The sequence below is a fragment of the Dipodomys spectabilis genome, unplaced genomic scaffold (assembly GCF_019054845.1).
Source record: "Dipodomys spectabilis isolate Male_0828 unplaced genomic scaffold, ASM1905484v1 ptg000147l, whole genome shotgun sequence".
In the NCBI taxonomy this organism is placed as follows: Eukaryota; Metazoa; Chordata; class Mammalia; order Rodentia; family Heteromyidae; genus Dipodomys; species Dipodomys spectabilis.
In genome coordinates, this window is record NW_024870824.1 from 17,439,917 (window position 1) to 17,496,744 (window position 56,828).

The window sequence follows — 56,828 nt, forward strand, 5'->3', positions numbered from 1 at the left end:
AGCTCTCCAGCAGAGCTGCACACAGGGATTGCTGGGAAACATCAACAGCTGCTGAGGCCCAGGTCCTACTTGCAGAGGCTGTGATTGACTTCAGCTGGGGTGTGGCTGAGACATAGGAAGACTTGGGGGAAGTGTCTGATATGTGGACATGTTTGGGAATCATATGCAATCCCCCAGGGGCTCAGGCAGCCTTCGCAAGCATGGCTAAGATAACCTCTGTTAAAAAAGTGGAGGTTCATAAACTAAAGGACCCAACTCAGGGTCAGGACACAGTGTGGTAGGGATTCACTAGATCAGGGCTTTAACTAGTACTATGCTGATCAGTGCTTACCAACTGGCTCTCTCTGTCCTCTCTGTGTCTATGGCCTATTTCAAGTTGCCAGCTAAAGTCCCTAGGTAAAGAGGTGGGAAGAGATGTACAAATGGTTTGGCCAGCTCCTGCTCATGGCTGACCACTCCGCATGGTAGAGGGGTGGACTGGGCAGAAGGGAGAGATGATTAAGAATCTGCTGGGCGTAGAAGGCTGAGATTTCAGGATGGCAATTCAAAGCCAGCCCAGGCAGGAAAGTCCATGAGACCCTTATCTCCAATTAGCCACCAGAAAACCAGAAGTGGCACTGTGGCTTAAAGTGGTAGAACACTTACCCTTGAGCTGAAGGGTTCAGGGGCACCCAGGCCTAGAGTTCAAGCCCCAAGACTGATCAAAACACAAAACAACAACAACAACAAAAAAGAACAACTAAGTTTTTAGTTTCTTTTAGAAACAAATCATACTATAAAGTTCCAGCTTCAACTAGGATCCTCCTGTTTGTGTCCTAAGGGCTGGGCAAGGGCCTTGACCTCCACTGATGGAGTGGCCTTGTAAATCTCTCCCCATTTGGGCCTCTGGTTTTTGTTTTTGTTTTTGTGGCCAGGAGGAGACTACAGTATATGAAGAACCCCAGGCTGGTCTTGGATCTGCCATGGTTGGTTCCATGCCAACCAGCCTTGGCCTTGTATTTATAGCTATGACTTCAGTCTCTATCCAGTTCTGCAGGAGCTGCTGCCCTGGCCCATGTATGTGTAAACCCAGCAGGGCAAAAATAGATGTGACATCCAGGGGACTTAGCTGATTTTGTAGTAGGCTGGATTAGGTGAGTGTGTTTGGACTAGGCCTCAGCCCCCCAGAGTCCTGGGTACTAGGTTCCACAGGCAAGCCAGAGCTGGAAGGGGACCAAGACCTGACACCAGCCCTGTGATGGGGCGGGGGGAGGGGGAGAGTGAGCCTTGTCACTGAGGCTCAGGAGTGCAGGGATGTGATTAAGGTCACAGAAAGCCTGGCAGAGCCAGGACCAGAACGAAGGGCTCTTTGTACTATCTGAGATGGCCTTTCTAGAAGATTCTCAGAGGGCCCCCAGTGACCTGTTGGGTCACAGCTTGGTCATTTCCCTTCTCTGGGACTCACCCTCGTTGGGCCTCCATTTCTTTATTTGTTCTTTGGGAATAGCACAAGGTACTGGTCTCATAAAGTCATTTGAGGAATAAGTAGGATCACAGTGAACACAGTGGACCCATACATGCCAAGCACATTGTCAATGTTCAATAAGTGGTAGCTCTTACTCTTTTTTTCCCCTTTCTTTCTTCCTTTTGCATGCCAGTCCAGAGGCTTGAACTCGGGGCTTGGGCATTGTCCCTGAGCTTTTTTGCTCTAGAAATACCACTCTATCACTTGAGTCATAGTTCCACTTCTGGTTTTTTGGTGGTTAACTGGAGATAAGAGTCTCATAGACTTTCCTGCCCATGCTGGCTTTGAATCGTGATCCTTAGATCTCAGTGCCCTGAGAGCTAGGATTACAGGTATGAACCTCTAGCCCTGGACTCTTATTGTGTCTTCATTACAACCCTTACAAAAAATATCTGTAAATAAAATAACTGGCTTAATAAACATTGTACAAGTACCTTACTCAATCCTTCTGACTATATGATGTCATTACTATTATGGTCACCACATCACATAGCAAGTGTTTTACACAGAAGAGGTGCCTTATTTATTCAGTGAGCCTGGAACACAATGTTCACAAAGCTTGAACTACAGGACTCACACTCTTTGGCTTTCTTGCTTACAATTGGCCCTCTACCACTTGGCCCATGCCTCTAGCCCAGCCTTCTGCTGGTTAATTAGAAGTAGAATATAATGAACTTTTTTGCCTGCTAGTTTCAAATTTCAATCCTCCAGATCTCAGCCTTCTGAATAGGTAGGGTTAAAGGATCATTGGTGCATAGCTGACAGTAGGCATTTATTTACAGATTGCAAAAATATTCTGTCCTAAATGATAGGCATATTCATAATAGAATAAGAAAGTTCTAAAATGATATGCTACTGAATAATCAGGGTATTAGCATAAGAAATACATCTCCCAAGGATTTGTCAGGCCTGTGTTTCTGAGTCGGCTGACTAATGTTGATTTTATGTTTTTTATAATTGCATATGAGAATTTGATATAATTGTGAACTTGAAATACATATGCCCTATAAAACACTGAATAGAATCTGTCAAGGTTTCTCCTTGTGTTCTCTGTCTTAAAAACCCAGCCTCCATAGCTCTCTTTCCTACTTAATTATTTTTCCATTCCATTTAGCACCATCTGATATGGTTTTTTATTTATTTATTATCTGTCCACCCCAACTCACATGTGAGCTTCACATGGCAGGGTTTCTCTTTTGTTCTCTGTGTCCCAGCCAGTGCTTAAAATAGCCATGGCCCACAGACATTCAGTGAATGTGTGTTGAGTGAACCAATGAATAAATGAATGACTGAGTCTCCAGTCTGCCAAGAGGGCACCTGTAATTCAGTGAGCTGAAGTGACTCATCCAAAGCTACTCAGCTATCATGAGGTGGGCTGGGGACCTGGCTGGCATTCATTTCTTCATGACCACCCATCTCCCCATAGCTTTCTGCTGTTGCTAGGGTTCCCTCTAGATTCACACCATATCCATCCATGGGCTCATCAGCACTTGGCAGTGATGAGAAGGAGAGCAGTATGGAAGAAAGAGGAGAGGTCCCCAAACCTTTGTCTTCCCATCCAGCCTCTCAGTTGTCATCTCCTTCTTCCAGCCCACATTTACCCTGAGCCTAATACACCTGTCACACTGCGCAGTCCATGTCTGGTGGCAGTAATAAAATAATACTTTTTAAAAAGAGGAGAGGTCCCTGCAGGTTGAGCCGTTAAATATGGCTGAAGGCTGTTGGGGGAAGAAGGGGTTGAGGAATGATACCAGGATTGGTCAGTTGGCCCTGCAGGACCAGGGCTCAGTAACATGGGGTCATACTGCATCTGCCACTGGGATTGACTCCACCCACTGGACAGAAAGGGGCAGAGAGTCCAGGGAGGGGTCAGTGTAGTGATAATCTGTTGCCTGAAAAGTTTGTTTCTGCCGGCTGGCCATGTAGCCCCAGGCCTTTTCAGCTGGGGAAGCCAAGGCCTAGTGAGTGCAGAGAGAGACAAAGACACACACTGGGCTCCCTTTATGGCCAGCACTTCTAGAAGTGGCAAGATTAGGATCCCCTCTCTAGCGCCTCTCCCTTGGCTAGCATCCTCACCTAAGAAGAGCCCTGAGGAGCATTCTCTGCTCTGATGCCTGAGGGCAGCAGAAGCTCCCATCCCAGGGACTGGGAGAACTCCACTTGGAACAGGCCAGACACTGGCCCTCACCCACCAAGGCTGAGGATGCTGCCGCGGGGTGGATTGAGCAGATATACTTCAGCCATTTGAACCCGTTCTGGGTCATGGCTTTCCAAGGGTAAATCCCTAGGAAATGCTGCAGTTAATCCTTGGCCACTCTATTATTCACTTAATAAATATGTATGGATGCCTTCAGAGCCGGCAATATATCAGGCATTTGAAGGAATTCTTCATCTCTCTCTTTCATCTTCCCTCCCTTCTTCATTCATTTGTCTCTTCATTTGTTCAGTCTACTTGTACTATAGAGACAGCCTGACCTTGTGGATCAGTGGATGAGTGTGGTATTTGGTGCTAGACTATCAAGATATAAACCCTGCCTAGTTGCAGGTGGCTCACACCTGTAATCCTAGCTGCTCAGAAGGCCGAGATCTGAGGATTGTGGTTAAAACACAGCCTGGACAGCAAAATCTGAGAGACACTTACCTCCAATTAGCTACCAAAATGCCACAGTTAGGTCTGTGGTTCAAGTGGAAAAGCACCAGCTGAGTGAAAAAAATAAGAGACAGAACTCAGGCCCTGATTTCAAGCCCAGTGCTGTCTCACACACACACACACACTCACACATACACATACACACACACACACTCTCTCATACACACACACAGATATGAACTCTGACTCAGCCACTTGCTTATGGTGTGAGCTTGGAAGGCCACGCACACTCAACTTCCTTATCTGTAGAATAGAGATAATAATAGTGCCTTCCTTCCAGGCTGGTGATGAAGATACAATGAGTTGCTGCATACTAAGTGTCTGGAACAGCACCTGACATAATAAACACTTTGTGACCATCGGCTAGCATGATGGCACTGTGCCAGGAGCCGAGGAAATAGCTCCAAAATGTTCTTCTCTCAGGGATCTCTGTATCCCAGTCCTTTCAAGCTCCCATCTCCTGCCCTGGCCCCACTGCCCTCCACCCCATGGGGTAGTTTCCCTCTCCCTCTCCTACAGGGCTGCACTCACATTGTCTTGCAGCGATGAGAAGAGACAGGCCATTGTAGTTTGCTGCAGTGTGACTCCCTTTTCTCTCAACTTCAGCCCACGTGAGCGCTTCATGGGACACTCTACTTCCATCCCCAGTGACCATTCTTGTCTTCACTGGACCTTAATAGACTCGCCCAGGAAATCCTTCATTCTCTTCCATCAGAATCATCGCATGTGCTTTTGAATCCATATTTCCTTTTGTTTGCAATTAGGCTTTATTCTGTGAGCAGTGGGGAGGCATGGAATATTCTTATTTATTTTATATTTTTTTGTTGGTCATGGGGCTTGAACTCTGGGCCTGAGCGTTGTCCCTCAGCTCTTCAGCTCAAGGCGAACACTCTACTACTTGAGCCACAGTGCCACTCCTGATTTTCTGTGTGGTTTATTGGAAATAAGAGTCTCACAGACTTTCCTGCCCCAGCTGGCTTTGAACCGTGATCCTCAGATCTCAGCCTCCTGAATAGCTAGGATTACATGCATGAGCCACCAGCACCCGGCTTTATTTGGTCAGTTGTAAGCTTGAACTCAGGGTCTGGTGCTGTCTCTGGGCTCTTTTTGCTCAAGGCTAGCACTCCAACACTATGAGCCACAGCACCACTTCCAGTTTTCTGGTGGTAAATTGGCAATAAGAGTAAGAGTCTTATGGAGCCAGGCACTGGTGGCTCACTCCTGTAATCCTACCTACTCAAGATCTGAGGATTGCAGTTCAAAGCTAGCCCAAGCAGGAAAGTTTGTGAGACTCTTATCTTCAATTAACCACTAGAAAACCAGAAGTGGTGCTGTGGTTTAAGTGGTAGAGCACCCACCTTGAGCTGAAGAAATGAAAGACACCACCCAGGCCCAGCGTTCAAGCCCCAAGACTGACCAGAGAGAGAGAGAGAGAGAGAGAGAGAGAGAATGTCTTATGGACTTTCCTGCCCAGGCTGGCTTTGAGCCATGATCCTCAGATTTTGGCCTCCTGAGTAGCTAAGATTATAGGCATGAGCCATTGGCACCTGGCATGGAATACTCTTGAGCAGGAGATCAACACATTTTGAGCTGCACTTTGTGAAAATGGACTGGACGTCATATAGTCAAGGACTAGGAACTGACTGCAGGTAGGGGGAGATCATGTAGGAACACATCTAGCAGACAGCTTTGGAGGAATGAGTCTTCAGTGCTACTTCTCACCAGCCTACTTTTGTCTTCCACTCATAGAATCAAATTGTGTGAGCCAGATATGGTAATACATGTCTTTAATCCCAGAATTTGGGAGATACAAACAGGATGATCACAAGTTGGAGGCTAGTCTTGGCCACTTAGGGAGAACTTATTTCAGAAAACAAAACAAAACAAAACCCTCCACAGATTGTGTGATTTTCCTAGCATAACCCAGTGAGACTGAACTGTGCCTTCCACTGACTGTAGCCTGTGTGCACCAAGCACTGGGTCCCAATGCCAGGCCTGCCTAGTGCCAGCAGAGCCCAGCAGAAAAGCTTCACACAAGGTGCCTCTTGATCTGTGAAGCAGGCAGTCTCTGGGCTTTCTGTGCAATCTCCACAACAGCCCTGAGATGTGGGTTTTGTTTCAAGCCTTGTTTGGCATTGACATGGAAGTTCAGCAAAATAGAGACTTGCCCAGGCCAAGAGCCATCCTGAGGGAGTAGTAGGCTGGGAAGTAGAGTCAGAATTCAAATCTGGATCTGATTCCAAGACAGTGCCTTTCCTTGATTACATAAGAAGCTGCAGAAGGGATATGAAGGCCCGCATTCCTGGGGCATGCTCATTAGAAGCCAGCAACAGAAGGATCCTGGGGATGTCTGGATGGGCCTTCATACCACAGGGCATCTGACTTTTTTTCCCTGTGTTACTACTGGGGCTTGAACTCAGAGCCTGGGGACTGTCCCTTAGCTTTTTCACTCTATGCTGATGCTCTCCCACTTGAACCACACATTCATTCCCAGCTTTTTACTGGTTTATTGGAGATAAGATTCTCATGGACTTTCCTGCCCAGGCTGGCTTTGAACTAAGATCTTTAGATCTTAGCCTACTGAGTAGCTAGGATTACAGGCATGAGCCACCAGTACATGGCCCTTATATATATTGGAACTGGTTGTTTCTGGAAACCTGGACTCCAACTGATGCAATGTCACATAATGTAGGCCCCAAGTTGCCCTCTGGGATGAGAAGAGAGGGCTTAGGGAGCTCTAATAGACTCACCTGCCAAGGCTCAGTACCTTTGGCCAGATGGGGAAGTGGTGTGTGTGTGGGGGGGGGGGGGGTTGTGAATGTGGGCGGAAATGGAATTGGAGGTCCAGAGGACTCCTTCTACATAGATGTGTCTGCCATCTGAACTCAGCATCCCCAGAGGCCTTGGAGTCCCTGGAGTTAAGGCTGCAGCTGCCATGAGCACTGAGTAAGGGCACAGACCCTGCAGCCTTGGCTCTTCCCTGCTTCACCATAGAGACAATGGACAGGATGCTTCCCTCCCTGAGCCTCGGTGTTCCCTTCACCCACCTGACTGCAATGTTTTGTAGCTGAGGGCCCCACCCAGCATTTAACAGATGCTCACAACGTGGCAGCTACTGCCGTTACTGCATCCTCCCAGCCCTGTGTCTTTGCAGCGAGGTGGGTGTCCAGGACTCAGGCCTGCCCAGGGCCTGCCCAAGCCCCCTGGCTGGGTTGAGCCATCCTCCCTACTTGGGAGGGAGCCTTAACTTGGTGTGCTCCCGCCAGCCCCTCCTTCCTCACTTGGCAACCTAAAGACAAGCCGCCAGCCAAAAATATTTGTGTGGGTGGCGGAAAGTTAACTTTTCCACCTCTCTCTTCTTTCCTGGAAACCGTGGCCACTGTCAAATACAGAAAAACAGAAGCAGGGCTAGAGTGAGGCGAGGCCCCCACAGGAGTCAGAGCCCTGCCCCCTCCCCACGCCCACTCCTTCTGCCTCCTGCCATCTGGCTGTGTGGCGCGCTGGGGGCGGTGGCTCTAAGTTGCGAATCATGAGATCTCTGGATGCCAGAGTCCAATCGTCCCTTCCCTACCAACTGCCTCAACTTGACAACAGAGGGCAGGAGGTACCTACCCAGGGCCACATGCATCGCTGGACGGTTAGATCTCTTCAGAATCCCATTGGCCTGTGGTGAGATTCTAAGACCTTTGAAACTCAAGGGACAGAAGTCTGGCTGGTGACTAAGAAGGCTTTTGGAAAGGAATGAGGGCCTGGCACTGCCACTTATGTGTCCCTAGGTCCAGCCTCATGGCCAAGATGTCTGGGCTAGGTGCAGATCCCAGTTCTTTTTTTTTTTTTTTAAGTCACAAACACATTTTAATTTTCACAAGGCAAATTGCCATTATCATGGAGATCACGGTTCTGTCCCTTACTAGCTGTACTGTCACGTGACCTAGCAGAGCCTCATTTTCCTCGTTTCTGAGAGGGGATCATCAAAAGGACCTGTCTCCTAAGATGGTTGTGAGAGTTGACACCACTCTCTTAAGTGACTACCCCAGAATGGAGTAGGTGCTCAGTATTGGTGCTTAGTACTTAGTGTCCCTGTCTTCTAGGCACAGGCTAGCTTCCTTCTGCTATCCCTGCTTAACAGGCAACTCTATCAGGTGCCTGGTTATCTTTCTGATCTTGATGTGTGTTTGCCTTTCCCCTAATTGGCTCTGATTTGCCCTAGGTCCTGGTAATGTGCCTGTCTTTCTGCCTGCCTGCCATACTCTTCCTGGCACGGTCCCAGCCACAAGCCAGCACCTCAGTCAGGCCCCCGGTCCCTTGTCTGGGATGAAGATGTCAGTTCAGGCCCCATGGGCATGAATGTCCACAGATTTCATGATCCCAGGACACTTCCTGGCTGTGAGCAGCCAGTGTGCTTGTGTGCCTCTCTCCCGATTAGCAATAGAATTTGTGAGACTGAGGAAGCTCACACAGCTAAGTAATGGTGGAATGAAGTCTTTAAACAAGATCTGTTTATTCCAAGGTTTTCTCCCAAGCGTACTTGACCATGGGTCCTAAATCCTACTGTGCAACCCCAGAGATCTTGTCTACCTAACTCCATCTTCCCATTTTCCAAACCTTTGTCTCCAGCCTGGAATTTTCCCCTGCTCTACAACACGCCCCCCCCTCCCCCGCACACCACCAAACTGGCATGGACCTGTCCATTGCTCATCTTCTTCCCTTGGAAATCCAAAAATCAAATTCACCTTCCTACACCACCAAACACCCTCTCCTTCCCATTTACCTCTGATCACTCACTAACACAATTACTCTGTCACCAGAGCTGGGAACCTGTGCAGTATTCCAGACTCCTCCCCGCTTCTCCACACCCACTCTCCATCTGCCTCCAAGCCCAGCCAGTTCTTCTGCCCAAGTATCTCTCCCATCCACCCTCCCTTTTGCTGTCTCTTATAGGAAGCCACCATCCTCCTCCTGACCATCATTCTCAACATTTATAAATAATCATACTATTATTACTGTTCTCATTATCATTCACAGTTCTTCCCATCAGATTTTAAAATTTCACAAGCCAAAGTATCATATCTTTATCCTCACTACATCCCCTCTAATTTTTATGGTATCTGAAATAGAATAGGCACTTTTTTTTTGTGGAATGAGAGAGTAGCCAACACGTACTAAGTTAAGGCTCAGGATCATTCACAGTCCTCGCATGCATCTTCTCATGTAATCTTCAATACAGTGCTTTGTTAGTTGATTATCCCTTATCTGAAATTCATGGATCAGAAGTGTTTCAGACTTTAGAGTTTTTCAGACTTTGGAATATTTACATGTACATAATGAAAATATCTCTGGGATGGGACCCAAGTCTAAACCCAAAATGAATTTATATGTCTGCATATACATATATTTTCTTATGCACATAGTCAGAATGTAATTTTACCCAATGTTTTTAATGTGTCTGTGTATTAACTATGTCTGGTGGAAATGTGGACTTGGGGCACATCATGTTGGTGCTCCAAGAAGTTCTGGAGGTTTGAGTGATTTGGATTCCCATTAGAGGGGCTCGTTTTACAGATGAGGAAGTGGGGGTTTAGAGATTGCCACACCAGTGGCAGCACTGAGATTCTAACACAGCCTGCATAGGTGAGCACACCACTGCCCGGGCTCTCATAGTCTCTTCAGGGGAGCCAAGCCCAGTCTGTCATTCACCACCCCACCTGCCTGTGATTCCTGTGGTATTTGTGCCTTTGGTGGAATGTGAGAGAATTTACTCTTGGTGGTGCCCACATAAGTGTTTTTAAATAGATACTTACTTAATGTGCATTAGGAAGGAAATGACTGAACACAATATCCTTGTGGTTTTCTTGCAATTATTGCTTAAGGTAAGTCTCAAGTAATAAAAGTAAGTTATTTAAAGTGGCTTGAAGGACAATATTAACTAAGTGTCAGGTAGCATAAGAATAGCATAAGCAATTTAGGATATTGTGTGGCTGAGCCTCGAGAAATACTTCTCTGTGGAAGTGTGGGATTTCCTTCCAAATCTCAGGGAGCTCTCAGAGCCACACAGGATGGGCAGGTCAGAGAAGTTCAGCCCTGAGCACTCAGTGAGTTGTCTGGTGCTTTTTCTTTTGTCTTTGTACAGACAGATTCCCTGTGAAGGGACCTCACACACTAGAGGTGGAGAAGAGGCCGTGGGGTTCACCACTCCACCCAGCCCTACAAACACTTGGATTCCGTCGTCCGGTGGACCTCACCTCACCTCAACTCTGAATCAGCGGAGGGAGGTGGATCTTCAGAGAGCCAGAGGAGGTCCCTAAGGGCAGCAGAGTGTGTTTCCAGAGTGTGCCCAGCTTCTTGGCACAAATCCCTCTGCCTTGCCAAGGGGAGCAGCAGCATGCTGGGCCCTCACTTCGCTCCCCCACCCCTCGCGCCCAGTGCGGGGAAGTCTGCCTCTTGCTCCTTCCAAATCCCTGATGGCAGCTACAGGTGTTTGGCTCTGGAGGCTGAGGAGAGCAGCAGTGAGGAGGGCCTGCAGGGAGAGGTGGGAGAGGGTGTCATGGACCTGGAAGAAGAAGTGGCCAGAAGAAGCCAGGACAACGCTGCCTGCAGGACCATCCAAGGGATGTCAAGGCCGCCCAGAGCTCTGAGCATCCCGACACCCGGCTGCTCCTGGAAGGCACCAGGCTTGCCCCAGCATGATGACAGGGCCAGCCAGGACTGGGATGTAGTAAAGGCCCAGCAGGTGATAACAACCAGCCTCAACCCTGGCCCTGGTCCCAGGGTGGCTCAGAAACCAGGTAAGCTTGGATACCTTCTCTCTAGAGTCACAGAAAACCCCTCAGGTTCTTAAGTATGGCTCTTTAGTGTCTTTTCCCCAGTATGCCTCACAGTTCATAAGCATGCCCCCATCACCAGCATTGTATGCCAGCGTGGGTGGTTCCACATTTAACTTTGACTTTTTCTCTGTGAAAGGACATATAGGCTGGGCACAAGTAGCTCATGCCTATAATCCTAGTTGCCTAGAAGGCTGAAATCTGAGGACCAAGGTTCAAAGTCCACCTAGGCAAGAAGTCCATGAGACTCTTATCTCCAACTTACTAGCAAAAAGTTAGAAGTATAGGTGTGGCTCAAGTGGTAGAACATTATTAGCCTTGAGCCAAAAGCCAGTGAAAGCATGAAGCCTTGGGTTCAAGCCCCAGCGTGCTGGTTTCTCACACCTGTAATCTTAGCTACTCAGGAAGCTGAGATCTGAGATTCAAGGTTTGAAGCCAGACCAGGTAGAAGATTCATGAGACTCTTATCTCCAATTAACCACTTATAAATTAGAAATGGAGCTGTGGTTAGAAGTGGTAGAGCACTAGCCTGGAGCAAAAAAGCTCAGGGAAAGCACCCTGAGTTCAAGCCCTATGACCGACCACCACCAACAAAAAGCAAACCACCACCACCAACAAAAAACATAAAAAAGCATTGAAAGAAAGCCAGTACTATGTACAGTTGATTTTTTAAAAGCCCATTTCCCACTCTCACCTGCTTTTAATCATTAGTGGTAAGACTAAAGTCTCCAGATTGCACTAACCATGTGAACTTGGCTACTTAAGACCTTTTGCTGGTTTGGGTATTTGAACTCAGTGCTTCAAGCTTGCTCTGCTTGCTTGCTCAGCTGGTATTCTACCACTTGAACCACATCTCAAGTCCAGCTTTTTTTGGTCAGTTGTGGGGTTTGCATTCTGGGTGTGGACACTGTCTCTGACCTCTTCAGCTCAAGGCAAGCGCTCTACCTCTTGAGCCACAGTGCCACTTGTGGTGTTCTGGTGGTTTATTGGAGATAAGAGTCTCCTAGCCTGGGCTGGCTTTGAACCGCGATCCTTAGATCTCAGCCTCCTAAGAAGTTAGGATGACAGGGGTGAGCCACTAGTGCCCAGCTCTAGTCCAGCTTTTTACTGCTTCTTTTAGAAATGGAAACTTGCAAACTTTTCTGCCTGGATTAGCAGTATCCTCCAGATCTCAGCTTCCTGAGTAGCTAGGTTTGCTCTTGGCTCAGCCACTTAGGGATGCAGCACAGATGTGATCACTGCCTTCTTGGAACTTATAAGGCAGATACTGAAGCCTTTGATCTAAGCTGGCCTTGGTAAAGAAACTGAGACGCAGAGTGAGAGATCACGGAGATCCATGGTTATAGTAATGACTGAGCTAGGCCCACATACCACACAAAGGCTTTGGTCTCCCATCTGTTAGAGATGACAAAGGCAGAAGCCATGTCACCTGGGCTGCAGCAGGATACAGTGACAGCGTGTCACACACGCTGGGTGTGTGACACAGAGGAAAGGGAGGATGGAGGATCATTTTCCCCTGCACACAGGCCCTGGAGTCTGCAGAGCAGGGTGGAGCAGGGAAATCCACACTGAATCACCTCTACTACCGGCCATGGAAATGTTGAAGTGGGTCCAGATGTGGGGGACGTGAGCCGGGCCATGCTCGGTGCGGGCAGGAGTTGCTGCCAAACAGGCTTGAGGCCTGTGGGAGAAGGTCCTGGGAGGGCTTGTGCGTCAGGAAACTGAAGGAACACTTCGCTTCTCTACAGGCGTCACTAACGCCCCTGCTGGCACTGTACCAGCCTTCCCCACCCACTCTACTCTCTAAAGAATTCTCTCCAGGCTCCGCTTACCCACCCCCCCACGGATACAATTCCTGCCCAGACTTGGGTCACACAGGGAACTGGGAAAGCAGCGAAGGGGGGTCCTCACTCAGCAGCAGCTCAAATACAAGGGTCACCATGCCTAAAATCCCTGGGACTTTTTCCTTCCCACTTATAGACCATAGCTGGAGGCTAAAAGGCAGGGATACTGAGTCTGGATCCAATGCTGATTAGCCAAAGCCTAGCAAGTCCCTTTCTCCTGGTAAGCTTCCCATCCCAATCTGTGAAAACAATAAAAACAGGAGCCCTATCTCCCCCTTAGAGCTGTTGTGAGCTTTCAGTGATCTCAGATGTGACCATTTGTTGGAAAATTGGCAGTAACTAAGACAGCTCTGTGAGGGATGTTAATGGTGATGGGAGCTACTATCATCGGCTCAACAACACAGTTGTTCTATATGCTGAGCCCACTGTACCGAGAGCTTTCATGTATTACTCCATTTCCTTTTAGGACACCCCTTCCTCGGAGACAAAGTGTTATTATTGTGTGCATTACTGGGACAAGATCAGGGCTCTAAGAATATAAGTGACTTCCCTTGCCTAAGGTGTATAGCTAGCAAGTTGCTAAATCATGACTCAATTATTATTATTATTTTGTAATATTAGGTTTGTGCTCTGAACTATCATTCTCTTCTGAAATTGTGTTGTCTGTGGATACCCTGTGTTAGAGTACAGGAATGGGCGAGATTGTGGATGGAGAATGACCTATGATGTGTTGATGGCATCTCACACTGGGCCAGGTCATGTGGTGGTTTGTTATCTTTTTTGCTTTGCTGTATCTTTTCAAGCAGCCATGATTCTCCCCATTTTACAGCTGGAGCACCTCTGGCTCCAAGATGTATGGCATCCCGTCAAGGCCACACAGTCATTGCCAGCACTGAGTGGTGCCTTGAATAGCATGAATTATTTCTCTCTTTCATGATTAAATTTGAGTCATTCTGTTCTGTCTTAAACATTTCTAGGGACAAAGTAGGATATCCTCAGGAGGATAGAAAAGTAGGGAAAATTTCTCAGAGAGTGGCTAGAAGGAGTCAAAACTCAGGAGGTCTTGGGTCAAAGCCACCATGGCCTTTCAGGGGACAGAGAGTGTCAGATCCCTTCTCCCAGGAGATCAGGGAGAAGAAGCCCTGGGGCCACTGGCAGGTTATTAGTGTATAAAGGCATCCTTTACAAGCTTCCTCCCATTACCACCAGAGGGTTAGAAGTATCTTCAGACAATGACACCCATCCTTCCTCAATTATTTGGACTGCTCTGGGGCAGTGTTAAGTAAGGGCCAAGGCAGCCTCTGCCTTGGGCACTCTGGAGACTTGTATTCCAAGTTGATGGTTACTGGTACCATTTTTCTAAAGCAGAGCAGGGCAGCATGGGGTCTTTGTCAGGCTGGAATGAGAGAGGTGGTAAAGAGCTGAAGTGGGTAGCAATCACAGCTCAAGCTTCTCACCACGAGCTGCTGCCAACTCAGGAGAAGGTGTGTGGGAAGGAGAGTGTGCTACAGGGCTGGTTCTCAGGCCTCTGCCAAGCAGAAACTGGTTTTCAGCTCACTAGAGAATCCCATACTATAGATGTCCTCTTAGGGCCAACTGTCAGACTTCCCTGAGATTACTGTGCAGATGAAGGCTGAAGCCCAAAGACAGCAAGCAGTGTGTCCAAAGTCACACAATAAATTGGTGGAAAATGTCTACATTGCTTGTTAAGCTGCCAGGCATCTTGCTAAATGCTTTGTATGGATTACTTCATTTATTTAAATCCTATTTAGAGCCTTATGAAATGCAAACTTTATCTTCCTTTCTTCTTTCTTTTCCTTCCTTCCTTCCTTCTTTCCTTCCATCCTTCCTTTCCTTTCCTTTCCTTTTTTTTGTTCCTTCTCTTCTTCTTTCTGTAATGGAAATTGAATCTAGGGTCTCATCTTTGTTAGCAAGCACTCTTAACACCGGAGACATGCCCCTAGTTTTTTGCTTTTAGTTTTTTAGCTAGGGTTTCACGCTATTTGGGGGCAGAGGGTCTGGTCATGGGGCCTGAACTCTGGGCCTGGGCACTCTCCCTCAGCTCTTCAGCTCAAGAATAGCACTCTACCACTTGAGCCACAGCGCCACTTCCAGCTTTTTCTGTTTATGTGGTACTGAGGAATAGAACCCAGGGCTTCATTCATGCTAGGCAAGCAGTCTATCACTAAGCCAAATTCTCAGTCCTCATGCTAGTTTTTTCTGCACTGGCCTCAGACTTTTGTAACAGAACTCAGTCTTGAGAAACAGAGAAGCCACATTTTGAAAGGACAAATTGGGAGTCTTTATTGGACAGCCAGAGGCTACCAAGTACTTAGGACCACAGGTATTCCTCACTACCAATTGGATCCCACCCCTTCCCTTCCTTCGTGTGTGTGTGTGTGTGTGTGTGTGTGTGTGTGTGTGTGTGTGTGTATGTTCCAGTGCTTGAGCTTGAATTCTGCATCAGGGTACTATCCCTTAGTGTGTGTGTGTGTGTGTGTGTGTGTGTGTGTGTGTGTGTGTGTGTATGTTCCAGTGCTTGAGCTTGAATTCTGCATCAGGGTACTATCCCTTAGTGTGTGTGTGTGTGTGTGTGTGTGTGTGTGTGTGTGTGTGTGTGTGTGTGTGTGATGGGGCTTGGGCTCCGGGCCTGGGCTCTTTCTTCAACTCCTCAGCTCAAGGTGAGCACTCTACCACAGTACCACTTCCAATTTTCTGGTGGTTAATTGGAGATAAGAGTCTCACAACCTTTCCTGTGTTGGGCAGGCTTTGAACCATCATCCTCAGATCTCAGCCTCCTGAGTAGCTAGGATTACAGGCGAGAGCCACCGGTGCCTAGATCCCTTAGATTTTGTGCTTAAGCTCTACCACTTGAGCCACAGCTCTATTTTCAGTGTTTTGGTAGTTAGTTGGGGAGAATCTCATGGACTTTACTTTCCAGGTTGGCTTTGAACTGCAATCTTTAGATCTTTGAGTAACTAGGATTTCAGGCATGAGTCATTGGTACTGCTCACAATTATTTCCCAGTCCTGGAGCTTGAACTCTGGGGCTAGATGCTGTCCCTGAGTTCCTTTTGCTCAATGCTAGTGCTCTACCACTCGAGCCACAGTGCCACTTCCAACTTTTTCTGTGATTAATTAGAGATAAGAGTCTAACAGACTTTCCTGTCCAGGCTGGCTTTGAACTGCAATCCTCAGATCTCAGCCTCCTGAGTAGCTAGGATACAGATGTGAGTCACCAGCACCTAGCATCAATTTTTTTCTTGAGATAGTATCTCACTAACTTCGGCTTAGATTGACCTCCAATCATCTTTCTTCTCCTCCTATGTAGTTGGAATTACAGGCCAGCAGTACCATGTGTTTATAATTTTCTAATCTCTATTTCACAGATGAGGAAACTGAGGCACCGAACTTTAAGTGAAGTGTCAAAGTCTCACAGGCTGTGGGTGGAGGATCTGAGATTTGAACCCTGAGAGGTCTAGGCCCATGCTTTTAAACACTCTCTGCTACTTCGTCTCCATGGAGACACAGCAGCAGGCTCTGTTCTTCCACCCACTAGGGCTGGAAAAAGGTTGTTCCGGCTCTGGGAACAGATAGGAGATTTGGCCAAGCCACAATTCCCTCTGTTCAAGTGGAACAGGAGGAAGACCTAGAATCATTTCTGGTCCAACCTAGGATCTTTGCCAGTAGCCCTTCTTTATTGGATGGGGTATATCTAGAGGATTTGGGGAGCTTTCCAACTCCAGTAGATACTGTTTTGAGGCTTGGGAATGGGTATGAGGATAAAGATGTGGGTTTAGATCCTGTGAGTCCACCCTTGGACATCCTTTTAGTTGTTGTTGTTGTTGTTTTTCTGTGCCGGTACTGGGGCTTGAACTCAAGGCCTGGGTACTGTCCCTTAACCTTTTTGCTCAAGATTGGCACTCTTCCACTTAAGCACACATCCACTTCTGGTTTATTTTTCCTCTCTCTCTTTAATTGGAGGTAAGAGTCTCACAGACTTTCTTGCTGGGACTGGCTTTGAATGATGATATTCAGATCTCAGCCTCCTGAGTAGTTAGGAAAACAGGTGAGCCGGTGATGCCCAGCTTGGCTATCTTGATTAGACAGAGGAAGCCACGTCAGGTTAAGACCTGACGGTGGTCACTGGGGCACTACCAAGGCCCCCAACTCAGGATTGCGGGAGAGACAGTAGACAGAGCAATCCTCTGTATAAAGAGAGTAATGTTGAGGAGCATGGCTCACAGGTACATGGATACCTCCCTGCGCTCCCTGTTTGTAGGTAACTTTGGCCCTCACACACTTAATGGACATCTATAAACACGTCTCCACCCATGATGATACCACCACGTTCTCAGGCCAACATTCTCACATGTCTGAACATATATATACATGATGCCCTCAGATCCCCCCCCCCCCATGCAGTGGTAGACACCGGTATGCCCCCTTCCTACGGCCCCTGGCCCATGTGGACATGCTTTAGACTTGCATATAGTCCAACCTGAGAACACAGTTGTAGTAGTGTCTGCACATCCTTCCAAAGCCCACTCCCGTGCGTGCTGGGTAAAAGCATGTTCTTTCCGTTTTCTTTCTCTGCACACCTGCCTCCACCCCCAGGCACGTCCTCTCTTGAACGCCCACCTCCACACTCCTACGCGCAGACCCAATCATGTTCTCTCCTTTCCCCGTCTCTGTCTCTTTCATACCCACCTACGCAGTCAGCCCAGCCTCTCTCCCCCTGGCACCCACACAGCTTCCTGATTTCCCATAGGCTGGGCTGCAGCTACTTCCCCAGCACTTGAACGCAGAGTAAGCGATCTCCTGCCCCGTGTCTGGCTCCAGGACCCCTCCCAGCACAGCCCCATAGACAGGAGTGGCCCCAGGTCGGGGAGTGCCCTTAAGTCCAGGAATCCAGACAGAGAGGCGGGAGTGTCCGGAGGGGGCCCACCCACGGGGGCGGGGGCGCAGGTGACACCCAGAGTTAGGTCTTCACTCCAGTGGGACAGGAGGATACCGCTAAACTCCATGAAAGTGGAACCACCCAGGCTTGAGGGGTGAAAATCCCCGGGAAACTCCAAGGAAAGCCAGGCCGGTATTTTTCTGAGTGTGGTCCTGCTTCCCGCGTGCGGGGCTGTGGTCACCGGCCTGGTTTCCGAGCCTCGAGAGCGCTCCCCGCGGGAGGGAGGGGTGCCGGGACACGGACCTGCAACCGCCCCGACCGGGAGCGGGGGTCCCCCGGAGGGGAAGCCGAGCCCCGGCCGCCCCGGCCGCCCCCGGGGTAGGTCACGGGGCGCGCCAGGCTGGGGTGGGTGGTGGAAGTAACGACTCCTCCTGGGGCCCCGGCTGGCTCCGGGCTCAGACGAAGAGTCGGCGGGCAGGGTGCGCTACTGGGGGAGGATAGAGGTGATACTCGGGAGATCGGATCGCAAGAATGGAGTCGAGATGGGGTAGGACTGGAAAGGCGGAGAAAAGGGAGATCCACGAAAGCCGGGTGAGAAAGAAAAGCCAAGAACGTAGAGACAGAGGGCAGATACAGAGGTGCGCAGCGGCGTCGGGGAGCCGGCCCGGGGCGGGGAGGCCGAGCGCCCGGGGCGGGGCGGGGCGGGGCGGGGCGGGGAGGGCGGCGCTAGGGCCCGGGGAGCCGCGGCCGGAGGGCGGCGGCCCCGCCCCGCGCCCCGCTCCCGCCTCGCCGGCTGTGGATCCCCCGCAGCCCTCCGGGAGGCGGCGGCGGCGGCGGCGCGGAGGGGGCTCCGGGCGCGGGCCCGCGGGGCCGGGATCTCGGGGCGGGCGCCCCTGCAGACGCGGCCAGGTGTGCGGAGGCGGCGGCCCCCGGAGCTCCGGGGCCGCGCGGCGGCCGGAGGTGAGTGGAGGGCGCCGCTGGACGCGGGGCGGGCGCCGCGAGCCTCGCCCTCCCCAGCTGCACACCTGCCGGCTCCGCCTGGGAGACAGGACGCACGTGGCTCCGCGCCCTGCACTCCGGTGACCTCGGCCACGTCGTCTCTGCACTTTGGGCCTCAGTGTCCCCATCTGTACAGCGGAGGCCGGAGCGATCTTGGGTCTCCCAGCAGCTCAGAAGTGAGAGTGCGCCCCGGCCAGGGGACGGTGCTCCCGGGGCAGCGCCGGGCTCCGGCCCTCACGCCCCGCTCCGCTAGAGGGTCGGGGGGGGTGGGGGGACGGGGGGGGGGCAAAGCAGCCACAGGTCGGGGCCTGGGCCGCCCGGCCGCCTCCTGGGAAGTCCGGGGGCCCCATCCCAGAGCCGGCGGGTGCGGCTGTGCCCGCGGTGGCCCAACCCCGGCGCCTGGGATGGGGCAGCCGGGGCGGCCCGACCTCCCGCGGGTGGGGCTCAGGGTCCGGCTTCCAGCCTCAGCGCACGGGGGAATCAGGGCCCTTCCTGAATGCCTTCGGGGAGAGGGGGACACCCAAACCTTCCACACCACACTCTTACAGCTCCCCTATTAACTGAGACGTTTGCTGGGAGAAAAAGGGGGCTGTCAAGGTGGGATGGAGGGCGGGGCCCCTTTCTAGCCACTACACCGTGGGGCAGGGGTGAGGGGCTCCATCCCCGGCCTTGGAACATCTCCGTGAGGAATCTGGGAAAGGGTTTCCTTCTCCTTTCCACTTTAAGTTATAGGCTTATTCTGAATGGGGACAGAGATCCCCTTCCTTGTGCCTTAAGGGACTGAAGCTAAATGGGAAGCGGGGAGTGTCCTCGTCCCTTCCCACCCTATCCAGAGTAGCAGGTGGCTGGAATAAACGCCTCCTCGCTGGTGATCTAGGCACAGCCCCTTCCTGCCTGAAAGAATTGACAGGGTGGGCTCCTAGGAGGCCTCGCCCTGGACCAGCGATGCCTGAGGTGGTCCTAGGCAGTCTGAAGGTGCCCCACCCCTGGTGCTTTGGAGCATGACTCAGGACTGGACACTGACCAAGAGTCAGAGGATGAGGTGGGGCCACAGACTGGAGGCCTAGCTGCTACCTGCCGGTCTTGTCACCACCCCAGGGCCTGGCCTCCATCCTGTGTTGTTGGGAAACTAACAAGATGCTCCCTCTCTACTTACCATGTTTTCTCAAGTGGTTGGATGTGAACCCCTGTTTGCTGGTAGGGGCTTCCCTTGCCTCTGTCTCCATATGAGCTCTAAGGGGAGTTCCTCGTCCCCTCTGGTCCTTGGTTCCTCTGTCTGTACAACAGGATGGAATTCAGAAGAACTTCCAGGCAAATCATTTGCTGCTATACTGTCCTGGCTTGCAACTCCCATCTTTTTAGGCCTCTCCCACTTTCCAGGCCATAGGTCAGAACACAGCACTTCCATGGTTAAAAGAGAGCCTCCAACTCTTGCCCTGCTGTTCCCCTTTTATACTCCACCCTTGCTGTGGAAACAGAAAAGATCAACCTTGCAGTGTAGCATCTTCAGTCAGCATTTTGTCTAACCTCAGTTTTGAGTTGGGGAGACTGAGGTCAAGGAGGAGAAAAAGTTTGCCTGGGATGGCAAACCTATGGGCAGAAGCCAGCAGCGCCCTCCCCATGGACAGAGCACACAGCATCTTGATAAGCGAGAGGGGCTCTAGAGGCTCTGGAGCATGTGGAGGAGGAATGACGTACAGGAGAGGCTTCAGTCACAGATCTCCAGGGGTGACAGGTGTCCTTCAGCCCCCTCACAGTTCCAGGAAGTGGGCTGGAGAGGTGTTGGCCCACTGCCTCCCCTTGATCAGGACAATACTTCTGCAAGGCTGAACACCCCGAGCCCTGGGAACTGGCCTGAGAGGCACCTTTTCCTTCAGGGCAGCTCCAAGGCTTCCAGACATGAGCTAATTGGAGCCACTGATGCCAGGAAGGGAGGGACAGAGGAAATAGGCTCAGACTGGGCCCTGTGGGCCCCTGGGGAAGTGGAGGGCACTGATGGTCAGGACCTGCAGGCTCTGGCCTGATGTAATGGGAGGCAGGGTCAAGGTGGGCCAGTGGAGGGTCAGTAGTGATGTGATATCGGGCCAAGTGCCTTGGGCTAGAGCCTGGCTGACCTCTGCCACCTGCTTATTTGTTACGAGATCTTAGGTGATGGGATTGCCTTCTTGGGACTTCAGTGTCCCTGATTAGCTGTGGGGTAGGATGGGTGCTTAGGAACTGGGTTTACAGTAGTGATTGAGACAGACAAGGTCCCTGCCCTCCAGGAGACTGCATTTTAATTGAAGAGATAAAACAAGAAGAAAAAAACGCAAATAAACCAGTGAGATAAGAGGTAAAAACAACACCCAAAACGTCACTGTCAAGATGGAGAGCTACAAGAGGGGTTACTCTGAGTTAGTGGCTAGAGAAAATCTCTCAGATTGGAGGTCTGAATGTATCTAAAGTACGGTCAGGGCTTCCTGGAGGAGGCATGCATGATTGGAACGGTGCCCAGAGGAATGAATGAGAGGGTTTCATAGGAGGAGGAGTATTGCAAGGGATAGCAAATGGAGAGAGAGAGAGCGCGCACTGAGCTTGCCTGTGGCGAGATTCTGCACACGAGGCCAGTGTGTGCGGACAGAGCCCTTTGTGAAAGGTCCTTGGATACTGGTCTCAATCACTACACAGTGCGGCTGGTCAGAGGAGTCCACATGGGAACAGCCCCCAGGCCCTGTAATTCCAGAGGCTTATACAAAGCCCTCTCTCTGGAATGAGGTCTTTACTGACTAGCTGCTGCCAGACATTCCACCATCCTGGCTTTATCTTTCCACTTGGTAAGGCTGGCGGCCATGGACTGTGCTGACCCTGCCCAGCCTCTCGGGGGTGGGGATGGGTTGCAGGCAGAGTAGGTGACTGCTGTCACTTACTTCTAGAGCAGCTCCCATACAGATGCTATGGTTGGACCCCTGCGTCCTACACCTGGCTGGCTGAAAGATCTTAACACATTGTGTAGTATCTCTGGGCTTTTCTCTCTTCATCCATAAAATACAGGCAATAATGGGCTCTTCTACTGTTGTTATGAAAATGAAATGAGCTAGTGGTTATTCATAGTATTGCTGTTTGATCTCGGATAGAATAGGAAGCTCTTAGGAGACGTCCTCTGGCTCAAGACTCCTCATATCTCCCCTGGAATTACTTTTTGGTGTTTGTCTGGTCAAGAGGGCAGGAAATCCCAGGGGATGATGGGTATGAAAGAGCTCAGTAGACCCCCAAAATACTTGCATCTCTGGTGAGTCAAAGGTCAAGGAAGGGGCCACTGAGTGACCCTGTGGGGTAGCATGGTGGCTTGACCCTGAGACCTTTGAATCTAAAATCTCTTAGAGTCTGCATGTTTAGTGGCTAAAGCAGGTTTTTGTTGTTGTTGTTGTTGTGTTTTGTTTTTTGGGTCCATCGTGGGGCCTGAACTCTGGGCCTGGGCACTGTCCCTCAGCTCTTCAGCTCAAGGCTAGCGCTCTACCACTTAAGCCACAGCGCCACTTCCAGCTTTTTTCTTTTTGCTTATGTGGTGCCGAGGAATCGAACCCAGGGCTTCAGGCATGCAAGGCAAGTGCTCTACAACTGAGTCACCTTCCCAGCCCCCTAAAGCAGGTTTTGAAAGACAGTTTCTTGTTACTATGTTCCATGGTTGTTCTAGGCTTTTTTTATGTGGACAGTTCTATGAGGTTAAGTCCTCTTTTGTTTTTTATTATTTACTTTTTCTTTTTTTTTTAAGTCCTACTATTATTGTTGCCATTTTACAGATGGGAAGCTGGGCACAAAGAAGTGGATTTCAGTGAGCTTCCAAGGCCACGTAGTTAGTACCCAAAGGTGAGTCCAGGCAGTCTGGCCCAAAGCACTGCATACTTCTGCATGACACTCTCTTCTGCTTTAGATGCAGTGCCAGAGACTCAGAGAGACCTCACCACCTGCCCAAGAACACACTGTTTTTTGGGGGGCTCTCATTATCTGAACTTCACATGACCTGAGGCCTAGGACTCTGAGCCTAGAGTTGCAAGTGGCTCAGTCTTTTTTCTTCCCTTCTCTGGTTCCCCGGGCCAGGGAGGATTAAGTGTGCCCTGTGGGTACCATGGGCAGGGGAGGCTCTGGCAGGCCTCTCTGAGTGAATATTGTTGACGTAGAGCTTGAGTGGATGCCAAGTGCCTGAATTATACTATGCCAGGCAGTCTGCTGTACCCCCCTGTCATTGTCCAGTTAGGGGAAATGGAGGCCAAAGATCTCTCAGAGACCTGTCCCAAGTCACACAGACAGGAGGAGGGAGCCCTTCATCATTGGGCTTCCTGTACTGCCTTCTGGGCTGCTTGGCATGTGTGGGCCCTGTGGAAGGAGGGAACTTAAAGAATCCTGCCATGGATCTCCAAGGTGGCCGTGATCTCAGCCAGGACCTCAGGATGTGGATATAAGGCTCTTTGTCAGGACACATGGAGTTGGGGGGGGGGAGGGGGGGAGGGACCTGATTAAAAAATAGACTGTCACGCGCATGGGGAGCAAGAAAGCTGCCACCCAGCCTGAGCCAGCTGGATCCCTTGTGCCAAAATGCCAGGCCCCACTTGGGTCTCCTGCTGGGGACCCCGCCCACCCATGCTGGCTCTGGGCCTGAGTCACTGCTCCCACCCCCCCTTCTCCTCTGCCTCCTCCACCTCCCCAGCCCAGCCTCCAGGCAGATGGTACTTTCATTGAGCTTGGGTGGGCCTGAAGCTCAGCTTTTGGCTTTGAACTGTGCCAGAAAGGCAGTGTATGGCATCACCATGCATTGGCTGTGCTGGGCCTTTCTGGGCCTCAAGCATGGATAGAATAATGGTATTAATGAAAGCTCTTTACAGTTTTCAAAGCCTTTTCCAGACCCCGCTCAGAGAGGCGGCCTGACCCACGAAGGCCACCAAGGAGGAACAGAGCAGAGAAGGGACCCAGATCATCTTGAAAAATCCCAATCTTACAACTTCTTGGGGTTGAATGAGGTTGCCCAGGGTGGTGGAGGTGGAAGCTCTGCAGTAGGAATGTGAGCAATGTTTTATTCCTTTGCTCTTTCTCTCTGTCAGCTAAAAGCATAGTAGACACAGAAGTAGGGACAAGGCCAAGGCCCTGTCCTGTGGGGGCAGACAGGATTGACATGAAAGAAAACACCCATGTAATTAAAAACCTAATGAGTTTGGGGAAAGGTCTGAAGGTGCTAGAGCTGAGGAATGTAACCTCTGAGAATAGAGATGACTCCTTGAGGAATATTCATTTATTTGGGACAATACTGGGATTTGAACTCAGGGCCTTGGGCTTTTGCCTGGCTTTTTCACTCAAGATTGGCACTCTACCACTTGGGCCATTCCCTCACCAACTTGAGATCTATAAGCCCATTCAAAGGATAAGAAGTGTGATTGAAGAGAGTCAGTTGCTGGGTGCCAGTGGCTCAGGCCTATAATCCTAGCTACTCAAGAGGCTGAGAGATCTGAAGAGCTCGATTCAAAGCCATACTTGTTTGTAAGACTCTTATCTCCAACTAACCACCAGAAAACTGGAGTGGAGCTGTGGCTCAAAGTAGTAGAGCACTAGCTTTGAGCAGAAAAGCTCAGGGACAGCACCCAGGTCCTGAGTTCAACCTGACAAAAAAGAAAAGAAAAGACTCAGTTGAGGAATAGGGAAGAAAAGGGCTCAAGGCAAAAGAAGTAGCCAGTGCAAATGCCCTGAGGAGAGAAAGTCTTAGACATCTTGTCTGAACATATGAGGAGGGCCAATGTGGTGGAGTGTCAGGCAGCTTTAGAGATACAACAGCATGGAGCAGTGGGCTAGTCATTCAGGGCCTGGAGCCCCAAAGAGCTTTGCAGCACATACTGGAGTAAAGGAACTCCCCTGGTGCTGGTCTGGAGGCTTCTGTTGCCTCCTTTCTTCTCTTCTCCCCTGACTGCTGGGTGGACCATGCTGCCAGTGGGCCTCCACATTCCAGCCTCTTCTTGGATGAATGTGTGCTGAGCACGGGGCCCTCTCTTCCTCTGCCCATCATCCCATGTGCACGTCAGTGGCCATCTGATGTATCGTGCGTCATGCCCTGTAAGCAGGGCATGTTGCTGGGGCGGTGGCTGCAGTCCCTCAAAGACCCTGAGGCCAGAGCTGTGGATGACAGTCCCTATAGCGCTCTTGCATGCTCTTGGCTCAGACCTTTCCTTTGGCGTCACTTTCCTCATCTGTATCATAGAACTCAAAGTGTGGCCCATGGACTCAGTGCCGGCATCACCTGCACAGGAAATTTGTTGGAAATGCAGAATCTCGGGGCCTGCCCATACTCCCATCTCTGGATATGTATTAATCACTTCCCCAAGTCATTCCTGTATACTGTGATGTATGAGAAACACTGTTCTGGGTCAGCTCCCCCCCCCTCCCCACTTTTCTTTCCCAGTCCTGGTGTTTGAATTTAAATTCAAACATTATACCACTTGAACCATGCTCCCAGCCTTTTATGTTTTAGTTTGGTTTTGATAGGGTCTTGAGCTTTTGCCCGGGCTGGCCTCAGACATCTATTTTTTTTTTTTTTGGTTCCAGTTGGGGGCCTGAACTCTGGGCTTGGGCGCTGTCCCTCAGCTCTTCAGCTCAAGGCTAGCGCTCTACCACTTGAGCCACAGCGCCACTTCTGGATTTTTTTTCCTTTTTGCTTATGTGGTGCTGAGGAATCGAACCCAGGGCCTCATGCATGCGAGGCAAGCGCTCCACCACTGAGCCACCTTCCCAGCCCCGACTTCTATTCTTCTACCTACATTTTCTGAAGAGCTGGAATTACAGGTACACATGACTATGCCTGGCTTGTTCTTTTGAGATAGAGTTTTCTTAACTTTTTGCCTGGGCTGGCTCCAAATCACAATTCTGTCTCTGTCTCTGGAGCTAGCTAGGAGTACAGGTGTGAGCCACCTCATCCCACCAACTAGGTCAGCCATTTTTAAACCTAAGAAAATAATTTAAAACCTCCCCAAAGCTTTACGTATAAGACATAAAAGAAGAGTCCTATTTTCTCTCATTTATTCATCTTATATGTGAGAAAGGGTGAGCTAGAGGCATAGGCATCAGTACAGACATCAGTATAGACATAGGTTGGTAAGAAGGGAGTCTCATCTTCAGTCCTTACCTTCACCTCATTGAAGTCCTGGCCAGGTACCCCTTCTGCTTTGCCCTCCAGAGTCCCCTGTCTTAGGAGTTTGGAAATTTGGGTCTGTGGGGAGAGTACCTGACAGGCTACATACAGCCCAACTTTCCTGCTGTCTCCACTAGATGTCCTGCCCTCTTTCCTTTGGCATCCCTGAAAGAGTAGCTGGGGCTATTCTTAGCAGGTCAGGATGGTGAGGCGAGAACATACTAGAACATGCATTATTTAGGCCTCTGAGTCAACAAGAGTACATTCAGGGCTCTGGAGACACGGCCCTTCCGGTGTGGCCTCTGATGCTGCCATGGCAGGAGCATCTACTACGCATGGACTAGAAGGCGACGTCCCAGAATGCACAGCCTGTCCCTCTGGCCCTGCCACCCCTGCTGAGGGCACCAGGCTTCAAGCTGGGGAATGCGTCTTGAAAGAGTGACTGAGTAGGCAGCCAGGACTAGGAGAATGCTGCTTGGGTGACATTACTTCGTGTCTTCAGTCATTCAACACGGATTTATGGAGCACATAGCCCATGGAGTAAGTCTTTGTGCATTGAAGAATGAGATTCTGTCTTCTTGAAGGTCGCACGCTAGCCAAAGTGACAGCGTGTCTTGCGGGCACCCAGCATCTGTGCTGGGAACTGTGCCCTGTGAACGGATCTACACCGCCACTCAGCAGGGCAGGAGTTGGGAAACCCTTTTACAGAAAAACTCAGGCTCAGTGACGGTATGTCTTGACTGTGACCTGGTCGGGGTAGCCATAGCGTGTGACCAGGTTGAACTCAGATTAGCTAGACTAAAACAATCATTTTAGATTGAAATGGTAGCATGAGGCACTAGTCTCGGGCACCCCCTGTACTCCCTGCCCAGGAAGGAGAGGGACCTTGTTCTGGCAGGAAAATCAGCTGGGTGCCAGAGTTTGAACTGAGGATTGTGTGCTTGCTAGGCAGGCGTTGTACCTCTTGAGCAATGCCACCTCTGAGGTTGTCCCATTTTACAGTGAAGCCTGAGTTACCGCTAAAGTCGCATGTGTCAAGTGCTCGTGACTTGCCCTGTGGGTTGGAAGTAAAACATTTGGTGAGGTGAGTGGACAAGGTACACAGCTGGGAGCCAAAGGCCGGTACTCTAGGAGACCCTGGGCAGGTCTCTGGGGATTCCTCTGCCTTGACTCCTAATGTGTAAAATGGCATAATAATCTCACTCTACCCTTATTTCTGATGGATGAAAAATGCTTGGAAAACTGCCAGGTGATAGTGATTTATATCATAATCTTAGCTCAGGAAGCTGAGATCTGAGGATCACAGTTTGAATTCAAACTATGCAGGCAAGTCCATGAGACTCTTAACTCCAATTAACCATCGAAAAGCCAAAAGTGGAGTGTGGCTCACGCAATAGAGTGACAGCCTTGAGCAAAAATGCTAAGGGACTATACCAGGCCCTGAGTTTAAGTCCTAGTACCAGCATGTGTGTGACCACACACACATACACCCAGTGCTAGGAAAACTATGAAAGTGTTGTATGTAGTCTAAGGGTATGTAATTACCAGAAGTAATTATGTATATAAAAAAGCTTATTGCATGAGGTGTGGCCTTGTAGCTAAAACTTAGTTGTAGTCTAACTAACCATTTGCCAGACCACATTCCAGGCACTTCTCTGTGTGTTCAGTAACTGTGAACTTACTTATAAAACTGTAAGTTGTGCTGGGCACCAGGAGCTCACACCTGTCATCCTAGCTACTCAGAAGGCTGAGATCTGGAGATTACTGTTCAACCATCTTGAGCAGAAAATACCTTGAGGCTCCAACTCCAAAATAACCAGCAAAAAAATGCCAGGCTAGAGGAATGGCTCAAGCGGTAGAGTGGCAGCAGAGGGAACAAGCAGGGTAAATATGAGGCCCTGAGTTGAAATCTCTGCATTGAAAAAATTTTTAAAAACCCACTGATTGCCAGTATGTCCCTTACTGGCTGTGCATGAGAACCCCCAGAAAGCCTATGCACATCCTATGGTCCTTGCAAGTGTGGGTGGAGCCCAAAGATTTGTATGATGCACATATTCCCTGATACATTCTGACCTGCAGATCCTGATCTGGGCAAGAGAAGGGAAGGGCCCTGACTGAGACTCCACGTCAGAGCTGGAGCCCTGGTTGTGGCTTAGTTAGAGGAGTCCACAATGATTGGTGGTCAGTGATGGTGAGTGCTGCTACTGCTAATGTGCTTGGTGCTGTGCTGGATACTTTACATGGCCTAGGCCATTTAATTGCTGAGGGAGAAGAAAGAGGATGTTTTCCATGGTGGCATGCTCCCCTGGGGCAGTTAAGCATAGGTGGTGGGCTTCAGTGAGCCCCTGGGAAAGGGAGACCATGATGGAAGTATAGAGACACGGAGACACGAAGTTGAACACGTGGGCACTTCCCATCTTGCAGTAGCATGTGCCCTAACTCTGTTACCTGAAGACAGCATGTTGGCAGGAGGAAGACGGGCACCCTCTTACAGGAGCAACCCTGTGCCTCTGTAGGCACAACTGCCCGTGTTCTGTGGGCACATACTCCTGCATATGTCCTGTGCCCAGAGGACATGAGACTGGCATGCTCTGCTGCGTGCTGTGCAGGTTGGAAGTAGGCAATGCCTGTCTGTGTGGGTGTCTGTGCAGAGATGTGCTGTGTTGCTGTGGGCTGAGGTCTCCAGCGTGTGTGTGTGTGTGTGTGTGTGTGTGTGTGTGTGTGTGTGTGTGTCTATGTGTGTGTGTGTCTATGTGTATGTGTATGAGAGAGAAAGAGAGAAAGAGAAAGAAGGAAAGAAAGAAAGACAGAGACAGAGACAGATATAAATAGAGAGATAGAGAGTGACACACTGAGAGAGAATGGTTGCAATGAAGGAGGATCCCTAGGCTCCCAAACAGCAGAAGGAGAAAGGCAATTAGAGAACTGACTTTCCTTATCCATGACCCACCTTCAAATTACGGGCCCAACCCTAACTCCTGCCAGTTGTAGGTTTCCTCAGGACCTTAGCACTAGCTGCTAAAAACCAAGGCCTCACTTCCTGTGCTTCTTCATTTCTTCCCTTTGATGTACCTTCCAGTGAGGACAACTTAGTGATCAGAGTTGCTTCTGTAAACCACTCTCCACCCTGTGTATTCATTTTATGTCTCCTATCCCCACTTGATTTTTCTGTATAGCATTTACTATCTGTTTTCTTGTGTGTTATCTTGTTCTGGCTAGAATGCAAGCAGAGATTTTTATCTGTTTATCTCCACGGATGCCACAGCCCCTTAGTTGGCATGCAATAAACACTGGCTGAATGGATGAGCCTGTGCACCACCTATAATTATTTTCTCTAAATTGTGTAATTTTGTTACTGAAATATCCACGTTAGCCTCTCCCTCAGCAATCATATACCAGACCACAGGTTCCACACTGGGAACTTACATAACCACTGAGATGTTAGCCATCTGGGGACCCTGAGATTCTTTGCCACCACTGGAGACGGGAGGGCACCCTCTTCGGGGTGCATACATCAGCCCCATCCACCTCTAAGCAGATGGACAAACAAGTCCAAAGACGCTCAGCCCAATGCCAGTCACATTAGAGCCAAACGTCCTGATGTTCAATCTTTTTTCCAAAAATTTTTTATTACCTTTATTTTTTAATTATTATCTTCAAGGAGTTGTACAATGGGGTTTCAATTCAATTATTGAATATATCTCAATCAACATCACCTTGTCCATCCTTCTCCCCCATCTCTCCCAACTCCACGCATCCCTTCAAGTCACCTGATTCCATTTTCACATAGGCACATGGACACATAAGTGTTCTCCCACTCTTCCTCTCTCCCTTCCTCTGCCTCCCTCTGCTGGAGCTCCCCAGGCCCCACCCCTGGCAGTGTTGTGGTTTAAGGGAAATGGGGAGGCCAGGGCTAGTAGGTTCAGCTTCCCCTCTGGCAGGAGACTCCTCCTGTTGGTGGGGCCAGCCCTACCTGGTGATTGCAGAATGGCAATGCAGAAAGTAGACACCCTCCAGCACCCTTCAGCCTTGATGCTCTCTGGGCTTCACAGCCAGTAGGATGCTCCTTCCTTCCCTCCCTAAGTCTTGAATCTGGGCTGTGCCTCTAGGGGTTTGGGTCAAACTCTGTAACAACACATGGACTAGAGGTTGAGGATGGGGGTTCCAGTGCAGACTGGATATGCTATGCAGATAGAGAGGGGAATGGAGTTGGAGTGTGCTTGATGGTTGACAGAAGTTTGAGGCACAGGAAATACTGGTGAAGAGAGGAAGAGAAGGAAAGAGACACAGGGATTCTGTCTTATAAATCAGAGTCAAGACTGAAGTATCCTAGCCCTTGTGGCTCATGCCTGTAATCTTAGCTATTCAGGAGGCTGAGAGCTGAGGATTGCAGTTTGGAGCCAGCCCTTGCAGACAAATTTGAAAGGCTTATCTCCACTTAACCAGAAAAAAGCCAGAAGTGGAGATGTGGCTCAAGTGGCCTTGACCAAAAAGCCCAAGTGAGAGCATGTAGCCCTGAGTTCAAGCCCCAGTACCGATGCACACACATACGCAGACACACACGGCTAAAGTGTGCACAGTGTTTCATACTTTATACTCATTCTGTAGCCTGCTCGCTCAACAGACACCTATTTTACTGACAAGGAAGCTGAAACTCAGAGAGAGGAAGTGATTCACTAAAAGGGTGGATGGATGCCCTCCTTGGGGGAGACAGGCAGAGAGCAGGATGTCCAGGTGGGTTTGGGAAGGAAAAGAGCTTCAGGATGGGGGAGGGGGGAGGGGTGTGGAGTAGGGGGTTGGAGCAGGAGGAGAAGTGGATATGAGAGTAGGAGGCAGATGCTAGAAACTTGCAGGCTATTGACTGACCAAATATCTTGGTCAAGCCCATTTCTTTCTGGGCCTCAGTTTCCTCACCTGTAAAATGGAGGTAAGGGCACTCCTATGTCCCACCTTGGAGGATCAAAATATTTTTTAAAAATGATAATACTGGGCTGTATTGGTGGCTCACACCTTTTCACCCAGATACTCAGGAGGCAGAGACCAAGAAGACAGTTTCAAGGCCAGCCAGCCCAGGCAGGAAGTTGGTGAGACCCTCATCTCAACAAATACGCCAGGCGTGGTCAAATGCATCTGTCAGGTCAGTTACTGCCATCACAGAGGCTGATTCAGGCAAAAACAAGAGACCCTGCCAGAAAAATAAAGCAAAACTGGGCTTACAGGCATGGCTCAAGTGATAGAGCCTCTGTTAACAATTGTGAGGCCCTGAGTTTAAACACTAGTAATAATAATAACAATAACAATAATAATAGGAGAACTTTGAACCTCCTCTACTGAGCTAGCCCAATGTGAACATGAAAACCTCTGACAAATTTGCCATAGTGACTGCTTGCTGCAGCCACTACAGGGAGATTCCAGCACCTTCTCTGTCAGTTAACCCTTGAAGCCCTAGAGGGTCTCCCGTGCCCCTGGGAGGAGCAGCAGCAGCTCACAGACCTGCTGGTGATGGTGGTGGTTGCAGGAAGGGCTGCAGCCTGCCCGGGACATCATTATCATTCCTCTTGCATTTTTTTCCTCCTGGGTTATTTATTTTTCTGTGGGGAAAGAATGCAGGGAATTTACCACGGGGCTGGCCACCAGACAGCAGCTTCTTCTTTATGAAAGAAGCAGTAGACAGATGGCAGGAAAGGCAGAGGGGCAGGAGGGGCCTCCTGGCTGGCCACGGGACCAGGGCAGTGGCCATTTCATGTAACCAGCCAGAGCCCTAGGGCAGAGCCTGCGGTGCAGGGCACAGCCTGGTTCCTTGACCGTGAACCTTGTGAAGTCTGTGCACTTGGGGAACCGAGCCTGGCTCCCCCATGGGGCTTCTGCATGAGCCCCATGGGTGTATTCCTGTCAGAGGTTTCTTTCATCTCTCCTAGGGCGGTGAGGTTAGGCTAGGGGAATGGAACAGGATTACCCCATGCCTTGGAGCATTTGTGAGCTGTCCTCATTCCTTGGAATGCCTCCTCATTTCTACCTTTCATGACCTAGGGCAAAGACCATCCTCTCCAGGAAGCCTTCCTGATTGCTTCATCGTCATTTATTTCTCTTTCAGCTTCTAAGTGCCATGAATGACACTTCACAGAACATTCTACCTCTCTGTTAAGTTTCATCTCCCTCTCCACCCACAGACTTGCTGTTCCCTCCTCAATCTCCCACTTCCTCTGGGAACCACGCTCGAAATTTCTGATATAGAATCTATTGATGGGAGATCTACTAGTGAACAGGCAGGAGGGATGCTTTGGTTGCAGAGTTCTGGCTAGGACTCCTAATCGAGTCCTGGCCAGGGAGCAGTGGGAAACATGGTGATGGCCTGCACAGATAGCTGCCAGTCAAAGCCCTATGTTACTTCCCTCTTTGCCCCACCTCTGCCTTACCCAACACAATCTTCTGCCAGTATGGGGAATTCAGAAGTTTGACCAGACCTGGCCTTCATTGCTAGCTCTTTTGAGACCCACTCCATCCTGAGGCCTCTGGGCCAGGTGGAGCCAGAGAGGAGCACTGATCAAGGAGTCTGGATTAGTTTCTTTTTTTTTTTATTGTGAAAATACTGTACAGAGGGGTTACAATTACATGGGCAAGATAATGAGTACATTTCTTATCAAGCATTGTAGCCTCCTCCTTTGTTTCCCCTTCCCATCCCTTCCCATCCTCCCCCCGCTCCCTCCCTCACCCTTGGATAAATTTATGAGGGCTTCCTGGAAGAGATGACAGTTGGGTTGGATCTAGAATGGTAGGGGTGAAAAGTGAGTGGAGCCTTCTAGAAGGAAAAGTACTCCAGGTTTGGTATCTGTGAGACTGCCTCACTCCATCTTTCTCTGCTCTTTACCAACTTTGGGACCTGGGATGAAAGCTGTTGTCATGGCTCATTTTCCCCTCTCTAAAATGGCCATCAGAGAACTTCCTCTGTGATTTTCTGGGAGATTAGAAGAAAGATGTATGAGCTCTTTATTGCAACATCCGGTATGCCCAAGCCACTGGCTATTGTCAGATTCCTGGAGGACGTGCGGAGGGAGACGTCACTAAACAGCCCTGCTGTCAAGGCTCTTGCTATGGGGGAGTGGCTTATAGAAGATCTAGACCCTGATTCCCATGAAGTAACACATTGGGGGTCGGCAGCAGGGTCATGGGGCAGGCCCTGAGTCCATCTGGGCCATACTAGATATGAATCCCATCTCTGCCTCCGATTGGCTGTGTGACCTTGTCTCTTTGCAACTCTGAGCCAGTTTCCTCTCTAGTGTGGAGATGGGTGGGCAGCTGGCCTCCTCGTGTGGTCAGCTGACATGTGCTAAGCCCTTCCTGAAGGGTCACTTTTATTAGAATGAATACTGTATTGAGTGATGCAGATAGAACACTGGTGGTCCAAGGCAGGTTTCTTTTTTATTTGGGGATGGGCAGGAGGGGATACTGGGGTTTAAACTCATGGTCTCACACTTGTTAGGTAGTCACCCACTTGAGGCACATTCCCCAGTGCTTTTTGTTTTATTTTTCCAGATAGAATCTTAACAACTTTTCCCAGGCCAGCATTGGACTCCTACTTCTGTAATCCCAAGTAGCTAGGATGCCAGGTGTGCAGTCCCATATCCCACAGCTTTTTGGACAGCTTTTTGGAGGAGAGTATATCATTCAAGCTAGGTGGGAAGTTAGGGGATGAGAAATGCAGAAAGAATAGACACAGAGACGCTTGGTGGAGAGGTCTGCACAGATAAACCAGGCTCCAGGCTGGAACTCACCAGGCAGCAAACAGTAGACCACTGGACCGTGGATCACTGAACTTCTCCAGCACTGCCAGGATCACAGGGGCTTGTGGAGCCTCGGGTGGGTCCAGATGTTGGAGGCTCTGAGTGCTAGAATGAGGCGAACTCTACTCCATCCTTAGGTCCAGAATCTTGAGCAGCAGAGAAACAGGAGTGGAACTGGGAGGGAGGCTGGTGGATCTGGCTGCGTGGGGTGGGTTGATTGGCGGGGGAGAGACTGGGGGTGGAGAGGCCATTTAAAAAGCTGTTGCAAAATCGGTTTTCCTGATAAAGAGCTCGGCTGAGTCATCTGTGGAGGAGAGAAGTCATATCCAGCTCCGAGCGCTCGCTGTCGAGGTGGGACTTTCCTCCGTTGTCAGCCAGGCACTTGGCTGCTTTTCTCCTGAGGCTCTGGGAGCTGAGGCTGAAGCCTCAGCTGGCGGTGGGAGCAGCCGGGTGGGCTGCAGGGAGACACGGCGAGTGGAGTGAGTAAGGTGTCTGCGGGGTTTGGGGGGCTGGAGGGACTCGGGGCACTTCGGATCCCCTTTCTGCAGAGTCTTTCCTGTGGGCATTAAAGGGAAAGGCAGATGGTGACTTCTGTTAGTGGTAGGCTAGAGCTTGACCTGGGGTTCCCCACCCTCGTGTACCCCTAGTCCCTGACTTCCCACCTCTGCGTGGATTGTTCTGCAGAGAGAAGATGCTGTAGTCTGTGCGCCTCAGACACTCAGGCTGTGCCCACCGGACTCCCCAGGGCTGTGTGTGTGTGTGTGTGTGTGTGTGTGTGTGTGTGTGTGTGTGTGTGTGTGATGCAAGCAGGGCTGTCAAGGTAGCCAGGCCATTACTCAGGTTTCCCATCTTCCAGTCCCAGCAAGGCCAGAGGTTGTGCAGAGGCCAGGCCTTGGTTCCTTCCTGCCCACCAGGGGGGCAGTTTACCCAGGCTGTTGATCCATCCTGTTGCCAGGACTCTGGCCATCCACAACGGGCTGTCTCTGGCTCCCCACTCCACCAGGACTTGCCCATTGACGGCAGCCCTGTGAAGAAGCATTTCCTTGCATTCACCCTGTCCCGACCTTCTGCTGCCTCCATTCCCCAGACCCACCTCCTTCTTTGGGGCTCTTGATGCAGACCTGCCTCTTCATGGGCAGAAGAGGCAGTTGCCTACAAGGGTGGTAGGGATGGGGAAGAGGGCTGTCCTTGCCCTAGGGGAGGGAAAATGAGAACAGAGGATCTCCTAACCCCCAATTTCATCATCTTTTTACTCCACTGGTCTTTCATGCCCTATTAGCCATTTCAACCTTAGTAAGAATGAGTTCATCAGCTCTTGATCTGAGAGGAGGAAAGGAGAGCAAGCATGAGTTGTTGGAGGCAGCTGAGGGAACTGTCATGGGCTGAGGAAGGAGAGCCATCATCTGGGAACTCTGGAGTCTCTTGATATCCTACCCTCAGGATCCCTAGTCTAGAAATTTTGAATCCCAGCCCTTCTCCTTACAGACAGAGGTATGTCTGAGCCTGGGTTTCATCTAGGAAACAAGAGAATTCATGGTGTTCTCAGGGGAGCGGGGAGGGAAGGAGGGTGAGCAAGGTTCTGAGCATACCATGCACAGCTCAGCACCTAGGCTATGTGTGTGAGCACCTGGCAGGGCAGCAGCTTTTGCAGCCCTCCCTTAGGCACAGCTGTCCACACTCTCTCCCCACCCATCCTCTGCCCTGCACCACTCAAGTATCCTTACCCCAGGCAGTGAGTTTTTCCTTGTGTTTACTCTCCCCTCCTCCTTCTAGTGGAGGCCTGTCTTCAGGGCTCCGGATCAAATATCCAGGGTGAGTCTCTAAAGGGCTGGCATCACCCTGGCTCTGCAAAGGTTTAGCTAGACATTGGTGGGTGGGGGGGGGGTGTGTCCTGATCTGCACAGGTGCAGGCCACAGCCAGCACATGGAGGGCTTGAGACCCACCTGTCCCTGTGGCTCTTAGGCACCAAGAAGCAGTTTCACAGCAGCAGCCCTTGTCTGAGATGTCAGCACCTGGATCTGGGGAATGTTCAATGGGGCTGCCCTCTGGGGCCTGTGACGGGATGCTGGGGTGCCTCTGGCAGGCCTTAGCCTCCCTTCCCCCAGATTTGTTTGCGCAGGGTGGCAGAACCCATCGGAACTGTTGCCTGGGTCTGGTCCAAAACTCCTGCCAAATTCCTTTCCTGTGGCGTCACCACAGGCTGGAATGGGGGAGGAGAACTCACCCCTACCCTCTTCTGTCCTAATATTCCCAAGGCAGAACTGGGGAGGGGGCCGCTCCAAGTTCAGGGAGGCGGGAGCATTGTCCACGCCATCCTGGCTGGAGTGGAGCCAGGCTGGCGGTCAGCAGACCTAGGTCCTGGCCGCTCCCCTGACCTTTCCTCTCTGAGCCCCAGGCTGGCTTTTCTGTAAGGGCCCTTCACAGTGGCATTTGAGGGTTTTCTGAACCCATGGCCTTTCAGTCAACATGGGGATGAGACTGAGGCAGGAACGCAAGGAGAAAAGTGGCAACACACAGAGAGTTTAGAGTTCTGGAAGATTCAAACACTATAAGGATTTTTCCATGAGCCTCAGGCTATGGGAACCCGCCAGCCAGGAGCCTGGCGCCCTCTGCAGGGCCGAGGAGCCAGGTATGATTCTTGCTTCCCTCACTCCCTTGAAGCTCTGTGGTGTTGGGAGCCCACCTTCCCTCTCTGGTCCTTGATTTTCTCATCACTAATACTTTTGTGCCTTTATGGAGTTGTGGGATTAAGCAATAAGTGTAAAGTGTAAGTATAGGTGTGCACCAAGTACCCACTGAATGTTAGCTACAATTGACCCAATTGTGTCCTCCCATCTGAAACATTGTTGGGACTTGGTTATTCTCCTGGATGTGATTTCTATCTGGGAATCTTGGCAGAGTTGTAAGACTAGAAGGGGAGACTCGTTCTGTGTGACACTCAGAGTAGAATCACATCAAGAAGTGGAAGCTTGTGCTGGGAAGGTGGCTCAGTGGTAGAGTGCTTGCCTTGCATGCATGATGCCCTGGGTTCGATTCCTCAGCACCACATAAGCAGGGGGGGAAAAAGCCTGAAGTGGTGCTGTGGCTCAAGTGGTAGAGCGCTAGCCTTGAGCTGAAGAGCTGAGGGACAGTGCCCAGGCCCAGAGTTCAGGCCCCATGACCGGACCCCCCTCCCCCCCCCCCCAAAAAAAAAGAGAAGTGGAAGCTGAAGGTGGAGGTATGGCTAAAGTTGTAGAGCACCATCTTCTTCAGTTCAAGTGAGAATTCAAGGCCCTGAGTTCAAGTCCCAATTCTGGCACACACACACACAGAGGAAAGTGGAAGGTAATGAATGGTCAGAGGACCTTGTAGCAAGGAATGAATGTTAGTGGGAAGTAGTAAGATCATGTTTTGTGAGTGTGCAAACAGAGGCTTGCACAGGCCTGTGGTTTCATAGGATGGAAGAAGGGAGGGGAAAATTGGGCCCAGTGATGGCTACCTCTAAGATTCTGAGTTTCTGTGCTCTAGCCATGCTTCCCCATAACTTTGGGATCCCCTGCTAGGTGGCTTCCTGGACCAGGACCTATGCTGCAAGTCTTTGCTAGCTTTGATTCCTTCCAGAGAGCACAGTGGGGTCACCGACCACCAGCTCTTCCTAGGGTCACCTGAGCCCCCTGCTTTGTCCTCTGGGCTTGATGCCAATGAGCCCCTGGCAGGCAGTGTCCTGGGCACCAAGGGCTCCCCCACTTCTCATCTTGAGACCTGATGGCTCTGGGAGGTGGGGAAGTGTGCCAGGGTCACACAGCTTGGATTCAAGACAGGAGAACTCATTTGAAGCAGAGTAGAAAAGAGCACTATGGGGGCTGAGAGCCCCTCAGGAGCAGCCTGGCCAACCCCCCCCCCCCCACCTCTATCTCTCTGTTTCTGTCTCTCTCTTTTACATGAAGTGCCCTGGTAAGGAGAGGAGTGCTACCAGGTAGCCACAGGTGTCATGGGTGGGTGAGGCCAGTTATATGCTGTCACTGTTTCCAGCCTGGGAGGTAAACCAGGCCCTGGGGAGGGAGGGAGAGAGAAAGGGAAAGAGGGAGGGAGGGAAGAAGGGAGGGAGGAAGTTGGAGCTAGAAAGCCTGTCATTTTGTGGCCTGGACCCAGCCACTGACTAAGCTTGTGACTCCTGCCACAGGCTGATTCCTCCAGCCACCAATCAGTTCACTCCTTAATGCAGCCCTTTTTTCAGTCATTGTTCAACAAGCACAATTTGAGCACTGACGGTGTACTAGCTAGGCACACTGCCTGGAAGGAGCAATGGCTGCCCTCAGGGAACCTGACTTCAGGATCCCTGACTTCAAGGTCCAGATTGAACTCAGAGCACCCCCAAACTGTTTCCCACTCCTGCTTCCCAAAAGGGCCTTGAGCTGGGGCTGAGAATTGATTCTAGTCCTTCTCTGTGTGACCTTGGGACACATAGTGTCTGGGCTTGTCAGCAAAAGTTGTCCCTTCTGCCAAACAGAGACTTGTGACGCTCACTGCTGCTCGTATGAGCATTCAGGGAAAGGACACAGTGTTCCAGTGTAGTCAGTGCTGAAATTAGCCCAACCTAGTACTTTCAAATGTGGAAACGTGTGAATTTTAACAAGATTATTTCCCTGAAAATGGCAAGAACTTCGGTGCTGCAACTTCAGACGTCAGGGTGGGAGGGACATTTTTCACTTAACACCTTTTCTTATGTTTATATCTATGTTTATAAATAAAAGTGGATATATTGCCCATTCTAAGAAGAAGGGTGTTGAGAGCTCTCTATTAAAAAAATCAAATTAAATTACTATTCTGTGAGTTTAGAAGTACAAAGGACCCTAAGAAAGGCTCAGAGAAAATGTTCTGGGGGTTCGTTTACACATTCAGCAATCTTCATCATGTCCACTATAGGCCAGCCACTATTTTCTCATGTCTGGATATATATATATATATAATTTAAGGCATAATTTACTGCACAACATAGATACACATGCCAAGCCAGGTGAACAGATCAATAATCCATGATACATCAGAAGATGTATCATTACATCTTACCTTTAGAGAGGTAAGATTGAAGCTGCACAGCAAGAGGAAACCAACCTGGAATGCCATCTGGGAAAAGATGTTTTCATGGTGAGGGAATAGTACAAAGGTCCTGGGGCAGGGCCATACTTGGCATTTTCAAAGAATAGCGAGAACGCTAGTGTGGCAGAGCCTAGCAAGAGAAGAGAAGGCTGAAGGCAGCTGAGTGAGAGATGTAATGGGGGCCTGAAGTTTTAAGGTGAGGGGCTCGGCTTGGTGATGTTCCATATCTGCATCTACTAGGTGTCACAGTGACTGTCCCTGCCCCATCCCCGTGTGCTAACCTGCCCTCTGTCCCTTCCCGCAGCGTTGAGCCGGAGCACTAACGTCACCGAGCAGGATCTGAAAGAAGCCAAAGTTCGGAGCCAGCGGATCGCGGCCCAGCTGACCACCCCGCCCAGCGCCAGCTCCCGCGGGGTCCAGCTCTTCCACAGGCGCAGGCAAAGGGCGAACGAGTTCACCTTGGAAAGCCGAGGCCAGGGCCGCCGGAAGCCCGGCCAGGAGCCCCTCGGGGTGCGCTGCGCCAGCCCCACGGGCAATGCCCAGGGGCTGGACCTGAGTCCCACCTCCCCCCAGGAGCAAGGCCCCGGCCCCCAGAGCCTCCCCCGCGGGCGTCCGGGCCGCAGCATGGAGGGGTACACCGCCGCCGAGGAGGACAGTCTACTGCGGCATCTGGAGAAGGTAGCCAGTGAGGAGGAAGAGGTGCCGCTGGTGGTTTACTTAAAGGAAAATGCAGCCCTGCTGACAGCTAACGGGCTCCACCTGTCCCAGAGCCGCGAGGCCCAGCCGGCGCCGCCCAGCCCTCCGCCTGCCCACGACGCGCACGATCCTCCTCCGGATGGAGCTGTGGATCTCAACCAGAATCTTCCCGCACCCGACGCCCCGCTCACCACCCCGGCCTCCAATTGCGCAGCTGCCGAGGACGCCAATCAGAACCCCCCGGCCGAGGCCGCCCCGCAGGGCCGGCCGCAGAGCTCTCCCGAGGCCCAGCGCCCGCAGAACGGCACAGCGCCCGACGCCAGCCCCAGCGCCCTCCGCTCGGACGGGCAGCCCCAGGCCCCGACGGAGGTGAGGGCCAGCGTGCTCCTTGTCGATAAGGTGTCCACTCCACCCGCGGCCGCCAACACCTGTTCCCGAGGAGCCTCCGCCATCCCCAGCTCCGGGCCCGCCGTCCCAGACTTCATGTCCAGCTCGCTGCTCGTCGATGTCCATCCGTCAGCAGAACCGGAGCTGTCGGGGCGGCCGGCGGCCACCACCCCCACCAAGGTGTCCAGCGAGGTCCACCTCACCCTCGCCAGGCCCCAGCCCGTGGTGAACAGGACGGCCAGGCCTTTTGGCATCCAGGCCTCCGGGGGCAGCGGCCAGATGGAGCGGAGCCCCATGGTGGAGAGGCGACGCCTTGGGGAGAAGACCCCGGCCCCCCAGGCCTCCAGCGTGGCAGACCGGAGTCCCCGGCCGCAGAGACACGCCATGTCCCACAGCCCCATGGTGGAGAGGAGGCTGGTCGGGCAGCGGAGCCCGGTCCTGGAGCGGGGGCCCCTGGGGAGCTTCGCCCCACCTCCCACCTACGCCGAGACCTTGTCGGCTGCCCCCCTGGCTTCCCGGGTTAGGTCTCCCCCCTCTTACTCTGCCCTGTACCCCAGTTCTGACCCCAGGCCCTCTCGTCCGAAGGGCCAGGCAGTGCCCTCCAGCAAGACGGGCATCTTGGAGGAGTCCATGGCGCGCAGGGGTAGCCGGAAGTCCATGTTTACCTTTGTGGAGAAGCCCAAGGTGACCCCGAACCCCGACCTGCTGGACCTGGTGCAGACGGCGGATGAGAAGCGGAGGCAGAGGGACCAGGGCGAGGCGGGCACCGAGGAGGAGCCCTTTGCCCTGGGGGCCGAGGCCTCCAACTTCCAGCAGGAGGCCGCGCGGGACAGGGCCAGCCCCGCCGCTGAGGACGCGGTCCCCGAGTGGGCCTCCTGCCTGAAGTCACCCCGCATCCAGGCCAAGCCGAAGCCCAAACCCACCCAGAGCCTGCCCGAGGCCTCGGGGAGGGGCGCCGAGCTGTACGCGCGCCGCCAGTCGCGCATGGAGAAGTACGTCATCGAGTCTTCGGGCCCCGCGGAGCTGGCCCGCTGCCCGTCGCCCACCATGTCCCTGCCCTCCTCCTGGAAGTACGCCAGCAGCGCGCCCGGGGCCTTCCGCGTGGCGTCCCTGAGCCCCGCGCGCACCCCGCCGGCCTCCCTCTACCACGGCTACCTGCCCGAGAACGGCGTGCTGCGCCCTGAGCCCGCCAGGCAGCCCTGCCACGCGCGGCCTTCGCTCTTCGCCCTCTCCCCCGTCAAGGAGCCCGCCAAGACCTTGGTCTCGCCCCGCTCGGCCTCCACCCGAGCGGCCTCGTCTCGCGCCGCCTCCCCTGCCAAGCCCAGTTCCCTGGACCTGGTGCCCAGCCTGCCCCGAGCAGGCCTTCCGCCTTCGCCCGCCCTGGCCCGGCCCTCGCGCTGCGCGCCGGGCCTCTACGCCTCCCCGGGCCAGGATGGCCTCCAGCCCTCGGCCGTGAGCCCCACCTACGGCAGTGACGTCTCCCCCGTGTCTCCCTCCAGGGCGTGGTCTCCTAGAGCCAAGCAGGCCCCCCGGCCCTCCTTCTCCACCCGGAACGCGGGGATCGAAGCTCAGGTGTGGAAGCCTTCCTTCTGCTTCAAGTAACGGCTCCTTCAGGGAATCCTTCTACCTGTCCAGGGCCCTTCTCCAAGGGCCACCCAGAAAGCAGATGTGACAGGAAATAGGCATAGGGCCGAGTGAAGAGAATGGGGAGTCCATGGTGCAAGGCCTGTTGCTGCCATCAGCTTAGCTGTGGGACCTTGGGCGAGTAGCCTCCCCTCTCTGACCTGTTGCAGCCTCTTCTCCACAACAAGGGGCTTGGACTTCATGTGTAGGTGGGGAGGAGGGTCTTGGGAGAGAGAACTCCCTCCTAAAGCCTTGACACAGCTGCAGGGATGATGCCAGCGTCTTGCTGGGGGAAGGCCTTGAGGGGTCCTGGTGGGGACTCTGGAGCAGACAGCGCCTGCCAGTGCCTGTAGAATCTGCCAGCCAACAGTCTCTCCCTCACGGGCCTGTGCTCCTAATAGCTTCCTCCTGCTGCTGGGTTCTCACTGCCAGCTCCTGTCTCCTCCTCCTGTGTCCTTCGGAGACCGTTTTCTCTCCAGACAGCTTGCCTTGCTCCCTCTCTTCTCCTCTCCTGGTCCTTCTGATGCGGACTTGGCCCACCACCATCGTCTGATGTCTCCTTCCTGCTCCTCTACCAAACTGCCTCAACTCCCTATCAAGGATGTGGCTCTTCTTAGGAGACTCCTGAACCAAGCCACAGTGCTGCCTCCACTTGGCCTGACCTCAATGTTTTGGGGTGGAGGGGAGTCCAGGGGATCCCTGAGAGAGGAGGGCCCTATGGAAGGCTGTGCAGATGTGGCATACTGCTAGGAGAGGGACCCCTAATTAATGAGTAGCTTTGGCTTCCACTGCAGCCAAAATCTCCTTGACTACAAGGAGCCCCCTGAGCGCAGTGGATCAGGCTCCAGAGAAAGAGGAAGGAGAAGAAGGTTTTGGTCCCATGTGTATCTTCCATTTGTTGTGTGGCTTTGGACAAGTCACAGTCCCTCTCTGGTCTCCTGTCTTCTCATTTATACAAAGGTTCTTCTTGCTGAAGATTGAGAAGATGGGCTGGTACATTGGGAGAGAAAGCCTTGCAAGTGATGAGCCTGGCCCCTGGGAAGGAAGGGAAAGGGATGTGCTGTTGACGAGGGGCAGACAGAGCTATGTATGTGTCTGTGAGGACAGCCTGGTGAGGTATGAGCATGTGATCATTTGCAGTAGTCCCAGGGCCAGCAGCCCGGGTTGGGCCAGGGGGGACTGCGGAGGGACAGTGCAAGTGCAGACAGGGTTGGAGCAAGACTCAGCTGCTCAGGGGACCCTAGAGTTTTGAGGAAAAATCTGAGACTTCGACCTGGAGTCTCACAGACTTGACTGGGTATCTTTGGGCCTCAGTTTCTCCATTCAGGTAGTCTCAAATCCACCCTTAGCCCCAGTGATGATGAGCCCTCCCTTCCTCAAACTGGGCCCTGTGGGGAGTGGAGGGGGGGAAGGGAGAGAACACAGACCAAGAGACAGGATTCAGATGGAAGCTTCCCAGGACTGGGGGTGAGGACCACCCACTTCCTCTTTCCCAGCCCTATTTCTGGGCTCCCAGAGGGGCGAAGGGTGGTGGAGGCGGTGCCCATGCTGGGCTGAGCCTGCAGTTTTCGTGAGCTCTCCCGGCCTGTCTCCATGGGAACAGGGGTGCCTTGTCAGTGAGCTCATTCCACACGGAAGAGGGGATTGCGTGGGGAGCAGTGAGCGAGCTCAGCTTGTTCACACCAAGCCCCAGCATGAGCAGGATGAGGCCTTGCCCCACCACCTTTCATCCTGGTGTGGCCCCCTGCAGTGGAAGAGCCCCTCCCTCTGTCCTGCAGCGTCTATAGCCAGGCTGAGCTTTCCCTAAGTTGGTTTTCTCTCCTGTTCTCAATACACTCTGCCTCAAATCTGTCTTGCTTCTTTCTTCCTTGCTATGGCTGCCGTGGCTCTAGGGTGCTTTCCCACCTCCCTGATTGGAGCCTGGGAGGGGAGGGGGACTGCTCAGTTGTGTGTGAAAGGGAGGTTGTATCCTCGTGTGTGCTGCTTTGTGTGTATCACACCTGCAGTGTGTGTGAATCTGGGGACAGTCCAGGTGCTGTCTTAGAAGGGAGAATGACCCTACCTGTTCCCCAAGGCAGCCCTGGCCCTGGCACAAGTCACCTTCCTTTTTCTCCTCCCCCGAGAGTGTGAGCCAAATGGACACTGGGCACAGGGGAAACACACTGTCCCTATGGCCCGGGTTAAACTGGGTCCTTTAGAAGCGGCACTGAACATCACTCACTCTCCAGTTCTCTCAGGTCTCCTCCCTGCTATGACCTAAATTTGACAATTTCCCACATTCATCACCGTGACTACCTGGATCCTTAAGAGCATCAAGCCCAGAGAGGAGAGAGCTGCCACATCTGTACCTGGTTCCCATGTGACCTTGTGCAACCCCTTCCCACCATTGGCCTCAGTTTCCCTTCTGTGCAATGACAGGATTGTAGGAGGGCTTGGGATAGACCATGGGTGCTCCTTTCAGAATTTCCACCCATTGCCTTTCTAGGGAGTTCAGTGCATTGAGCCCTACAGAAGAAAGTGAACAATTATGCTGTTTGTACTGTGCACCCCTCTGCCTCCCTCCCTCACGTACAGTCCCCAGACATCGTTAGGATGAGGTCAGGCCTGGCCTGCCTCCAAAGGATGCTGGTGGTAAGCAGCACATTCCCCTCACATTCCAACCCATTCCCGAGCCAGTTCATTTCATAGACTTGGCTCAATTCCGTGACTCCTTCTATTTCTTGGATCCAGTAGTCCCCTGTGAACAAAAGGCAGAGAGAACTCTCTAGAGATTTTTTAGACTACCGTAGTTCCCCCAGTTCTCCTTAACTGATGGAAGTGCCCTCTTTTCTCAGTGGTTGTGGACTAGTTGGCTTGTGTGTTCTTGTCCCCACCTCCCAACTCTAGTTGGGCATTGGGACATGCCTAAGTCCTCCTGACATGGCATTGGCCCTGAGACTCTGGTCTTAGCCTTCTAGTTCTTCCTGTCTGGCCCTGGAGCCAAGACCTCCCTCTAAGCACTTCTTGCACAGTGATGTCTGCTTCCCATTGGTGGCCTAAACTCAAGTCTCCTGGGATGCGTCACAACCATACAGCAGTGTTCAGGGTCTCTGGCTCACATATACACAACCCTGACCCTGGGAATAAAAGAAGGAAGAGTCTCATACTGAGATTTAACCTCCCTATCCCATTACTGGGAGCTTGGATGTCCTCAGGAGGCCTCTAAATGTCACTGATCTTACCATTCCACAAAACTTCCCTCTCTGGGCTGTTGCGTAACATTCTCCTTTAAGTTAAAGGGCTCTGATTCTGGATCTGGGTTCCTTGGCAGGTACAGCATTCTGCTTGGAAAATACATACAATCTACTTCTGCTCCCTTTCGATTGGGAGGAACTAGAGTGATTGGTTGAAAGGATGACTGGGTTAATTGTGGCAGACTGCTGATTGGATGAAAGAATGGATCTTGGGGATGGTTCTAGATGTTGACCGAGTAGGAGACAGCAAGTGGACTAGCTGTACCGCAAGACTTGGATGGATGGATGGATGGGTGGATAGATGGATGGATGGATGGATGGATTGTTGGTGAGCTTGATTCCATTGGGAATCCACATGGACTGCTTATTGCTGGCATTTGACCAGATGCACAGTTGGATGACTTAGGAGAAACAGGAGGCATGAATTTCCAAGCCCTCTACTTCCAAACCAGTCTGCTTAAAGATGGTGTAGACTTTGAACAGTATATAGTTGCATGCGTGAGCACACACACACACACACACACACACACACACACACACACAGACTACACCAGGCTGTTATTATACCCATAAGCTTAATTTTCACATTAATGAAGAATCAAGGATAAGAATGAACCTTGTAAACTGAAAATTCCTTATATAACAGGTAAGAAACAGGTGTGACAGTGCACAGCACAGCAGTGCTTTCTAAACTCAAAGAGCTCAGCACCCACCCTCATGGAGCCATACTTAGCTAGGCATCTAATCCCAGCTACTCAGGAGACTGAAGTCTGAGAATTGATTATCTGAGGATGGAGGTTTGAAGCCAGCCTTGGCAGGAAAGTCCATGAGTCTCTTTTGTTTGTTTTGGAGGGGTTGTTTTTTTTTGGGGGGTCAGTCATGGCTTGAACTCTGGGCCTGGGCCATGTCCCTCAGCTCTTCAGCTCAAGGCCGGTGCTCTACCACTTGAGCCACAGTACCACTTCTGGTTTTCTGGTGGTTTATTGGAGATGAGAGTTTCATGGACTTTCCTGCCCAGCTGGCTTTGAATCGCGATCCTCAGATCTCAGCCTCCTGAGTAGGTAGGATTACAGGCATAAGCCACCAGTGCCTGGCTCCATGAGACTCTTTATCTCCAATGAACCACAAAAACTCAGAAATGGATCCGTGGCTCAAGTGGTAGCTCACCATGATTGAGCCTAAAAGATAAAGGACAGTGCCCAAGCCCTGAGTTCAAGCCCCAGTACTGGCCAAAAAAAAAAAAGTTAAAAAATAAAAAAACAGCCACATTCTTTTCTCCCTTCCATGCTGGCAAGAAGTACAAAGAGGAAATGCTGGCCAGGGGAGTGTGACCCAACTGCCCTTTTTGTTTTGTTTTATGAGTGCTCTTCCACCCCTCCAGCCTAGCCTTTTGCTGGGTAGTTGGAGATGGAACCTCAGAGGCTTTCCTTCTCAGGCTGGTGTCAAACCTCTGTCTTCCACATCTGAGTAGTTAGCATTACAAGCATGAGTCACTTGCCTTGGGCCCAACTTCCTTTTGTGTTTCCTTCAGCCGGTGTGAACTTCCTCTCTGCTCAGGCACCCAAGGCAGAAAATTGCGGAAATGAGCGAAAGGCTCTTCCTGTGGGGTTCAATCTGAACAGTAGTAATTTTTTTTAATTTTTGAGATTTTGTATAGATAATACAACTATCTAGTTCCAAAAATCAAAACAAACAGAAAGTGCATGCCTTTAAAAAGCGCTGCTCCCACGCAGGGAAGCTGCCCGCCTTGCCCCCTGTTCCCTCTTTTCTTGATAAGTAATGACTGGTTAGTTTCACATCTGCCTTCCAACCTCCCAGCCTGTTGTATTACAGCAACGCGCGTCCAAAGGACGTGCTAATACTCCCGATGTTCTTTTGCCTGGAAAGAACAGAGCCGCTCCGCTCGCGGCTCCCCGCAGGCCCCCGTCACAGAGGGGCCTCGGCCCCGTGACTTGTCTGCTCCCGGCCATCTCCTCCGTTCAGGCTCCAGATCGCATTCTAGACTGGCACCTGGTGCCCGGCTCTTGTTGGCTTTAGGCTGGAACGGGGCTGGCCTCGCGGGCCACGCCGCACTTCCAGTCTTTGCCGCTAACTGGAGATGAGCGCCCTGGGCTCTGTCTGCGGAGGCCGGCTTGGCCCCGGGTCCCGGGAGATGCTGGACCGACAGGCGTGCGCCCCCGGGCTGGGCCCCGAGCGTCCGCGGCGCGGGCGCCGTCCTCCCGTGCTAGTGGGCGGCGGCACGGGGGGGCCCCCGGCCCCGGGCCTCACTAACGCCACCCGCCCTCTGTTCTCTCCGCAGGACCGCCCAGAGAGCCGGCCCGCCTCCCCGCCCTGGACGCCGGGCGCGTCCCGGCCCCCTAGCAGCCTGGACGGCTGGGTGAGCCCGGGGCCGTGGGAGCCGGGCCGCGGGAGCAGCGTGAGCAGCCCGCCGCCGCCGCCGCCGCCGCCCATGTCCCCCTCGTGGAGCGAGCGCTCCGTGTCTCCGCCGCGCCCCGAGGCCGACACGCGCGCCCCCAGCCGTCAGCTCCAGGCGCTCCTGGCGCGGAACATCATCAACGCGGCCCGGCGCAAGAGCGCCTCTCCGCGGCCAGCGGGCGCTGAGAGCCTGCGGCCCTTCTCCCCGCCGCGCATGCGCTCGCCGCCGCCGCCGCCGCCGCCGCCGCCACCGCGCTTGCGCTCCCCGCTGCCCGCCGGCCCGCGCCCCGGGCCCGCCCGCGGCGGCGCCGCCTTCGCCGCCAGCCTCCCGGGGCCGCCGCTCTCCGGGCCCGCGCCGCCCAGGCCCTTCCCCTACCGCCGCTCGCCCACAGGCTCCGACGTGTCTCTCGACTCCGAGGACTCCGGGCTGAAGTCGCCCGGCATCCTCGGGTACAACATCTGTCCCCGCGGGTGGAACGGCAGCCTGCGGCTCAAGCGCGGGAGCCTCCCCACCGCGGCCTCCTGCACCACCTAAGCCCCGCGCCACCCCCTCCTCCCCCGGGGAAGCCGCGCGGGACCTGACTCCGAGGCCCCAGGGCTCCGGCCGCATCCGGAGCCCCAGAGATGCGCCCGGGCTCGAGGTCTGGTCCTGGCTCTGTCGCGCCGGTTGAGGCCCGGCAGGACCCGCGTCGGGCTAGGGCCAGGCCCTCCTCGTCCTCAGCTGGGCGTGTGGCTTTGGCCCAGGCCGCCTCCGCATTTCCCCGCGTCACTACGCACAAGTGCCTGGAGGAGGCTGCCGGGCACGCGGCCCCTTCTCCCCTCGGGCCCTGCCCTCTCCAGCCTGGCACGGGAAGGGTGTGTTTAGAAGAGCCTAGGCCAGACCTCATGCTCGCGCCATGGCTTGACTAAGGCTTTCTGGCACCAGCCCCAGGCAGGAACAGCTGTTTTCCATCCCTTCTCAGTAAGCTCTATTTTTACCAGATGACCTTTACAGAGATCTCCCAGGCCGGTTCAAGGTGCCCGGCTGGCCCCTCCACTCCCCGTGCCATGCCATGCTGCTTTCTCCACCCCAACTCGGTGCCCAGGGCATCTTCACAGCCAGGGAGGAACACTGGAGGGGGATGAGTTTCCCAGGCCTTAACCTTGGGCCTCTGGCTCTTCTGTCTCTCTGAGCCTGTCCTTGGTAGGTTCTGGAATAACAGCTGAGCTGCGGGGGGGAAAGGGGATGGGGAGAAGAAGTAGAGCTACCCAGTGGCCTTACCTGATTGTCCCCACTTTGAGCTGGCCTGTTCGGAAAGAGGGAAGCAAAAGAGTTCTTTGTTACAGAAAATGAAACCCAGGGCCAGGATGCATGGAGATTCTGGCAGGGTTTGGCTCTGATGGTCTTTAAGACCATCTGAGGGCTCTTCTGGTCCTGAAATGCATTCCATAGTATTAGGAAGTGGGTAGGGTGTGGGTGGAGGAGGAGGATGGGGCTTGAATTCTAGGCAGATAAGCTTGGGTGGGTGGGTGAGGGGTTAGGCCAGGTTGGCCTGTGTTTCTGTCCACCTAGGAAGTTCCCCCTGCTTTAGCTTCAGCTTTCAAACCCAGTGTCCACCTTGTGCCAATGGCCACCGTCCATTCTGTTTCTTTCCCAATGCACTTGGGCCTCCAAAATCCTGGTTGTAGGCCCTAGCCTGACCCTTACTCCTCAGTGGCTGTGATTCCAATCCTTAGGCCAGGTACCAGGAGGAATGTAGTTGAACGTCTTGGTTTCCAGAGTGCCCCTAGAGGTGGGGGCTGGGGTCAGAGTTGGGTGAGGATGGAAAATAACACAAGTGAAAGAATATTAGGATGTTGGTAAGGTGAAGGACAGTGTTAATTTTGGACTTAACTACCTGTCAGGATAACACTAGACCAAGCACTTCAGGGTAAGGCTAGGGAAAAACTAGCATCAGAATAGAACTGGTTGGGGGGGAAGGGGGAATTGGGGTATTTTTGAATAAAAAAGTGATCACGAGTGTACCTAAGGCCTAAGGATTCGGAACCCAGGCCCTGTTGGTAGGAGTATGAGAGGGCATGCAACTCAGTAAATAATGAATAACTACATGAATAACATGCCGTTACCTGCTATAGGGTTCATTGTAGCAGGGGTAACAAGCTAAGGGGACTCCCAGAGAAAGACACTGAAGAGGTGGTGTGGGCTATCAATTTCTACCTGCGTTTCCCCAAAGATCCAGCAGGAGGCAGACTTGGGAAGCTGCCTCTACGTCTCTAGCTGTTCTATCCATGGTGACTGCCTTCTTCCTCACCCTCTTTAACCTCTAGAGCTTGCTTGTGACCTGCCTCTTGTCTCCAGTAGAATTCAGCTCAATAAATACTTCCTGTATCTTCTTCCTGTGTCTTAAAAAAAAAATCTGAATTCATGCCCTTCATTTCTCCCCAAATATGAAACAGCCTCTGGGAATCTGGGTAGATAGAACTATCTGGAACACTTGGGCTGATGGCTTGGGAATGAACATCCATGAGGAGAGATAGAGAATGATGGGGGCAGGGGGGGAGGGGACCATGGTACTGCAAAGAAGTCCTAGGGTGGAAGCCCAGCTGTGTCACTCTAGCAAGGTGGCCCTGTGTGTCTCCATCTGCAATACGGGATGGCTGGCTAGGTAATGTCTCAAGTTAGCATTGTCAAGGCCCTGTCACAAGGCATATTACTGGGGTGGGCAGCTAGATCAGAACCCAGTCCCTGGGGCTTCTTCCTCATGCCAACTCAGGGTCCCAAGGCAGGAAAAGAAGGCACATGGGACAATCTGGGTGGGGCCAGGACTGAAACCATGGGTCCTCTTTTCCTGTGCTTGTGGCCCTGCTCCCAGATGAGGGCAAGCCTGACCTGGGGACATCCTTTGCCTGTCCTCTGTAGAATCTGAGACCTTGCAAAGACCAGACAGAGTAAGAGTAACCCAAGAGGCAGAAAGCTGAGCTCAAGGAATGCTGGAGCTGGCTGTTGTCCCTACTAGGAGTCAGGAAAGTGACCTAGAACCATGTGTGTGTGGACACAGATGCTCCCTACCCTGGCCCCAGAGCTTCCATGTTGTGTGCACACTGCCCCAGTAATGGGTCTGGTCACTTTCTAACTTCAGCTGGAACTGCTCCTGAACACAGTATCCAAATGCCTCTCTCCTCAGTGCCTGGAACTCAAACCAAGTCCATCCCAGGCATCTTGGCATCTGCCTCCACCACAACCTGCTTCTCCCATTGAGGAGTCATTGGCTCCTCAACTTTCCTCACTTTCCACTGCCAGTCCCTCCCCAGGACCTGGGACTTCTCCAAGTGTCTCTAGAAGCCTTGTCCTTCTCTCCATAGGGGTGGGCAACCACCCCATCTTGATTGCTATAGAAAAATCTTCCCGCCTCCATTCTAACTCTCCAGCCCTTGACAGCCAGTGCATTGGATGGAAAATGGACTCTACCAGCTTCATTTGTTCAGCAGCTGGTGTAACTGTTTGCTTTTCCAGTCTGGCCCCTCCCAGCTGGTCTGCCTCACCAGAGCACCTAACTCCTACCTTTGGCCTGCCCTGCCAGTGACTCACCATCTTTTATTATTTTTATTGTTTTTATTTTTGTCGGTCATGGGGCCTGAACTCTGGGCCTGGGCGCTATCCCTCAGCTCTTCAGCTCAAGATTAGCACTCTACCACTTGACCCACAGCACCACTTACAGCTTTTTCTGCTTATGTGGTGCTGAGGAATTGAATCCAGGGCCTCATGCATGCAAGGCAAGCGCTCTACTACTGAGCCACCTTCCCAGCCCCTATTATTTTTATTTTTTTGGCAGTACTGGGGGTTCAATTCAGGGAGGTGTGCTGACTAAGCAAGCACATTACTTCTTGAGCCATGCCCCAGTCCACATCCCCCCACACTTTTTTTGTTTTTCATAAGGGTCTTGCATTTCTGTTCAGCTGTCCTTGGACAGCTACCTATACCTCCTGAGTGGCTGGGATTACAGACATATGCCACACACCTGACTCTACACCTCTGCTCTGCTCCCTCCTGCCCTCCACCATCTTTACAGGTGATATGTCCTCTGCCTGCAATGCTCTTGATACCTCTGTGTGGGAAAAACTCCGTCATTCTTCAGGATCTAGTTCAAATCTCTCCTCCTTTGGGAAGCCTTCCCGGCATGCAAGCTTTCCCAGAGCATTTCTTGAGGTGTATTATGAAGGCTTGTTTGGAAAAAAAGAAAGGGAGAGAGGGAGGGAAGTAAATACAGGGGGAAGTAAGAAGAAAGAGAAGGAGATAAGCAGGGAGAGAAGGAGGAAGGGGAGAAAGGAGAAAAGAAGGGAAGAATGGTAGAATAAGCCAAGTAAAGATATTGGGGGACAATTCATCTATATCCATTCATGGGTTCATTTATTCCACAAGCGTCTATTGAGTTCTTATCAGGAATAGTCTGGGCACTCGGGACAGAAGAGTTACAGGCCACAGTGGGCCACAGCTGACTCGTACTTTGGGTGGCTGTGGTATGTGGTTCTATGAATGCATGTGGACCCACAAATGAAGCCCTTCTGTTTGCAAGGGACTGCTGCCCGGGCACCTGTCTTCCCTAGAGCCTGATGCTTTTAGCATCTGGCCTCGGCTCTTATTGCAGCCTGAAATAAGGCTGTGACCCACGACAATTCAAGACTGATGCTGTCAGCTGAAGCCAGAGCTGGCTGTGGAACCTGCTCTGCTCATTGGCCACTGACCGCCGACAGGGACAGACAGACACTGGCCACGAAACTTTCAGCTTCCAGACAGAAGTGTTAAACTAGAGGGTCTGACACTTCTCCCTGGCCACTGTGGGCCCATCCTCTCAGGTACCAGGCTCCTAGGGTTGCTTGGGGGCTGTGGGGAGTGGGCTAGAGGAGACTGGGTGATTGCAGAACAATCTCCCAGCAGAGGCAGGGGAGCTGGGCCTCAGGAAGGCCTGGATCCTGGATTGGGAGGGGAGTACCCTAAACTCTAGGTTATTCCACATTACCTTGGGGGAGGGGTGGCTAGGCTTGAAGGTGGGGACTGGGAGCTGGCTGTGCTCAGCACTTCAGGGTCTCTAGGCAGTGCAGGGAAGTACCTTCCTATCTGTAAAAGTCAGGGACCTGAGGCTGGGAATGTGGTTTAGTGATAGCCTGCTTGCATAGCATGCACAAAGCCCTAGTTAGATTCCTCAGCACCACATAAACACAAAAAGCTGGAAGTGGCACTGTGGCTCAAGTGGTAGAGTACTAGCCTTGAGTAAAAAGAATATCAGGGACAGTGCTCAGGCCCTGAGTTCAAGCCTCAGGACTGGCAGAAAAAAAAAGCCCCGCATTGGTACAGAGTCCCAGCCATACATTCTCATCCCATCATCCTTGCCACAAATGCATGCAGACATGTATCTGTTCATCTAGCTTTAGAATTCATGGATCCCCATCTGAGGGAAACTGAGGCATGGAGATAGACAGCTACTTATTCACACTTGCAGAGAAAGTCAAAGGCACCTGTTGGTCTCAGGTCTCTCCCTCTGACCCAGGGCCCAGTTTGGTTGTTGGGCACACAGGTGGACAGACTCTTTCCTGGAGGAGGGAATATGGAAAAAGCTGGAAGCAAAGGAGAGGTGCGCCACCAGGACCCCATGGGCAGTCAGGCAGCTCAAAGGCTCTGTATCTTCTCCTGATGCAGGTTAAGGAAAGTTGGCTTTCAGGGATTCTCTAGGACCAGTTTTATGTGTCAGTCATCACCCAAAAAGGATGAATAGTGTCATGAAATGGAAAAGGGAATGGAGAAAAAGGAAGAAAACAGAAGGGGTGAGGGAGAAGAGATCACCAGGGAAGTTAGCCCAGCCTAGGGATACAGAAAGACAGGCAATGGGTCTCTCAGCCTTACTGGACCAGTGTCAAGGCCAAGTACTGGGAACAGGAGGAAAGTGCACAGACCATATAGCCCCGCCTGACCCACTCTCCCACTCTCTGACAACTTCCTTCCATCTCCAGTTAGAGCTGTGCTGAGTCAGCAGATGACAGTCATGCGGGAGACTCTACCTTTCTTATCTTGATGCCCTAGAGACCAGCTCCCAGGTGGAAAGAAAGTACTTCCCTAGCAACCTGGAGCTCACTCTGTGTAGCTTTCCTTGGGCCTCAGTCTCCTCTTCTGTACAAAGAGATCTCAGGCTCTTGAACCCAAATGGCTTTTACTCGTGACTCTGGGCTGGGGGGTGGGGGTGGGGGGCAGTGGAGACTTGAAGGAAGTCTGGGAAGGGATTGGTATAGGGAGGAAGGGAGGCTTGCCTGGGCCATTTGTGGGAGTCTCTCTTCCACAGGATGATCTCCAAGGAGCAAAAGGAACCAGTGGTAGCTGCCATGGGGAATCTCGCTGGACCAGGTATGGTGGGCCCAGCACTACTCTTTTGTCAGTCTCTTCACTTGGTCCCAGGTTGAAGCCATTTAGGCCTACTTCCCTTGGGATTAACAAATGAATGACGTCCAGAGCAGCCCTGGGGTGAGGGTAGGGGATGTCTAAGGAGTCTGCTGCTTGGCTTGGATGCTTCCTTTGGTCTGGAGGGCCCTGGTCCTCCACAGACCAAGAGCTGGCCTTGAGTCCCCCAGATTTGGTCCTGGCCCCAAGACCACCTGGGCCTGGGCCCTACCTCCTAAACTGAGCTTTGAGGGCTCCAATCCCAGATCCAGCCCAACTCTGGCCACAAGCTCCCCAAGCACATTTATGCTTGCTTTTGGAATTGCAGATTTCATATAGGCCTCAGGTAGCTCCCCGGCAGGCCAGCCCCGCAGCTAGAGATATGATATGGGGAAGTGAGAAGGAAGGCCAGAGCAGGTTATTCCGCTGGACTCAAACCATTTTACTTAAAATCAGGCATGTGTAATGAACAGATTATCCATATTGTACATTTATTAACTCTATAAGATCTCTTTGGCTTAATTTTAGAGTCCGGTTATTCCATCTACATGTGAACATTTCAAATATTTTAAAAAATAAGTTCAACTAAGTTGGTGCTCTCAAAGCTTTAGTGTAAATCACAGTGGCTCAGTGTTGTTAGTTAAAAACATACAATTTCACTGTGCTGGGAGGATGGTTCCTGGGTATAAAGCCTTCCTAGCAAGTGCAAGACCCTGAGTGCTACGCCCAATATGCCAGAAACCAACAAAGAAATCTAACACGTTCGTGGCATCTAGCCCCAGGGACTGTTATTCGGTGTATTTGAGATGGGCCATCCATTTGCCTTCTGGACAAGTACCCAGGTGACTGCAAATATGTTCTGTACATGCTTATCCAAGAGTTCTGCATTTTGCCAGAGTCACCAACTAAGATACCACCAACCATGTTGTGTGGCTTTACACGTGTCTTGTGTGTTCTCGTTACACTGGTTGGATCCATGTTTCTTTTTATTCTCCCATGATTTTCTTTTAACACATTGGAAATTGAACCAAGGGCCTCATATTTGCTAGGTAAGTGCACTAATTGAGCTACACTCTTACTCCTTATCCTTCATGATTTTGTGTGTTGAAATTCACAAACTTTGTGAGGTATTGATACCTTAAGTGGAAGAGTCAGGCAGGACATCCTCATTTCTCTTGTCTGAGTAATAAATTATGGATTCCCAAATATTGACACATATCATGTATACTGGACTTGACACTAAGTTAAAGACAACTTTGAAATGAAAGAAAAGCTAGAAAAAAATAAATTTCATGGTCTCACCACACACACACACGTACACACAATCACTATGGTAGAACAATAATAACCAAAGCACTTCTCCTTACTCCTGGCTTCTCTGAGTCAGGCTGTACTCATACTTTTTGTGCCTTATGTCTATCAGGCTTCACAACAAATCTATAAGTCAGGTGTGATTTTCCCCATTCTGCAGATGAGAAAATCAAGTCTGGTAGGTAGTAGAGCTAGGATTTAACTCTAGGTCTTTGTGTCTCTATAGTTGGTCATTCCATAGGAGTTACACACACACACACACACACACACACACACACCCATTTGGGCTGAGAATGTGGCTTAATGGTAGAGTGCTTCCCTAGCATGTATGAAGCCCTTGGTTTGATTCCTCAGTACCACATAAACAGAAAAAGCTGGAAGTGGCACTGTGGCTCAAGTGCTAGCCTTGAGCACAGACAGGCTCAGGAACAGTGCCTAGGCCCTGAGATGGCATATATATATATATATATATATATATATATATATATATATATATATATACACACACACACACACACACACACACACACACACACACATATATGTGTAATTTTTTTTCAAAGCCTAGTGTCTGTGGCTCATGATTGTAATTGGAAAGCTGAGATCTGAAAATTATCATTTGAAGCCAGACTTGGCAGAAAAGTCTGTGAGATTCTTTATCTGTTTAAGCACCAAAAAAGCTGGAAGTGAAGCTGTGGCTCAAGTGGTAGAGCACTAGCCTTGAGCAAGACAGCACTTACGCCCTGAGTGCAAGCCCCAGGATTGGCACAAAAAGAAAAAGAAAGAAAGAAAGAAAGAAAAAGAGAAAGAGAAAGAAAGAAAGAAAAGGAAGAAAGAAAGATTGATTCAAGCCCATGGCTTACACTCACACCTGTAACTTAGCTACTCAGGAGGCTAAGATCTGAGACTTGAAATTCAATCAGTCCAGGCAGGAAAGTCTGTGAGACTCATATCTCCAATTAACTAGCAAAAAGCTAGCAGTGGACGTGCAATTGAAGTGGTAAAGCAGTAGCCTTGAGCTAAAAAGCTAAAGGACAGTGGCCTTAGCTTTTGGGGCATATCCTCTATATTTAAGCCCCTAGTACTGCTTACTACTGATGTAGACACACATACACACACACACACACACACACACACACACACACAATTTAGACAAAGCAAATATATGACTTTGAAAGTGAAGTGAAAGTTTCTCATAAGAAAACTATTTGGAAAGCTGGGTGCCAGTGGCTCACCCTGTAATCCTAGCTACTCAGAAGGCTGAGATCTGAGGATCTCGGTTCAAAGCTGGGCAGGAAAGTCCGTGAGACTCTTTATCTCCAATAAACCACTAGAAAACCGGAAATGGTACTGTGGCTCAAGCGGTAGAGCATTTGCCTTGAGCTGAAGAGCTGAGGGACAGCACCCAGGCCCAGAGTTCAAGCCTCACAACCAAACTAAACCAAACAAAACTATTTGGAGATAACCACTGTTAGCATTTTTGTGCAAATCCCTCTGTCCACATACATTTTTACACAAATGCATACATATGTGGGTTAAATCCAACATGCCCTGTTCTTCAGCTTGCTTTCTTTTTCACTTAGCAGCATACCACAGACTTCTTCCCCTTCTTGCATGGCTTACCTCACTGCCTCCCTCTCTGCATGTTCCCCAGTGTACCATTAGTCCGGCATGTCATATATATTCAACCAGCCCCAGTGGTGGTTGGTGGCTTCTCTTGGGTGGGATCCTTAGGAGCAGAGCCTGTACCATCACCTGTGCCATCTTAAGCAAGGGACTGTCTGAGGGAGAGAACACAGATAGGGCAGGGAAATTCTTAAGCAAGGCTGTTGGTTCTACTGTTGACCAAGTTCAGTCTGACACCTTGGGACGGGGGTGTTTCTGGAGCAGAGTGCATCCTGCCCACTTAAGGAGGCTGCAGCATGGGCTGGGAAGTTGGCTCAGTGGTAGAGTGCTTGCCTTGCATGCATGAGGCCCTGGGTTCAATTCCTCAGCACCATATAAGCCGAAAAAAGCCAGAAGTGGCGCTGTG

At 51.6% G+C, this 56,828-nt stretch overlaps 1 protein-coding gene across 4 annotated transcripts; it reads left to right on the forward strand.

The window, feature by feature from the left end:
• Positions 1-10,536: 10,536 nt before the first annotated feature.
• Synpo (synaptopodin) lies at positions 10,537-48,600 on the forward strand. Of its 4 annotated transcripts, none has more exons than XM_042692207.1 (3): positions 18,613-18,678; positions 39,030-41,380; positions 46,964-48,600. In XM_042692207.1, exons 2-3 carry the CDS (start codon positions 39,350-39,352, stop codon positions 47,612-47,614), a joined length of 2,682 nt encoding a protein of 893 aa, XP_042548141.1. In that variant the 5' UTR covers positions 18,613-18,678; positions 39,030-39,349; the 3' UTR covers positions 47,615-48,600. The 4 variants fall into 4 exon arrangements, with proteins under 4 accessions (XP_042548138.1, XP_042548141.1, XP_042548142.1 ...); XM_042692208.1 differs by lacking the exon at positions 18,613-18,678 and adding an exon at positions 33,961-33,996; XM_042692206.1 differs by lacking the exon at positions 18,613-18,678 and adding an exon at positions 34,006-34,124.
• The last annotated feature ends 8,228 nt before the right edge of the window (positions 48,601-56,828 follow it).

Coding starts and splice junctions, on each gene's coding strand:
- Synpo (XM_042692204.1), top strand. CDS start 10,537: ATGCTGGGCCCTCACTTCGCTCCCCCACCCCTCGCGCCCAGTGCGGGG. Junction 10,940..39,029: donor CAGGGTGGCTCAGAAACCAG/GTAAGCTTGGAT, acceptor CCCTTCCCGCAG/CGTTGAGCCGGAGCACTAAC.